Below are 72,089 nucleotides of genomic sequence, written 5' to 3' on the forward strand. Positions count from 1 at the left end.
GGAGGGGGGGACAGGTAGAGTGAGAAGAGCCAGGGGAGGGGGGCTTAAGGGTGGAGGGGGGTGAGTGTTAGGAGGTTTAGGAGATTAGGGAGAGAGATAGGAGTAGGGTTGGGAAGAAAGGGGAGGAGGGGTTGTAGAGGTGGGTGAGGGTGAGAGGTAGAGTGAGAGGATAGGAAGATAGGTAACAGAGGGGGTGGTGGGAAGGGGGGGGAGATAGAGAAATAGATAGATGGAGAAATAGGTGGAGAGATAGAAAAATAGGTAGATAGGAGGATGTGGTGAGAGAGGGAGTTAGATAGTGAGATAGAGAGATAGGTAGATTGGTAGATAGGAGGAGTGAGGGAGGCAGATAGCGAACAGGGCAGATAGGGGTGATAGAGAGGGGGAGGCGAGTGAGGGAGGGGGTTGAGGCAGGAGCAGGAGGGCAGGCGCGGGAAGAAACTGAAGACGGAGGACGGAGAAAGCAGAAGAACAGAAGACAGAAGACAAAAGAGCAGAAGACAGAAGAACAGAAGAACAGAAGAATAGAAGAACAGAAGGACAGAAGACGAAGGGGCAGAATACAGAGGATCACAGAAGAAGATACAAAAAACGAAGAACAGAAGGCAGAAGACCACAGAAGAAGATGAAGAAGAAGAGAGGCAACAGGAGAGGCTGAGAAGCACACAGAAGAAGAGAGAAGACGGGGAATAGAAGAGTACAGAAGAAGATTACAGAAGAGGAGCGAGGAGGAAGAACAGAGAGGAAGAAAAGAAGCAGGAGCAGGAGAGAGGGTGAGTAGCGCGGGGCAGGGCGAGGGGCTGGGAGGTGGGGGGGTACTTACTATGAGGTGGGTCTCAGGAACCTGGAGGAGCTGGAGGAGCTGCAGCGGTAGGGGGAGTGAGCTACCCTTGGGTTATTAATTTTATACCAAATTTGATACCAAATTCTTGGTATGCATCATTTAAGGAGACTTTAAAAATTAAAATAAAGTCTCCCCATTCTAGCCTATGAAGGCCATTTACTACAATGAGGGAAAAACGAATTTGGCTGTTTTTACCTCACAAGGACTTACAAAACTATTTTTATAAAGTCCCTGCTTATAGTTACATGGCACCCAGCCCCAGGAGCACATAGGGCACACCTTAGGGGTGACTTATATGTAAAAATAAGGTAGTTAAAGAATTTAGAACTACTTTTAATTCCAAAGTCAAATTTGCATATAACTTTAATTTAAAAGCAGCCAGCAAGGCAGGCCTGCCTTTAAAATGACACTTGGCACCTCAGCAGTGCACCCATGGGTGCACTAACTATGTTGTGGTCCCTAAACCTACATGCCCTACCATATACTAGGGACTTATAGGTAGGTTCACTTAGCCAATTATAATTAGCCTAATTTGCATATCCATTTTACACAGAGCAGAGGCCCTGGGACTGGTTAGCAGTACCCAGGGCACCATCAGAGTCAGGAAAACACCAGCAAAAAGTGGAAAATGGGGGCAAAAAGCTAGGGGGCCTCTGCAATCAGCCCTGTTTTCTCACACAAGCCCTCCCAGCCCACACGCCCAGGAGACTCAGCCCACCCTGGGAGAGTCTTCCTGGCTTGTTAGGCGAGGAAGACAGTGAAGAAAACTGGCTGTCCCTTTGCAGGGCCTACTCTGCCTTACATCTTCCTGTCATGGTCACTCCCTCTGGGTAGTGAACCCACCCCAACAGTGAAAGGACCCATCTCAAACTGAAACTTCCCTCTAGGGGGGTCTTCCTCCTCTCTCTCTGCCAACTTGGGTAGTGAGGTGCCCACCTCCCCTACTCCTAACTTTGCTAGGGCAACACCTAGCTTACCCAAAGAGGTCACCCAACACTTGAGCAACCCCACCATGACCAACAGGCTCAGGGGGCCTACTTTGCTATTGGCCCTGGGGTCTGCCTCCCAGGCCAAGTACTGTGCTGCCAGGAAGGCTAGCACCCAGCAGAGGCTACTGACAGCTGTTAGTACCCGGAACCACACCCTAAGCTCTCCACTGACAGGTGGCTGAGCTGCTTTAGGGGCAACTGTGGGGTCCTGGCACCCCTCTTGCTGTCTAGAGTGGGGGGCTACCACCTCCTGTGGCAGACACCCTCCTTCCACTCTCCCTTCTGTCAGTGAAGGGGCAACACCTTGCATCTGGACAGTTGCCTGACTACTCAGGACTCCTTGGGGTCAGGTGTGGCCTCACCAGTGCCAATTCTGGGCTCCCCCCCCTACTGGGGCAGAAGGCCTTTGGCTCCCTGGAACTCTCTTTAAGAGTGGCCTACCCTTCCTTTTCTTCTTTCCTTTTCTGAGGGACCCCTGTCTCCTAACTGGGGGGACTGACTCCCCAGGACTTTGGTTTGAGGGGGGCGCCCTGGGCGACCGCCCCATCTGGGACCAGACTCACCTCTGGGAGATCATTGCCCTGGATACACTCTAGGGGGAGGTCAGCACTGACTACCACCCTAAACCAGTCAAGGATACCCTCCCTCTCTAGGGGCACTATGGCTACAGGTTTGGAGGTGACCTCCCCTGTGGCTATCCTGACTTTCCTGGTCTCTCCTGGGACATACATTCCTGGGGTCACTAACCGGTCACTCAAATCAAATCAAATCAAATCAAATCATTAGCATTTATAAAGCGCGCTACTCACCCGTGCAGGTCTCAAGGCGCTAGGGACAAATGGGGTGGTTATCGCTGCTCGAACAGCCAGGTCTTTAGGAGTCTCCGGAAAGCGGAGTGGTCCTGGGTGGTCCTGAGGCTGGTGGGGAGGGAGTTCCAGGTCTTGGCCGCCAGGAAGGAGAAAGATCTTCCACCCGCCGTGGAGCGTCGGATGCGAGGGACGGCGGCGAGTGCGAGGCCAGAGGAGCGGAGGGGGCGGGTGGGGACGTAGAAGTTGAGCCGTCTGTTGAGGTATTCCGGTCCCTTGTCGTGGAGGGCTTTGTGTGCGTGGGTGAGAAGTCGGAAGGTGATCCTTTTGCTGACTGGGAGCCAATGCAGGTGTCTCAGGTGTGCGGAGATGTGGCTGTTGCGGGGTACGTCGAGGATGAGGCGGGCTGAGGCGTTTTGAATGCGTTGCAGGCGATTTTGGAGTTTGGCGGTGGTCCCAGCGTAGAGGGTGTTGCCGTAGTCCAGGCGGCTCGTGACGAGGGCGTGGGTCACGGTTTTTCTGGTGTCGGCGGGGATCCAGCGGAAGATCTTGCGGAGCATGCGGAGGGTGAGGAAGCAGGCGGAGGACACGGCGTTGACTTGCTTGGTCATGGTGAGAAGGGGGTCCAAGATGAAGCCGAGGTTGCGGGCGTGGTCTGCGGGGGTCAGTGCGGTGCCGAGGGCCGTGGGCCACCAGGAGTCGTCCCAGGCGGACGGGGTGTTGCCGAGGATGAGGACTTCAGTTTTTTCAGAGTTCAGCTTTAGGCGGCTGAGCCTCATCCAATCTGCGACGTCCTTCATACCCTCTTGTAGGTTGGTCTTGGCGCTGGCGGGGTCCTTGGTGAGGGAGAGTATAAGTTGGGTGTCGTGGCGTAGGAGGTGATGATGATGTCGTGCTTGCGTACGATGTTAGCGAGGGGGCTCATGTAGACATTGAAGAGTGTCGGGCTGAGTGATGAGCCTTGAGGTACGCCGCAGATGATCTCAGTGGGTTCTGAGCGAAACGGAGGGAGGTAGACTCTTTGGGAGCGGTTTACGAGGAAGGAGGTGATCCAGTCCAGGGCCTGGTCTTGGATCCCGGTGGAGCGGAGGCGGGTGATTAGGGTGCGGTGACAGACGGTGTCAAAGGCAGCCGAGAGGTCGAGAAGAATGAGGGCGACTGTTTCACCGTTGTCCATCAGGGTTCTGATGTCGTCTGTGACTGAGATGAGGGCTGTGCTGTGGTTGGTTCGGAATCCGGTCTGTGAGGGGTCGAGCAGGTTGTTGTCTTCCAGGAAGGTGGTCAGCTGTTTGTTGACGGTCTTCTCTATTACTTTGGCTGGGAAAGGCAGAAGGGAGATGGGGCGGAAGTTTTTCAGGTCGCTCGGGTCAGCCGTAGGTTTCTTTAGTAGGGCGTTGACTTCGGCGTGTTTCCAGCATTCGGGGAAGGTAGCAGAAGAAAAAGAAGAGTTGATGACGGTCTGGAGGTGCGGGGCGATGATGTTGTCGGCTTTGTTAAAGATGAAGTGCGGGCAGGGGTCCGAAGGGGCGCCGGAGTGGATAGAGTTCATGATGGATTTGGTTTCTTCCGTGCTGATGTGGGTCCAGTTGTTGAGGGTGATGGTCGGGGATGTGGGTTCGGTGGTGTTAGGTTGGGTCTGGTGTCCGAAGCTGTTGTGGAGGTCGCTGATCTTGCGATGGAAGAAAGTGGCGAGGGATTCGCATAGATCCTGTGAGGGCGTGACGGCGTTGGCGTTGGCGCTGGGGTTGGAGAACTCCTTGACGATGCTGAAGAGTTCTCTGCTGTTGTGGCTGTTTTTGTCCAGTCTGTCGGTGAAAAAATTCCTTTTGGCAGTGCGGATCAGGTGGTGGTGTTTGCGGGTAGCGTTCTTGAGAGCGGTCATGTTGTCAGCGGTGCGGTCCTTGCACCAGGCTTTCTCAAGTGCGCTACAAGTTTTCTTTGATTCTTTGAGGGTGTCAGAGAACCAGAGGGGTTTCTTGGTGTTGTTCTGTCGCTGCGAGCATTTGAGGGGAGCAAGGTTGTCTGCGCAGTTGGAGATCCAGTTTGTGAGCTTGAGGGCTGCGACGTTGGGGTCGGTGGTGAGGGTGGGTTGGTTGGCGGCGAGTGCGGCGAAGAGTTGCTCTTCAGGGATCTTGTTCCACTGTCGGCGAGGGATGGGTTGAGTGCGGAGGTGGCGGGTCTCGCGTCGGAATGTGAAGTGGACGCAGCTGTGGTCGGTCCAATGAAGGGCGGAGGCGTGGCTGAAGAAGACGTGTTTGCTGGCGGAGAAGATAGGGTCGAGTGTGTGTCCGGCGATGTGGGTGGCAGTGTTCACCAGTTGTTTGAGGCCGAGGTTGGCGAGGTTGTCGAGCAGGGTGGTGGTGTTGGGGTCGTAGTTTTGTTCCAGATGGAAGTTGAGGTCGCCTAGGAGGATGTAGTCCGGTGAGGCGAGGGCATGCGGGGAGATGAAGTCGGCGATGGTGTCGCTGAAAGGGGCGCGAGGTCCGGGAGGATGGTAGATGAGGGATCCTCTGAGGGTGGTCCTCGGGTCGGTGCGAATCTGAAAATGCAGGTGTTCAGCGGCAAGAGGGGAGTCTTCAGTGGAGGTGGTGACGCTGATGGAGTCTTTGAAGACGATGGCGATGCCTCCTCCTACTTGGTTGGTGCGGTCTTTCCTGGAGATCTTGTAGCCTTCGGGGATGGCGGTGGCGATGTCTGGAGCAGAGGAGGCGTTCATCCAGGTCTCCGTGATGAAGGCGACGTCCGGTGCTGTGGAGTCTAGGAGGTCCCAGAGTTCAACGCCGTGTTTGTGAACGGAGCGAGCGTTGACTAGGATGCACTTGAGGTGGTTGATGGCGCGTGGGCTTGTGGTCGTAGTTGTTGCGTGGTGGAAGATGCGTTTGCAGGAGTTGCAGGCGAAGGGTCCATGGGTGCGTTTGGGGTGAGCTTGGAAGCAGGTGTTGGAGCGTCCTGGGTTGAGGGCATGGAGGGTGGTGGGGTCATAGCGGATCATCGGGGCTTGGGAGTGCTGGGGACCAGGGGTCATAGCGCTGGGCGCGGGCCAGGCGCGGACGGGCGCAGACAGGCTTGCCTCTGGCGTGCCTCCGGCGCGCCAGCGGCGCAGTCGTGCAGCAGCCGCCATATGAGGTAGGAGGGGGGGAGGGGTCAGCTGGGGGCGAATGGGAGCTGGGGGGCGGGGGCGTGCAGGAGGTCGCGGCGGGAAAGCGCGAGGGAGGGGGGGACAGGTAGAGTGAGAAGAGCTGGGGGAGGGGGGTTTAAGGGTGGAGGGAGAGTGTTAGGAGGTTTAGGAGATTAGGGAGAAAGGTGTAGGGTTGTGAAGATAGGGGAGGGGGGGTTGTAGAGGTGGGTGAGGGTGAGAGGTAGAGTGAGGGGATAGGAAGATAGGTAATAGAGGGGGTGGCGGGAGGGGGGGAGAGATAGAGAAATAGGTAGAGAGAAAAGGTAGATAGAGAAATCGATAGATAGGGAAAAAGATAGAGAGATAGGAAGATAGGAAGATAGGAGGAGGTGGAGAGTGAGGGAGTTGGATAGTGGGATAGAGAGATGGAGAGATAGGTAGATAGGAGGAGTGAGGGAGGTAGAAAGTGAACGGGTTAGATAGGGGAGATAGAGGGGGGGATGCGAGTGGGGGAGGGGGATGAGGCAGGAGCAGGAGGGCAGGCGCGGGGAGAAGAGGACGGAGGAGGCAGAAGAGCCGAAGGCAGAAGACAAGAAGACAAGAAGAAAAGAAGAACAGAAGAAAAGAAGAACAGAAGAAAAGAAGAACAGAAGAGCAGAAGACCGGAAGGACTGAAGACCGGAAGAGCAGAAGACCGGAAGAGCAGAAGACACACAGAAGAACACAGAAGAACAGAGAGGAGTACAGAAGAACAGAGAAGAATACAGAAGAACACAGAGGAAGATAGAAGAAGACAGAGGAAGACAGAAGAACAGAGAAGAATACAGAAGAACACAGAGGGAGACAGAAGAACACCGAGGAAGACAGAAGAAGACAGAGGAAGACAGAAGAAGACAGAGGAAGACAGAAGAACACAGAGGAACACAGAAGAACACAGAAGAACACGGAGGGAGATACAAAAAACGAAGAAACAGGGTGCAGAATACCACAGCAGAAGATAAGGAAGAAGAGAAGAGGAGAGAAGACGGGGAGAAGAGGAGTACAGAAGAAGAATACAGACGAGGAGCGAGGAGGAAGAACAGAGAAGAAGGAAAGAGGAAAAGAAGCAGGAGCAGGAGAGAGGGTGAGTAGCGCGGGCAGAACGAGGGGCTGGGAGGTGGGGGGTACTTACTGTGGGGTGGGTCTCAGGAACTCAGGAACCTGGAGGAGCTGCAGCGGCAGGGAAAGCGACCTACCCTTGGGTCAAGGGTCGCTACCACTGTCGCGCAGCGGCCGCCATATGAGGTAGGAGGGGGGGGAGGGGTCAGCTGGGGCGAATGGGAGCTGGGGGGCGGGGGCGTGCAGGAGGTCGCGGCGGGAAAGCGCGAGGGAGGGGGGGGACAGGTAGAGTGAGAAGAGCTGGGGAGGGGGGTTTAAGGGTGGAGGGGGGAGAGTGTTAGGAGGTTTAGGAGATTAGGGAGAAAGATAGGTGTAGGGTTGTGAAGATAGGGGAGGGGGGGTTGTAGAGGTGGGTGAGGGTGAGAGGTAGAGTGAGGGGATAGGAAGATAGGTAATAGAGGGGGTGGCGGGAGGGGGAGAGATAGAGAAATAGGTAGAGAGAAAAGGTAGATAGAGAAATCGATAGATAGGGAAAAAGATAGAGAGATAGGAAGATAGGAAGATAGGAGGAGGTGGAGAGTGAGGGAGTTGGATAGTGGGATAGAGAGATGGAGAGATAGGTAGATAGGAGGAGTGAGGGAGGTAGAAAGTGAACGGGTTAGATAGGGGAGATAGAGGGGGGGATGCGAGTGGGGGAGGGGGATGAGGCAGGAGCAGGAGGGCAGGCGCGGGGAGAAGAGGACGGAGGAGGCAGAAGAGCCGAAGGCAGAAGACAAGAAGACAAGAAGAAAAGAATAACAGAAGAAAAGAAGAACAGAAGAAAAGAAGAACAGAAGAGCAGAAGACCGGAAGGACTGAAGACCGGAAGAGCAGAAGACCGGAAGAGCAGAAGACACACAGAAGAACACAGAAGAACAGAGAGGAGTACAGAAGAACAGAGAAGAATACAGAAGAACACAGAGGAAGACAGAAGAAGACAGAGGAAGACAGAAGAACAGAGAAGAATACAGAAGAACACAGAGGGAGACAGAAGAACACCGAGGAAGACAGAAGAAGACAGAGGAAGACAGAAGAAGACAGAGGAAGACAGAAGAACACAGAGGAACACAGAAGAACACAGAAGAACACGGAGGGAGATACAAAAAACGAAGAAACAGGGTGCAGAATACCACAGCAGAAGATGAGGAAGAAGAGAAGAGGAGAGAAGACGGGGAGAAGAGGAGTACAGAAGAAGAATACAGACGAGGAGCGAGGAGGAAGAACAGAGAAGAAGGAAAGAGGAAAAGAAGCAGGAGAGAGGGTGAGTAGCGCGGGGCAGAACGAGGGGCTGGGAGGTGGGGGGTACTTACTGTGGGGTGGGTCTCAGGAACTCAGGAACCTGGAGGAGCTGCAGCGGCAGGGGGAGCGACCTACCCTTGGGTCAAGGGTCGCTACCACTGTCGCGCAGCGGCCGCCATATGAGGTAGGAGGGGGGGGAGGGATCAGCTGGGGGCGAATGGGAGCTGGGGGCGGGGGCGTGCAGGAGTTCGCGGCGGGAAAGCGCGAGGGAGGGGGGGACAGGTAGAGTGAGAAGAGCTGGGAGAGGGGGGTTTAAGGGTGGAGGGGGGAGAGTGTTAGGAGGTTTAGGAGATTAGGGAGAAAGATAGGGTTAGGGTTGTGAAGATAGGGGAGGGGGGGTTGTAGAGGTGGGTGAGGGTGAGAGGTAGAGTGAGGGGATAGGAAGATAGGTAATAGAGGGGGTGGCGGGAGGGGGGGAGAGATAGAGAAATAGGTAGAGAGAAAAGGTAGATAGAGAAATCGATAGGGAAAAAGATAGAGAGATAGGAAGATAGGAAGATAGGAGGAGGTGGAGAGTGAGGGAGTTGGATAGTGGGATAGAGAGATGGAGAGATAGGTAGATAGGAGGAGTGAGGGAGGTAGAAAGTGAACGGGTTAGATAGGGGAGATAGAGGGGGGGATGCGAGTGGGGGAGGGGGATGAGGCAGGAGCAGGAGGGCAGGTGCGGGGAGAAGAGGACGGAGGAGGCAGAAGAGCCGAAGGCAGAAGACAAGAAGACAAGAAGAAAAGAAATCGGAGAGAAGGCGAGAGAGAGCGAGCGAGCGAGCACAGCAATCGAAAACCCCAACACACACAGGAACCCAACATCATCAACCACACCACATCTACGCACACATCACCACACACCACCACTCACATCACCGCAAACACCACCCCACACCTCATCCACACCACCCCATGGCACCCCAAAGACACCCCAGGTTTTCGGACCAAGAACTCCGGGTCATGGTGGAGGAAATCATAAGGGTAGAGCCCACACAGGTGCAACACACCACAATAGCCAGGAAGGCAGAGCTATGGCAGAGGATTGTCGACAGGGTCAACGCTGTGGGACAGCATCCCAGAAACCGGGAAGACATCAGAAAGCGCTGGAATGACCTACGGGGGAAGGTACGGTCGATGGTCTCCAGACACAACATCGCTGTGCAGAGGACTGGCGGCGGACCCCCACCCACCCCTCCCGAATTCACAGCATGGGAGCAAGAGGTCCTTAACATCCTGCATCCTGCGGGCCTCGCTGGAGTAGGCAGAGGAATGGACCCTGGTAAGTCTAGTCTCAACTACTCCCCCCCCAACCACCAGCATGCCAACCCACACCCCCACCCTCACCCCCAACCCCCCAGCACACAGCCTCCCTGCCAATGTCTCACCAGCACAACCCACCCAACCCAAAACCAAACCCTGAATGCCAACACAAACCATGGACACCCATCACCTATGCATGACCACTGCACATACCCGTCCCCCCCACAAACCACCCTCACAACTCCTGCCACAAGGGGATGCCAGCACTGGGGGACAAGGGCACCCACAAATCGCACACCATGGAACACACAGAAGCAATAACCATACTCTTTCACCCCTGCAGGGCCCGAACGCCAACACACCGGCCAGGAGGTTCCAGATATGTCCATCCCACCCCCAGAACAGGCCCGCAGTGAGGACAGCAGCTCTGTCGACCTGGAACCTGATGACCAGCCCGGACCATCGGGGACCTCTGGACAGTCGGTTCCCCACACACAGACACAGGCCACAGCAGACCTAACCCCCTCTGGGAATATCAGCACCGCTCCCACCCAGCGGGCCCATGCCTCTGTCTCCAGGACAGGTCAATCAGCGGTGTGTCCGCCACTACAGGGCACCCAGGATGACCCAACACCCCAACAACAACAGGGACCTGGGGGCAGTGGTAGTGGGCACACCGTCCAGGGGACAGAGGCCCGGGGAAACAGGGCAACTGGGAGGGCTGCAGTGCGACAGGGGGGGGAGGACAGGCCCAGGGAACCGACTCTCCAAGAGGCCCTCACCACCATCATGGGAGCATACCACCGCTCCCAGGAGACGATGGCGACGGTAATGGCCAGGTTCCAGGAGATCCAGGCACAGCAGGAGGAGCGGTACATGGGGTACAGAGAGGAGCTCAGGAACATCGTCCAGGCCCTGAACCTAATAGTCACCACATTGCGGGACCATGTGGCACCCCAAAGGGCCCCTGTCACCAGACCGGACCAGGAACAGCCTACCACCTCCGCCGGCGCTAATGGACAGGAGGCCCCCACACAACGACGGGCCACCAGAACCCCACCTCCAGCTGAAGATCAACCACACCGCAAGAGGAGCCTGAGATCACAAAGGAAGACAGAGTAGGATGCCAAGACCCCCGCCAGCCTAAGATCCCCCCGGATGTCATTCCACTGTCCCACATCGTCACCCTGTCCAACCTTGAACTGCCCCTGCTCCATCCTTCCACAGGCATATGGACAATGCACCTGTGCGACCGAGAACTGGACTCTGCCATGGACATCACTCCACCCCCACCCATCACCGTTTTACTATCACGGACCTATATGCAGCACTTTAAATAAATCACTTATTGCACTTAAAACACTCAGGAGTCTGCTTGTATTCTTAACAAATGTATTACACATAACGGGTCAGAAATGTACAGTTACATTGTGATGACAACATACCAATGTCAATTTGCTTTACTCCATGGCCGAACAAACCAGAAGTCATGCAGTGGGTCATACAGCTCTGAAAAGCCAAGGGAAAGTCACAATTCAGTTGAAAGGAACTGGGGGGAAACACAGAAAGTAGAGATGCAGGAGGCCAGAAGTACATGTAAAATGACATGGGGGATTCTTACCTGGGTGCTACTGAAAATACCGTTGTATGACCGTGTCCCTGTTGTCCGTGTCGTCACCGTCGTCTTCCTCCTCTTCACTCTCCACAGGCTCCACAGCTGCTACAACACCACCATCTGGACCATCCTCCTGCAGAAAAGGCACCTGGCGTCGCAATGCAAGATTGTGAAGCATACAGCAGGCCACGATGATCTGGCACACCTTCTTGGGTGAGTACATTAGGGATCCCCCTGTCATATGCAGGCACCTAAACCTGGCCTTCAGGAGGCCGAAGGTCCTTTCTATGATCCTCCTAGATCGCCCATGGGCCTCATTGTACCGTTCCTCTGCCCTGGTCCGGGGATTCCTCACTGGGGTCAGTAGCCACGGCAGGTTGGGGTAACCAGAGTCACCTATTAGCCACACACAGTGTCTCTGTAGCTGTTCCATCACATAGGGGATGCTGCTATTTCGCATAACATACGCGTCATGCACTGACCCCGGGAACTTGGCATTTACATGGGAGATGTACTGGTCAGCCAAACAGACCACCTGGACATTCATCGAATGGTAACTTTTCCTGTTTCTGTACACCTGCTCGTCGTCTTTTGGGGGTACTAAGGCCACATGGGTCCCATCAATGGCACCAATGATGTTGGGGATATGTCCAAGGGCATAGAAGTCAGCCTTCACAGTGGCCAAATCACCCTCCTCAGGGAAAATAATGTAGCTCCGCATGTATTTCGTCAGGGCAGACAACACTCTGGACAAAATCTTAGAAAACATAGGCTGAGACATCCCTGATGACATGGCCACTGTTGTCTGAAAAGACCCACTTGCCAAGAAATGGAGGACTGACAGAACCTGCACCAGAGGGGGAATTCCTGTGGGTTGGCGGATGGGGGACATCAGTGCTGGCTCCAGCTGGGCACACAGTTCATGTATAGTGGCTCGGTCAAGTCGGTAGTGAAGTATTATATGACGTTCCTCCATTGTCGACAGGTCCACCAGCGGTCGGTACACGGGAGGATTCATCCTTCTCCTCGCAAGTCCCAGCGGACGGTGCCTAGGAAGGACAAAATGGAGCACAGAGTCAAACAACCCACAGGTACGTAACTACAGCTTGCACAGTACACGATTGTCAATGCATTGAATGGCTTGTATGAGTGGCAATGCAAGGCGTAGGCCTGTGTGACGCAGTAGTAATTAAGCCCTGTGGTCCCTTGTAATGGCGGCTGCCTGACCTGTGAAGTGTGACAGTGGGATGTGAGGTCAATGCGCTGGCGTGACACACCGTGGCGGTAGGCGGTCGAAGACCGCGGCGCAAAGCCGCATTGGTTAACATCGAACCCTATGGATTTCACGAGCCAATGACTAGCTGCGCCGGCGGTCGCGGAACGCACCGCGGCAGTACGCGCCGCCGCGGGCGTGACCGCCATTTTCTATCTGATTAATCACTCGAGACCTGATCATCCACAGGAGAGGACCTATACTGCAAGTGCTGCTGTGACCTCGGTCTGGGAGATACAATGGCTGCTGCGACTGGGCAAAGGGCCCCTGCCTTCACTACAGAAGAGTTGGAGAAACTTGTGGATGGGGTCCTGCCCCAGTATGCGCGACTCTACGGTCCTCCAGACCAACAGGTAAGTACACTGGGTGCACGTTGAATGGGCTATGCCTGGGTTGTGTATGGTGGATGTAAGATGGTGGGGTGGGGGGACAATGACGAGTGCAAGGCACGACAGATGAGAGCATGTGCCACATGGCAAGGTTGGGGAGGGGGGGCCAATCGCATCTATCATGCGGAAAATTGATGATATTTCAATTTCCACCCTGTACATGTCAAATAGGTCAGCGCCCAGAAGATCGACATTTGGCGTGCCATCGCCAAGGAAGTCCGGAACCTGGGGGTCCACAACAGACGGGCACCCACTGCCGCAAGAGGTGGGAGGACATCCGCCGCGGGACCAGGAAGACCGCCGAGTCACTGCTGGGGATGGCCTCCCAACCTAGGAGGGGTTCCAGTCGTACCCTGACCCCCTGATGTCCCGGATCCTGGCGGTGGCCTACCCCGATTTGGATGGGCGCGTGACGACATCACAGCAGACACAAGGGGGTGAGTACCAGCACATTCAGCTATCTTTACGCGCAGTGGAGGTGCCTGGGTGGGGGAGGAGGGCTGTGGGTGACATTAGGCCAGGGCGCTTTCTGTAGTGTAGTCCTCTCCTTTAGCCATGTCCCTGTGCCCCCGCCCCCCACCTCTGTACGGTGCCAGGTACAGCTAGCCATGGTCCTGCATCACCCATGTGCTCGTTTGTTGTCCCTAGACCTGTTGGCCCAGTCACAAGTACTCAGTAGTGTATCCCGATTGCGCAGCTTAGTGCATGAGACTCCTGTGTCTGTCCTCTCCGCCAACGGTGTTGACAATGCATGTACTCAACCTTTTATTATGTCTCCCCCCACCCTTTTTCTTTATCTTCTTGTGCATGTGTGCTTCAGCATCATCAGGCGGAGGAGACTTGGCACCGGAGCACGAGGGAGCTGCGACTCACAAGGCCCCGGTGGGCCATGGCACAGACACCGAGGCCACCAGTGATACGAAGGGCGAGGGGAGCTTCACAACGGGGAGCCGTGGTGAGACCAGCGACACCGACACGTCCTCGGAAGGGAGCTCCCTAGCGGTGGTGGCAACATCCGTGCCCCCCGCCTCTACAGGTACAGCCGCCACCCAGCGCACCAGCTCCGCCCTCCCAGCAGCCCCTCAGCCTACGCTCCGTGCCCGCTCGCCCAAGAAGGCGGGCATCTCCTTCGCCCCAGGCACCTCAGGCCCTGCCCCTGTTACCCCTGCTGCCCTCAGTGAGGAGGTCATTGACCTCCTGAGGACCATCATTGTTGGGCAGACTACCCTTTTGAATGCCATCCAGGGGGTAGAGAGGGAGGTGCATCGTAGCAATGCATACCTGGAGGGCATTCATTCGGGTCAGTCTGCCCATCAACGATCGTTCAATTCTCTGGCCTCAGCACTGACGGCAGCCATTGTCCCTGTTTCCAGCCTCCCTCTTCTAAGTGCCTCCACCCTGTCTCTGTCTCCTGTTCCTCTGCCTATCCCATCCACACCATCAGACCAGCCTGCACACACCTCAACACCCAAGGGCAGCTCATCAAGACATAAGCACCACAGATCACACAAGCATTCACCCAAGCAACACCCAGATGGAGACATGCCAACAGCCACTACCACCTCTGTGTCCCCCACCTCCTCGTCTCCCTCCTCCCTCCCTGTGACGTCTACACTCACACCTGCATGCACACCACCAACAGCCAGTACACCCATCACCAGCACACCCTCCAGTACAGTCCGCACACGTGCAGTCACCACCCCCACTGCCGTTTACACGTCCCCTGTGTCCTCTCCCACTGTGTTTGTCACCCCCTCTTCCAAGACACACAAACGCAGGCAGCCACTCACCCAACAGCCAACCACCTCACGACAGCCTGCAGCCCATGCACCCTCACCCAAGGACAGCACACCTGACTCTCCTACAACCACCTCCTCTTCCTCCACTCCCATAACCACTGCACCTACCTTTTACCTTGGTCCTAAAAAGTGTTACCTCTCCAATCTTGACCTCTTTCCCTCACCTGACCCACCCCCTCCATCTGCTAAGAGTCCCAAGAGCACCTCAGCCACCACCAGCCTGGGTTCACGTGTCAGCGTAGTCCATGGATTTTGGAGTCCCCCCTTTGCCAGCAGTGAGACATCGGTCAGCAGCAAGGGGACAGCCAGCCCCCCCCTGGAAAGAGGACCCGGAAAGTGATGGGCCGCCGCGGGAGGAGTGCCACGGCTGCCCCCAAGGACCAAAGTTCGGACACTTCACCTGCCACAACATCCAGGGGAGGCAAGGCCCAGAGAGCCACCGCGAAGGAGGGCAAGGGCAGCAGGGCGGAGAAGTCAGGCAGCAGGAGCGTGGACCAGGAGGGCCCCACAAGCCCCATCCCAGGTGTGAGGGAGGACACCCAAGGGCCCAGGACACCGTCACCGAAGGGTCCAGCAACTGCACGTTCGGAGGGCGATTGAGCAGGGAGACCTGCCCAGGTCTGACTCCCTGGAATTACAGGACAAACACCGCTGAAGAGGGCCCCGCCGTGCAGGAAGGCACCGCTGAAGAGGGTCCCGCCGTGCAGGAAGGCACCGCTGAAGAGGGCCCCGCCGTCCAGAAAGGCACCGCTGAAGAGGGCCCCGCCAAGACAGGCCCCGCTCCGCTGGGCTCTTCATCTCAAGCACTGCTCCGCTGGGCCGTTCATCTCAAGCACCGCTCCGCTGGGCCCCGCCGTCTCAAGCACCGCTCTGCTGGGCCCTTCATCTCAAGCACCGCTCCGCTGGGCCCTTCCTGTCAAGCACCGCTCCGCTGGGCCCCTCCTGTAAAGCACCGCTCCGCTGGGCCCTTCATCTCAAACACCGCTCCGCTGGGTCCTTGCTCTCAAGCACCGCTCCGCTGGGCCCTTCCTGTCAAGCACTGCTCCGCTGGGCCCTTCATCTCAAGCACCGCTCCGCTGGGCCCTTCCTGTCAAGCACCGCTCCGCTGGGCCCCGCCGTCTCAAGCACCGCTCCGCTGGGCCCTTCCTCTCAAGCACCGCTCCGCTGGGCCCTTCATCTCAAGCACCGCTCCGCTGGGCCCTTCCTGTCAAGCACCGCTCCGCTGGGCCCCGCCATCTCAAGCACCGCTCCGCTGGGCCCTTCATCTCAAGCACCGCTCCGCTGGGCCCTTCCTGTCAAGCACCGCTCCGCTGGGCCCTTCATCTCAGGCACCGCTCCGCTGGGCCCTTCCTGTCAAGCACCGCTCCGCTGGGCCCCGCCGTCTCAAGCACCGCTCCGCTGGGCCCCGCCGTCTCAAGCACCGCTCCGCTGGGCCCTTCCTGTCAAGCACCGCTCCGCTGGGCCCCACCGTCTCAAGCACCGCTCCGCTGGGCCCTTCATCTCAAACACCGCTCCGCTGGGCCCTTCATCTCAAGCACCGCTCCGCTGGGCCCTTCCTGTCAAGCACCGCTCCGCTGGGCCCTTCATCTCAAGCACCGCTCCGCTGGGCCCTTCCTGTCAAGCACCGCTCCGCTGGGCCCCGCCGTCTCAAGCACCGCTCCGCTGGGCCCTTCCTGTCAAGCACCGCTCCGCTGGGCCCTTCATCTCAAGCACCGGTCCGCTGGGCCCCGCCGTCTCAAGCACCGCTCCGCTGGGCCCTTCCTGTCAAGCACCGCTCCGCTGGGCCCTTCCTGTCAAGCACCTCTCCGCTGGGCCCCGCCGTCTCAAGCACCGCTCCGCTGGGCCCTTCCTGTCAAGCACCGTCCGCTGGGCCCTTCCTGTCAAGCACCGCTCCGCTGGGCCCCGCCGTCTCAAGCACCGCACCGCTGGGCCCTTCCTGTCTAGCACCGCTCCGCTGGGCCCTTCCTGTCAAGCACCGCTCCGCTGGGCCGTTCATCTCAAGCACCGCTCCGCTGGGCCCTTCCTGTCAAGCACCGCTCCGCTGGGCCCCGCCGTCTCAAGCACCGCTCCGCTGGGCCCTTCCTGTCAAGCACCGCTCCGCTGGGCCCCACCGTCTCAAGCACCGCTCCGCTGGGCCCTTCATCTCAAACACCGCTCCGCTGGGCCCTTCATCTCAAGCACCGCTCCGCTGGGCCCTTCCTGTCAAGCACCGCTCCGCTGGGCCCTTCATCTCAAGCACCGCTCCGCTGGGCCCTTCCTGTCAAGCACCGCTCCGCTGGGCCCCGCCGTCTCAAGCACCGCTCCGCTGGGCCCTTCCTGTCAAGCACTGCTCCGCTGGGCCCTTCCTGTCAAGCACCGCTCCGCTGGGCCCCGCCGTCTCAAGCACCGCTCCGCTGGGCCCTTCCTGTCAAGCACCGTCCGCTGGGCCCTTCCTGTCAAGCACCGCTCCGCTGGGCCCCGCCGTCTCAAGCACCGCACCGCTGGGCCCTTCCTGTCTAGCACCGCTCCGCTGGGCCCTTCCTGTCAAGCACCGCTCCGCTGGGCCGTTCATCTCAAGCACCGCTCCGCTGGGCCCTTCCTGTCAAGCACCGTCCGCTGGGCCCTTCCTGTCAAGCACCGCTCCGCTGGGCCCCGCCGTCTCAAGCACCGCACCGCTGGGCCCTTCCTGTCTAGCACCGCTCCGCTGGGCCCTTCCTGTCAAGCACCGCTCCGCTGGGCCGTTCATCTCAAGCACCGCTCCGCTGGGCCCTTCCTGTCAAGCACCGCTCCGCTGGGCCCCTCCTGTCAAGAACCGCTCCGCTGGGCCCTTCATCTCAAACACCGCTCCGCTGGGCCCTTCATCTCAAGCACCGCTCCGCTGGGCCCTTCCTGTCAAGCACCGCTCCGCTGGGCCCTTCATCTCAAGCACTGCTCCGCTGGGCCCTTCCTGTCAAGCACTGCTCCGCTGGGCCCCGCCGTCTCAAACACCGCTCCGCTGGGCCCTTCATCTCAAGCACCGCTCCGCTGGGCCCGCCGTCTCAAGCACCGCTCCGCTGGGCCCTTCATCTCAAGCACCGCTCCGCTGGGCCCTTCCTGTCAAGCACTGATCCGCTGGGCCCCGCCGTCTCAAGCACCGCTCCGCTGGGCCCTTCATCTCATGCACCGCTCCGCTGGGCCCTTCCTGTCAAGCACCGCTCCGCTGGGCCCCGCCGTCTCAAGCCCCGCTGGGCCAATGACTGTGCCGGTTCTGTGTCGTGCCAATGTTCACGCTGCACTCGGCCCACCCTGGCTCCTCCATTGCCTGTGGAGACTGTTATCCACTTGATGGACTGTGACTTTGCACTCCCCAGGATATGACAGTGGGCAAGCCACCCACTGTAGAGACTTGAGAGACTGTGGCTTTGCACTCCCCAGGATTGGACAGTGGGCATGGTGGCCCCTTCTTGGATCTGGCGTCGTGGACTCATGTGGCTGTGGTGCCCCCCCTTCCCTTCCCCCTGAGGTGCCTGTAGTTTTGTCATCTGATGCCCCTGCAGTGTTCTCTCCAACGGACTCAGGTCTCCTGTGTGGGCTTTGCCCATGTGTTGATACACTTCGGCCCACGGACATTTGCAATTTCTGTGACTGTGCGGGACTTTCTGCCTCTATTTCTCGGTCACGCAATGTTTACATTTGAAATTTTTTCCATCATTTTCCTATTTTGCCATGTCTTCAATGAACCTATTTTGTACATAAATGTTGTTTCTCACTTGAATCATATCTTTTCGTTATTCTGGGGGGTTTGGGTGGGGTCACTTTGACTTGGTGCTCTGCATTGGTGTGTAGATAGTTGGGGGGTGGGTGTGATGCGTATGTGTGTGCCCGTAACCCTTCCTCCTCCCCCCCTCCCCTGTGTCGTAGGTGCGGTACTCACCGTTGTCGTCTGCGCCGGAGTTCGTACTCGTGGTAGATGAGCAGGTAGACGAGAGCGGGTAGGATGTGTAATTCGGGCTCCATGCTGTCCTCCGTCCTCGTGGAGTGTATAGAGGTGAGTGTTTTCCCGTTCGTAGTCTGTTTCCGCCGTGGTTTTATCGGCGGGGCTCCCGCCCCGGATGAGGTGGCGGATTGGTGAGTTGTGATAGGGTGGGCGGTACATTGTCTGCCGCCTGCCTGTTGGCGGTGACCGCCGCGCTGTTTGTCTGTCCCGCCGTGGCGGTCGGAGTGGTAAAGTGGCGGGCTCTGTTGGCGGTTCCTGCCAGGGTCAGAATTCCATTTTTTGAACCGCCAGCCTGTTGGCGGGTTGGCCGCCGCTTTATCACCGACCGCCAGGGTCAGAATGACCCCCTTAGTCTCTTTTTTTAAGATTTTCTTTACCGGGACGAACCAGCAAATCAGGCTGGGTCGCGGTTGAGGCAAGCCGGCTAGAGTTGCCGCGGCGGGTCGTTCCCTCTATGGAGCTTTTTTACAAAAGTTCTCCAAACTTCTCCAAACTTCTGGGGCTTCTCCCAGATGTCCTTTTAAGGTCCTTTTGAGGTCCACAGCTCACCCCAAGGGCCCAGAAGTTCTGAGATGGTCCTTAGGGGTGCGGACTACAACTCCCAGAATGCACCTGGCGCAAACTCCTTTTTGGCCACTGGGCAGTGGCCAGCTGGTTGATTTCTTCAGGAGTTGGTGCAGGGGACTCTGGCTAGCAATTTTTCACCTGTAGCAAACAGGGAGTCCCTCCTTGAAACAGTTGAAGCCAGGCAAAGTCCTTCTTGTGGTGAAGCCCAAGTGTGCAGCTGGTGCAGTCCTTCTGAGTGCAGGTTCCAGGTGCAAGTGTCCAGCAGGGCAGTCCTTCTTCTCCTTTGGTTCTTCCTTGTTGGAATCTGATGTGTGGGTGCAGGTCTGCCAGTTGTATCCTTGCTCCTGGGTGAAAAGCAGGGGGGTCCTGGTTCTCCAATCAGGTGCAGGGTCCTTCCCCCTGTGATGACCACTTTCTGGGAAGTGTGGCAAAAATCAATCCCAGGAGGCAACATTCTCCAAAAATCCATCATGGCTGAATCTGATTTTTGGAGGTTACATCTGGCTGAGCCCACCCACTGGTGTGGCTAAAAATCATAAACACACCCCTCTCCTGCCCTCTCCTAATCTAATCAAGGGGGCACCTAGTTGTCTGGGGTTGCAGGATGTGGGGGTATTGCTGGTTGCTACAAATGTCCTTCTCTGCCTTTGAAGACCAGTTTGGCAGCCCTCCTCCTTCCTGCCTCACCATCTGCTGAGGGGAGATTCCCTCCCACAGGCACATTCCTTTGTGTAGAGCCAGGCCACTTTACGCCTCATCAAAGCGGCCTGGCCAGACTGCTAGAGGCTGGCCAATCAGAGCACAGCAGCAAAAACAATGCAGGGCTGAAATTGGCAACTTTTCAGGTAAAGTTTAAAACTCTTTACCTGAACAAGTTATATTAAATCCAACAACTGGAAGCTGTGGGATTTATTACAATAATTAATTTGATACCAAATTCTTGGTATGCATCATTTAAGGAGACTTTAAAAATTAAAATAAAGTCTCCCCATTCTAGCCTATGAAGGCCATTTACTACAATGAGGGAAAAACGAATTTGGCTGTTTTTACCTCACCAGGGCTTACAAAACTATTTTTATAAAGTCTACATGGCACCCAGCCCTAGGGGCACATAGGGCACATCTTAGGGGTGACTTATATGTAAAAGTAAGGTAGGTTAAGACTTTGGAACTACTTTTAATTCCAAAGTCGAATTTGCATATAACTTTCATTTAAAATCAGCCAGCAAGGCAGGCCTGCCTTTAAAATGACACTGGGCACCTCAGCAGTGCACATATGGGTGCACTACCTATGCTGTGGTGCCTAAACCTACATGCCCTACCATACACTAGGGACTTATAGGTAGGTTCACTTAGCCAATTATAATTAGCCTAATTTGCATATCCATTTTACACAGAACACAGGCCCTGGGACTGGTTAGCAGTACCCAGGGCACCATCAGTGTCAGGAAAACACCTTCAAAAAGTGGAAAATGGGGGCAAAAAGTTAGGGGGCCTCTGCAATCAGCCCTGTTTTCTCACAGTAAACCATAGGTCTCTTATTTCCTCTTACCCTAGGGAGGTGTATCTTGATTAATGGGTGTGTGACCTGGCTCCTAATTTTTATTATGTGTGTATTTTGTACTATTAATGTCATGTATGGTTATACTCACACTAAATGCATGTGACAGCTCTCAAAGGCAAAGGAACACCTTGACGCTATTTATCACACTGTGCTTCAAGACAGCATTTATCAGTTGACACAGGACAGCCAATATTTATTTGTTGTAGTTAATGCTTACTGAGATCCAGTATGTAACATTGAGCTTCAACATCCTTCAGTGGGATCTATATGACGCAACATCTTAAGGAGTCTGGCCATTGGTATCACCATGTTGTCAGTGCATACATTATTATAGTACTTATGAGATCTCCTCAATGTAAGCATTGAGTCAGGCATATGTGTGTGATCACATTGCCTTGATCACTGAGAAATATATCTGTGGTTGTGTGTAACTGTTAGTGGCTCACATGCCTCACAAGACACATTTTGTATGTGTAGGCATTTGTGTGAATAGTTAGGCTTTTTTACTGTGTACCTGTAAATTTACTGATGCTTATAGTTTCACCATGACATTCAATAGTTAAATTGGACTTTCAAAATAATGCCCTGGCAGGGAATGCACATAATGCATTCCCATGTCCACCACGAACATGTGATAGGGATTGGCACAGTTACCTTGAGAACCAAAGAAGTGGCTTTTATATTGGCACATCCACCATGGTCTACTTAGTTCTATCTGCCAAAGACAGACAACACACTGGTTCATGGTAGTGCTTTGTTCAAAAGTAGCAGTTCTTGGGGCAACATCTACAAAAGTCTAAAAGATGTCCAGACAGGGTCCATCGGGACTACATGCCATGTAACATGTTGAAGAGAGGAGTATTGGAGTTAGGAGGAGGTACAATTTGCCATAACATAAGGCAGGCCACATACACAGTCCACAAATTGATTAACAGGTGGGCATACAAAAAGGGGATAGTATCAGGTAGCAAGGGAGGTGGCATGGTCATACACAAAGGTCTAATGTGAAATTTGCCAAGAGGGACAGACAAATGTCACTAAGCAGTTTTATGCTGGAAAGTGGTGGAGTCCAAATCTTCATCCTCTGATGCGGGTTGAGCCTCCCCTGAGGGTGGTGTTTTTTGTGTAGGAGGCAACTGAGGGACACACACAGCAGGGGCAGAAGATTTGGCTCCCCTGTACGTTTCTGCATTTGGCTGTGCCAGCAAAGAAGGCAGCACAACACTGACAAGGGCCTGATGGCATGTCACCAAGCCAACAAGGGCGCAGTGGAGGGCACCTAGGGTTGCAATATAGGAGTCCTGCTTGAGCTCCATAGATTGGCGGATGTTGCGGATCACCCCATCTGTGTCGCAACCTAAGTGGTGTCACATTGACAGTGCTACTGTTGTTGCCTCTGCGTCATGACTCAAGCGATGTCCGCCAAGATGTCCTTATTGGGACCAGACTCCCTCTAGGGTGCCCACAATGGTCTCCATCACCACTGCAACTCATCTACTAGCTGCTCATGAACTCCTATCATTCATCTTTAGAAGATAACTTGGGGGTCATTGGAGTCCAGAACTGGGCATGAGCTAGCAGACGGGGCATGTCCTAGGGAGGCAGATTCTCTGGAGACCTTCTGAAAATCCAGCAACACTTTCATCCTTTGCTGTGACCAGAAAAGGTGTTCCAATGGAGTTTAGGAGTTTCTGGAAGGTTTTTTTGTCCATAGAGGGGCATGATGTCCTCCCTAACAGGCTGGTCATCCAGGACAGATTGCTGGTCAGGAGTTGTTGTTTTTTCCTCTGCAAATGTAATAGCAATATGTTAATGGTGACCTATGTTAGATGTTGAGATAAGTAATGTTGCTGACATCCAGAAATTATTCTCTTTCAGTTTCATTTCAACAATGATGTGTAATACATATGTTACTTGTAGGAAATCAGGCAAAGTTGTATTGTGTTTGGTTTTCTGATGGCAATATATTTCCATTGTTTACTTGAACAATGTGTGAGAAGGGTAACTTTCTGTGTCATAGCAACATAAATACAAAGTTTGCTGGCCTACCCCGATTTGAGGTACAGTACACATCTGCTTTTTGGATTATCATCTTTTTTTAAATGAAGGCTATCCTCATTATTGTTTCATTTCTTGACACCACCACTGTACAAATTGCAAAAAGTCAACAGGGTACCTGCATCCCCTATAGCCACGTGTCATCCCTCATCTCTGGGGAACAGTGTTGTTGGTCTGTTTTCATATTAGATTTGATCCTGCAGTCTGCCTTACACACTGTACACCACACCAATCTGCCATGTTGACCTTTCTTACATTCACATTGTGCATTCATGTGGCCAAAGGCTCATGTTTCCAACACACATCCACACAACTGAGCCCAGGTGGCAACCTGGCTATAGTGTAGGAATGTGTAAGGGTTGATACATACAATAGATTTACCTATTTTTGTGAAAGCATTTAAAATCTTTACACGAGCAGCTGTCACAATAGTTCAGAAGGGCAGGCAGTGTGTCACAACTTTGAGGGGATATGCCAAGTTAATCGGAGACATTGTCAAACACTGACACTCACCCTATTTTGCCACTGCAAGAGTTGTTTATCTGCAGCCTTCTTCTTTTAACTTCTCCCTGCTCACTTGTATTTGTAAATAAGTCCTCTCACACTCCTCATTTCAAAACAGGGACTCAACTTACTGTCACACACTGATGTCACCCGGATCATACATGGATTCTTATTTGAACACAACATCAACAATAAAAATGACCATACACAAGGTTAAAATATGTTTCACTTCCTCGTGCTTTGACATATGTGTCATAGTCATAGTCAGACATTTCTTTTTCCAGCTCAGGCATGTGATGCATCTTCACCTAGGTCCGCATTCCATGTAGGATGTAGGACAATGTCCTCTTCTATGGAATTTCTTCACAGCTGCTACAACAGGTGTGACACTATCAGACACAGCAGTGCTTGAGTAGGTTCAGGCTACCTTGCAATACACATGTCACAACTTAACAAATCACCTTCTTGCAATGCAATGTTGCCCCATTCAGACATAGTGCCAGCTCAATCAGCTCAGCCACACCTACATTGTATTACACTACCAGGGGGACACCAGGCTCAAACACCATCTTTTTTCTATTAAACTCTCATGGTCCTCTGGTGTGCCTCACTTTGATTAAACACCATACTGTCAGGAACAAGTCCAGGTGCAGTCCAGGTCCCGCCTGAAATTCCGCTGCCCGACTCTGCAGCGCTTTATGCGCACCACTTGTCATCCCCTCTTGTTCCAAATGTGACCATCAGCGTCGTCTGCCCTTTGGCAAAGTTCATAGAGCTGCAGGTTCAGGACATTGGTGGACAAGATGCACTTATCAGTGCTATTCTATGAAGGGACTACAATCCCCATGTTTTTAGAGGCAGCGGCCATCTTGGGGTGTGGCAGGCCTATAAAGCCCAGTCACACCCAAGCACGTTGCTCAATATTTTGAAGACTTCGATGCCGCCAGACCTCGTGGGGGTTTCTCTGGAGAAGAGCAGAGTTCCTGAATGGCAGAGTGTCATCGAACCAGAGTCCATGGTCATTAAAAAACGAGTAGGTCGTACGGTAAGGCCTTGCTGAATCCAAGTTTGGAGGAAGTTATTACTTCCAAAAGGTAAAGCGCTCTTTTGCACAGTAATTTAAACTGTTTCAGTTCACAGATGTAAAATGCTTTTGTGCACAGCAATTCAAGGCGTTTACATTCACAGATGTAAAGCGCTCTCTTGGCACAGTAATTCAAAGCGTTTCTGTTCACAGATGTAAAGCGTTTTTGTGCACAGCAATTCAAGGTGTTTCCGTTCACAGATGTAAAGTGCTTTTGTGTACAACAATTCAAGGCGTTTCCGTTCACAGATGTAAAGCGCTCTTTGCACGACAATTTAGGTGCTTATGTTCTTAGATGTAAAGCGCTCTTGGCATGATAATTCAGGTGCTTCAGTTCACAGATGTAAAGCACTCTTGGCACGATAATTCAGGTGGTTCAGTTCACAGATGTAAAAGGTTCTTGGCATAACAATCTAAGTGATTCAGGCTACTTGAGTAAAAGTGCTTCCTGGTATTATTAAGTAAAGCGCTATAAGTTGAATGAGTAAAACTTTTTGCCATTTATTGTTGCAAGCTTAAGATGTGAAAAGCATATTTAATTCTTTGAGATTTTCTAAGTCATGATCAAAGGTTTATGTTGTGAGTACATAGATTTTACAGGATTGATATTCTGTGTATAATCATAGTTCAAAGGTCTTGCTACCTCTTGATTCTGAGGTCGTGTTTCAGTTTTGTTCCATGTTTCAAAGAAGGGGCTTTGTCCTCATTTCAGAAGAGGTCTCCACCTGATATCTCGGAGACGCATTTAGTCAAGAGTAAATGCATATTTCTTCTAACCTTTACTTTTCAGATCTTTCTCCCTGCTGTTCCCTCCCCTAATTCCCTTCCCCCCAACTGGCTTTATCATAACTCTGTGCTATAATAGCTTTCTGAGTTGGTGACGCCGGGAGGTGGGCTTCTGTCCAGGGACGTGAAGATCCAGAGGAAAAGACCCTGTGACACATACCAAGTATAAAATTGTACTTGACAAGAAGTTGTGTGGTCTCAACCATCTCAGACAGCACCTGTGTGCTCTCACCCTTCACATCATGTCAGCTGCATGCAATGTAGTTTCATGCTAGTGACTAAACATAGCTATTCACATGATTCTAGAGGATGAGGCTTCACATACACTATAGCTGAAGCCAGGGCCAGATTAAGAACTTTAGAGGCCCTAAGCACTTACAAGAGTTTGGTACCCCCAATGTACATCGTTAACCTCTATTGTTACTATTTTATTATTATTTTATATTATTTTATATATCATTTTTTTCCTTTTTGTGGAACCTGGTGCCCTCTTCCCTTGATGCCCTAAGAATGTGCTTATTTTACTTGATGTTTAATATAACCTTGGCTGAAGCCACTCTCAGGTAAGGAGTTGATTCTCTGTCAACCCCATTCAAATCCATTGATTTATGGTCAAGATTTAACAGCATGGTCCTAAAAATAGAGACAGTGGGCCATATTTATTACCACTAAAGCATTGCTCTTTCTGACACTCTGGTGGTGCAAGCCTCTCAACCATATCTATGAGGCCACGCAAAACCACTTTGCATGGCTTTGAATGGCTCCATCGACATGGAGTAAGACAAAGCAGAGCAAGTCACTTCGTCGCTTTACTCTGTTTCAGGGACGCATTTCCTGGGTGTTGAGGTGTTTCCCATGCAACACCCATGGAATATAACCCTGTTTAAGATTTACTTAATAACTTTAACGTGGGGCACTGCCAAAACCCTATGTCTCCCCAAAGTAGGCATAATATTTTCCTTTCTTCTCTTTTTTCCTCTTTCTATGTGTGCTGCATTCTGCAGCACACATACCAAGAGGAAATGCCTTGTGAAATCATTCTGCATGCAATGCAGACACCCTTTCACCATGGTTCAAGAGGGTCTGAGTTGCCTCTAGGCAGCCAATTGTGGTCCAGTGCAGGGGAAAAGGACAGGAATGTACTGTATTGCATAAATATGGTGCATTCCTGCCCCTGTACATTGGCGTATAGCAGCTCAGCAAGACAACTTGCAGCACTGCGCCATGCCAATTCCCCATAAATAAGCCCCAGTAACCTCATAGTACAAGGGGACCAGCATTGTCTAAGTCAAGTTCAGCAGGGTTCAAGTGTCCATGTATGATGTGCTGTTCCAGTCCCGGTGTCTTTGCTTTGTATAGTGGGACTTGTAGTCCTGTTCACTAATGTTATACGTTCCACAACAAGTTCCAGTTTACAAAGGTGGACCTGGACTGGTGCTGCACATCACACACGGAATGGACATAGTTGACATAGCTGAACTGGGCTGTACAATATGTAACTGGGGAGTGTAACTTACATTTACATAATGTATGACAGAAAATATAAGGAATTCCTGCCCTTTGCCTTGCACACAGCGCAGAACAGTACAGGAACTAGCTTGCTGCACTGTACAGTATGACATTTTTATGCATATTGTCCCTTGTTGACACTTACCCTGTTAGTCTTGCTGGACCTCAATGCCTATATTACAGACCACAGAGAGTAACCCAAAAAACGGAAATGGGCTGGGTGGAAATTATCAAAAGACTACAATGCCCACTCGGGAAACACACCTAAAAACAAAAAACAATTAATAAAAAGCAGCATAATAAAAATGACTTTAGAAAACACATCATTTATTAATATATGACAAATAGATCACATCCAAAACTACAAAACCCCCTATCACAACCTTAAAAGTATGTAGGACAGAATAAAGTGTTCAGAAATAAGTGCACGTGGTAGTAAGAAAAAAGGGGACAGAAAAGTTCAATCCAATAAACACATAAATTAACAAACAAGGAGCCTGTTGTCTCAACTTTCTCCTCATTGAATCATTAAGACAGGAAATAATCAATCCTCAATGAAGTCCAAACAAAATATTGGCTCACTGCAACTTACTTTGACATGTATTAAACTATTGATTAATAAATTGAGTTCTAGGTCTTAAAAAGATTGCTGTGTCTTTACTTTGTGGACATTATCAGATGAACTTGTTAGCGTAGCTCGACTACTTTCGCACACTATGGGTCATATTTACAAGATATTGGCGCATCATAGTTGATGCAACACATTTCTTGAACCCCCTCCACCAACACCCAAAGACACCATGTTAGCAAAAATGCATCAACATTGTTTTACTATTGTGGTGCTCTGCTACACTAGCATCAAAAATGTTGGCATTACTTCATCAAAGCAGAGGGAGTCCCATTGCATTTAATGGGCGAATCATTTTAATGTCTGATCCAAGCAGGCACTAAAAACGACACAAAAAATAGTGCTGTGAAATCTTGTAGATTTCACTGTCATTTTTTAGGGCCTCCCAGCCCCGGAACGCTCCCCTTGCATACATTATGCCTGTCGCAGGAATAATGTGGTGCAGGGGTTTACAAAGTGGGCAATGGAAGCATTGTGCCACTTTGTAAACGTGACAGGTCGGAAATGCCTCCCTAACGCCACATTAGCATAAAAAATGACGCTAATGTGGCACAAGGAGGTGCAATGGGCTTGTAAATATGTCACTATATTTTTTTACTTTTGTGTCTTTATAAAGGGTGTGCAAAGCTCAAACAGGCAACCTTTTCTTCATGCTTCTGTCAAGACATCAGGGAAGAAGGATGCAAGAGCTTCCAGCGGTTGAACAAAAAAGAACACCCTGTTATGAATTGCTTTAGATATAGGGTGCAAGTTGACACTGCACATTTTAGTGGCATAGGAAGGCTTATTACTAATTGATTTGCAGAGTACAAATGAGTCCTTAGTAGCCCTAAGTAATTCACTACCAGGTACTACTATGCCCCTTGCAAGCGAGCAACCTATGATGTGGTGAATGAGTTGCCAGTTATTTCAGTTAATTTGAGGGATTATTGAACGTTCTCGGATGTTGTTGGTGAAGCTGTGGCTGAAGATTTTGAGTTACCTGCTGAACATAGCACCCCTACTACAGTTCTACAGTTCAACTTCAACAGAAGGGAATGTGTGAGAGAAGGTTAGAATGAAAAAGCTAAAAAGGTCACTCAGCTCGACTCACTTCCTCGTTGACTCAGTCTGATTCAGTCTGAAGGTCAGTATTGCATAGTCTCGCTCATCGTGGCTTTGGCTGTTCTGCCTACAATTCAAAAAGGGATTCTCTGCTGCAAATCAAGTTCCTGGATCAGGGACAAAAAGCCAAAATACACAAAATGAGCCCCAGGCACCCCTTTGGTACATCAAAATAGCACATATGTGTCTTTACTCTTTGAAATGTAAGGCAAACGAAGAAAGTTTTGTTTACTCTAGTCTTTTTATTATATTTTAATCACGTAATCACATTTTACAAAATATCTTGGTTAAATTCATTACATCTTTAAAATCACAAAAATACCAATATACCTCAATTGACCCGTTTAGTGCGGGCGTCGGCCAGTGGCCGACGCCCATACTACCTCCCTGGTGCGGGTCACGACCAGTGGCCGACACCAGGGAGGGGGTTAAAAAATCCTCAGGTGTGTTGCACCCAAGGATTTAACTTTTTTTTTTTAAAACCCCAGGAGACACTGAGGATCTTCTGGGTCTCCACCACCTGCCCCTTTGTGACATCAGCGCGCCACTGGGGAAAACAGCCCCAAACGGCTGCGATCGAGGTCCAGGAAACACCAATAGACACCAGGGATTTCACTTGGGGGGTCGGCCCCCTCTGATAACATGAAGGCAGGTAGGTGTCCCCTGGGGGATCGAGCGCATTCCCCCAGGGGCTAAATTGTTTTTTAAAAAATAAAAAAATTGACAGGAGGTCACCCGTGGGCAGGGCGACCCACTGTGGGGGCAATACTTTTTTTACTAGTTGTAGGGTTTCCCTGGGGGCCATTTTGGCCCCCAAGGAAACCACACAACTACGAAAAACAATATAGATAGATATATCTATCTACATAGATATATCTATAGATAGATATAGATCTATATATATATAGATCTATATATATATATATATATATGTATATATATATATATATATATACATATATATATCCTTTTTGTCAATGCATGTGTGGTTTTCCTGTGTGGTTTTCCTGGGGGCTGCAATCGGCCCCAGGAAAACCAGACCCACATATAAAAGTGATCTCTGTATATATATATATATGCTTCTGGCGCACTCTTTCATGTTGGTGCAGGTGTGAGGGATGGACTATTTCCTCTCATAAATCCAAAAACAAACAGTTGCAAGCAACTTCACCACCACACTCCAGGAGGAAGTTACTTCTTTTTATTGCAGTCAAGATGAAATCACCATCCTTCCTGGTGATTTAATCTTGACTTCAATAAAAAGAAATAACTTCCTCCTGGAGTGCAGTGGTGAAGTTGCTTGCAACTGTTTGTTTTTGGATATATATATATATATATATATATATATTTGCCACCAGTTGGCTTGCATTTGCAGCTTGCGTCTTCAAAGCAATGCACATACTTCAACTGCCGCATTTCAACTGTAGCTTTTAGGTAGCAGTAAAAAAGCAAGTAAGTCTTGTGATTATGTTTCTGCTACAAAAGGATCAGACTTTTGTCTAGTGGCAGTTTTAGTGCCATAAAGAAGCACAGAAGGTTTATATGCCTACTGCAAAGAGCAAAACTGTATGTTATGTAAATAGCTGAGTACATTAGTAGAGTCAGCCATTATATGCGCTATAATACAAATAACATGTAGGTGCAGGGGTGGGGGTGGCTATGGAGAGATGAAGGGCACTTTTGCTGGGTTGTAATGAGGGAATCAGAGGAGGAGGACATGGGAGTGGGAGCACCAATAACAATTGTTTGACTGTGCGCAGGAGGTTCTAAAGACTGTGATGAATGGTATGTGACAGGATGTTTTTGAGTGTCTTGAAAGAATGTGTTGATTGAGGGAAGAAGCGCAGGTAAGGTAACTTCTACTGTCGCATGCATCACACACACACCAGCAATTTTGTGACTGACTACGTAGGCTAGTGTTTTAGAGCAACAGTTTAGCCAGTAGCAGAGATGGCATCTTGTTGGATCACTGCTGCTGACACCCTCACTCTGGGTATAAAGGACAGCTCTGACATAGGATCAAAGACTGAGACAGCAGATACTGAGACAGCATCTGAGGGATAGGACAATGGCGCAGACTCTGGGAGTGATTTATCGGTCGGAGGAGTCCCATTCGATAACTCCTCTTCCAGTAATTATGAGGGAGGTGATGAGGACAGTCCTGCTGTCCCTTCGCAAGCACACTCTGTGCAACGGGGCAATAGCGGGTTATCCCAACCCAGAGAGCAGGTGAATGCGGTGGCAAGCACAGAGAGAGAGTGCTGTCTTGGGAGCTCCCCAATTTAGTTCAGCCCCAAATTCCACCGCCCAAATCGTATTGTTGAAACATCCAAATTATCTAGGTAGGCACCTGTGTTTTTGGTCCTGGGCTCGGCGGCCATATAGGGAAACATACTAAACCCAAACATTTCTGGAAAGTAGACATCCGGGGGAGTCCACAGAGGTGTGACTGATGTGGATTCCCCAAAGTTTCCTTACCCAGAATACCCTGCAAAGCTGAAATGTTGACTAAAAACTCTATTTTTCTTTCATTTATGTCACTCAAACTACATGTATATGTTGAGATCCACAAAATTCCTACCACCCAGTGATTCCTCACCTGTCCTGATAAAAACCACTACCCCACTTGAGTGCCTGTACCTAGTGCCTGCATCAGGAATGGATCACCCCAGGGTCAACAGTTGCCTCATATAAGGACCAACATTGACCGCTATTCTTGTCTCGGGCTCTAGACCTACCCACACAAGTGAGGTATCATTTTTATTGGGAGACTTGGGGGAACGCTGGGTGGAAGGAAATTTGTGGCTCCTCTCAGATTCCAGAAATTTCTGTCACAGAATTGTGAGGAAAAAGTGGTTTTTTGGCCACATTTTGAGGTTTGCAAAGGATTCTGGGTAACAGAACCTGATGAGAGCCCCACAAGTCAGCCCATCCTGGATTCCCCTAGGTGTATAGTCTTAAAAAATGTGCATGTTTGGTAGGTTTCCGTAGGTACTGGCTGAGCTAGAGGTCAAAATCCACAGCTAGGCACTATGTTGCTTTCCTGTCGCGAGCATTAGGCCTACCCATGCAAGTGAGGTACCATTTTTATCGGGAGGCTTGGGGGAACACAGAATAGCACAACAAGTGTTATTGACCCTTGTCTTTCTCTACATTTTTTCCTTCCAAATGTAAGACAGTGAGTAAAAAAGACATCTATTTAAGAAATGGCCTGTAATTCACATGCTAGTATGGGCGCCCCGGAATTCAGAGATGTGAAAATAACCACTCCTTCTCAACACCTTATCTTATGTCCATTTTGGAAATACAAAGGTTTTCTTGATACCTATTTTTCACTCTTTATATTTCACCAAATGAATTGCTGTATACCAGGTATAGAATGAAAACCCATTGCAAGGTGTAGCTCATTTATTGGCTCTGGGTACCTGGGGAACCTACACGCCCTATATATTCCTGCAACCAGAAGAGTCCAGCAAACGTAATGGTATATTGCTTTCAAAAATCTGACATTGCAGGAGAATGTTACAGAGTAAAACGTGGAGAAGAATGGCTGTTTTTTTAGCTCAATTTCAATTTCTTTTATTTCAGCTGTTATTTTCTGTAGGAAAACCTTGTAGGATCCACACAAATGACCCCTTGCTGAATTCAGAATTGTGTCTACTTTTCAGAAATGCATAGCTTCCCGGGATCCAGTATTGGTTTCACACCCATTCCTGTCATTAACTGGAAGGAGGCTGAAAGCACCAAACATAGAAAAAATGGGGTATGTCCCAGTAAAATGCCAAAATTGTGTTGAAAAATGTGGTTTTCTGATTCAAGTCTGCCTGTTCCTGAAAGCTGGGAAGATTATGATTTTAGCACCGCAAACCCTTTGTTGATGCCATTTTCAGGGAAAGAATCACAAGCCTTTAAAAAAATGAAATTTTAGCTGTATTTTGGCTAATTTCTTGGTCTCCTGCAGGGGAACCCACAAACTCTGGGTTCCTTTAGATTCCCTAGGGTGTTGGAAAAAAAGGACGCAAATTTGGCGTGGATAGCTTATGTGGACAAAATGTTATGAAGGCCTAAGCGCAAACTACCCCATATAGCCAAAGGAGGGCTCAGCACTGGGTGGGGGGAAGCCCAGCAGCTAAGAGGTTGAAAGTCCAACAAATAATCAAATCCAATAACTCCATACATTCACTAAATCCTCATTCTTTCCTTAACACACCTTTGTCATTACAAAACGTAAATGAAACACTTTATCTTATACCCTTCACAGCCTTAACATGCAATTGAATTCCATACATGTTGCACAGCATAAATATTTAACTCAATACATTATCATTACTTTTCTTCACACATTACGGGATCCTTAAAATTCCATTGTTATTGATTAACTTCAGTTTCAATTGAAGGATCTGTTAGATTCCCTTGAGGCCGATTTTCTTCTTCAACACACCTTTCGGCATCTACACCTTCCTCAGGGAACGCCACATTATCCTCTTTTCAAAGTGCACCGTGCAAGATCTTTTTAATCTCTAATCCCAACAAAATGTCCTCTAAGCCATACTTCACTAAATTTTTTCTTAGTGACTCTCTTTGTTGTATTACCCGCAATTGTTAAGGTAAGTGCTTCACTCACTCATTTCTCCACTACCACGGAACCCAAGGTGAAAAATGTGAATAGCCAGATCCCAAAATTACTCAAATCCATGCAACAGGTGAAGAGGCTCAGCTCTTAAAAATCCATGCCTTCATGCAACACAGATTTGACCCTCCTAATTTTTCCATTCTTTTATATTCATGCACCCCTTCATTGGACCTTCACTCGTTCTATTACAGGTGTCTTCCCTTAGGTCTCTCAGCCTTATGGAATAAGGATAAGGCACATGCCACTTGGATCTACCTCATATTGCTAAAAAGCAGCCTTGCTCCAATAATACCACCGTTCTTTGCCACATTAATTAGTTTAAGGGACTTGTTAACAACTTTTTTTTATAATAAGTAAAGCTAGCTCCACCATTCCTGTGGAAATATTTCTCACTGTGTTTACGGCCCTCCTGTATCCGCAGCTATAGCCATATAAGGTGCTGCACCAACAATCATGACATGTCCCAGAATATATAGTCCACTCAAAGAATGCCACTGTGGAAACACATAAACACATCACTACTCGAGGCCCTGCCTTTTCTTGAGAATAAATTAACATTCCTACCAAGCTGTTCCTATTGGCTAGGGGCGCTAGTTGACCAGGATGCATATAAATTCTGCATGGTTCGAGACTATTACTTCCGTAAAATAGGGCTGCCTAACCCAGCAGAAAATGGTTACCAAGTACACCACTGTTTACCTACAACCTATTCCGATTTGACTGAATGACCAATTTAGTACACAACATGTATCTGCTCTAAATAGTTCAATAATAATCAATCGCCAATAATGACATAGCCCCACCCGCTGACCAGTTACTAAGCAAAGTACATTGTGCCCTATAAACTAAGGTGCTCTATCTACTTTTGAAGGGCCAAAGTGGAAAGGCTCCTCTTCTTCACATGGTCCCCAACTGGCCAGCCGAGCCTTTGACCCTCAGTCCCCAAGTCTTATCTCTCTGAACTTTTTGTATCAAATCCAGACAAAAGAACGCTCCTCCACCACCTGGATACCTGAGCTCATGGTATAACTGCATCTCGAAGATCCATTTAAACTCCCCTCTGATTTGCATAACCTGACATACCGCAGGTAGAGCTTGACATGAATACGTCAAGACTAATTCTCTTCTGCAGAAATCTTTAAGTGGCTTTTTTCACAATCAAACAGCTATTTCTTATCCACACTATATTGGTGTGCCCAGATTGTGGCTTTGGCTGCTCTGCCGCCTTCGCCAAAAGTGAAGATAGGCCTTGGATCCCATCTTGTGTTAAGGGTCCACCCTACTCGCCTTAGTTCTGGGGTCTGTGTAGGCTTTAATTGTGTCCAAATTGTAGGGCTATCCTGAGATCCTAGGTCTCTCTGGCAGGCAAGCAGCAGTGATTCTGGTGTGCTTCTGGTGTGCTTCTGCAGTGATTGAATCACACGCTCAAGCCCCCCAATGCCTCACCAAAGAGCAAGAACAGTGGTGCACTGGTACCATCCAACTTTTCTTAAGGCTTCTGGTAATTTTTGGGTTAGGTACACTATTACTAGACAGTATCCTGGGAAATAGAGTGAATATATATTTCCACATTTCATTTGCTTCCTTTTGGATACATGGCAGTCTAAATACCTATGGTCAATTCCCTTCAACTTACTCCCTTACCAGCAATGCAAATTCCCTTGAAGAATCAGATATCAGCCTCTAAAGAATGTCAAAGAAAACATATGGTTCACTTAAAACATCAATCTAGTGCTGGGCTCATTTTATCCCAAAGAAAATAAACTGCTCACAACTTCTAGTCTGGATTTTTCCTTGTTGCAGCAGAGATCTTACTCAAACACCCCATGGACATTGTAGCCCTCCTATAGTCATAGCATTTGTCAATAGATACCCCTTTGAAACAAGTGGAGAACACACGCAAGTTGTGCTATAAGTCATCAAACTTTTGCTCATGTTGCAATTTAGTACTACCACCAATAGGACATTCTACTATTTAAGCTACCTATGTGAGGTTCTCCCACTCATACATTTCTTACAAAACTGCTCTTTTGCTAGCTGTAGTCACGTCCTGACTAGTGAACTACAATGCATACCAAACTAGTCAGACAACAAGATTGCTCATAGTTGCATGCACTGCCAAAACACCATGAATTAGATTTATGTTGAACAGTGAAAGTTCCTCAAGCAACGTAAGCTATACATTTGTTAATGCAGAAGCAGTGTGCACCAACTTTCATTCACCTCATCCTGGTTAAGCTACCAAACCATGCTATAATGCTACACTCCTTAGTGCAAGATAATGCAGCATTGGGCTCCAACTCTAGTAGCAAGCTCGATCCAGTGCTTCGCCAAGCACTAGGATGGAGCTGTCATAAACTGTAGGACGTCAACAGAAGGTCCAAGTTATATGTGGAGATTCAGATTAAAATGAATCCTGTTTTGTCTTTTTGAGACAAGGAGCTACTTTCACTTTCTCTGTTGTATGCACAGGTGCAGTGCAGCAACTACCTAGCTCATGGTTCTGCAAAGTCAGTCCTGGAGAGCCGGGTCCATGCCAGATTTTTAGCATATCCACATTTAGAAAAAAGATGTTTCAGAAATCTACATGTTTCTAAATGTGGATATGCAAAAAATCTGTCATGGACCCCGCTCTCTAGGACTGAATTTGCAGAACCCTGACCTAGCTTCTCTTTTCCCTGGAACTCCTCCCTTCTTCCACCTACCTTCCGCCAAGGCTGTGATGAAACAGCCAGCTGGAGGTAGAGTCAAGGTCTTAGAGTGCCTGACTCTACACCTCCCCCATTTAAACATGCCTTCAATGTCCTTACCCAGTTCAGATGTCTTCAATAAGCTGTTTGTGTCAGTTTACAAGTCGGCCTGACCACGTGTTCACTGCTGGAGAAGTCAATTTAGTACCAATCAGATCACTGAAGACATCTTCTGATGCTACTGAGCTAGGTGTTACTGCAACGGGGTTGTATTACCTGGGTTTGTGGTCTTAAGGTGTGATGCATTATGGGTGATGGATTTTGCAGGGTGAGTGCTGCAACCGTGCTCCATTTAACTGTTGTGATTTGAAGCAGCTTTGTGTTAAAGGAGGTGTCAGTTTTCTTCTGCTGGCTCTGTATGACTGCCACCCAGTTACCTGTTTCAGGGAGGGCTTCCTGTAATCGCAGGTTGATGTTGGCATGAGTTTTTATTTTCCTCTGCTTTGCCCGGTCAGTGGTTTTGACCGTGTTGGCATTCACATGTTGTTCATCAGTTCACTATGGAAGCTTGGTGCAAACAGATCTGCCAAGCATGAAATGACAGGGCTCTCTCCAGTCGCTGAGTGTGGATTAGTTCTAGAAGCTCTTAAAACTTGACAGAGAGCTTCCTCATGTGCAAGTACCTCTATAGTGGCTCTCTGCACTGTACTCTTCAAGGTCCCCTTGAATCTCTCTAGTATTCCATTGTCTTGAGGCTAAAGAGGGGTTATTCACTGATGCTCAATACAAAGGCAGTCCAAGTATTCTCCGTAGTCACCAGTGGTGAATGGTGGCCCATTGTCATATTTCAGGAATCCCCACGTTGCAAATATGCCATCCAGGACTCTGATAACCTTGGTAGTGCCAGTAGATGAGACCACTTTGACTAGTGGGAACCAGAAGTATTTGTCTATGACTACAAGAAAAAATTTCCCAGAGTCATGTGGCCTTAAGAAGTGAACTACTTTTATTTCCCACACATTCTCTGGTATTTCTGACATCTCCACTGGCAGGGGTCACAGAGTAGTTGATAGACAGATGCACACGTGGCATTTCCACACCCCTGTCGCTACTATGTCATCCAGCCCCACGAACCACAGTCTGTCTTGGAGTGCCCTTTTGGTGGCAACTATTCCTCTGTCATGAGCTAGGCCAATGGCTGTTTGTGAAGTTTTTTAGGGATTACAATGCGTGACCCTCTCAGGACAAGTCTCTATTGAGTGACTGCCTTCTCATCCCTGAAATTGTAAAAGGTCTTGATTGCCGAGTCATTTCTTCACTCTTTGCTATGCTTCTACTTGTTTTGTTCAATGAGGTGCATGACAAGGGCTGGGTTGCTGTCATTCTATGTAGCCTCTACTTCTTGGGGAATCAAGAGTGTTCAGGGCGCACTCATGCTGACTATGAACTAGAGTTATTCCTCAGCAATGGATTAGTGTATTTTCGTGATTGCAGCCACTGTCTGGAGAAGTAATTGGATAGATTGTGCTCCTTGCATGATTTGTTAAAAGTGACGTAGTTCATATTCCTGGAGGCGTTTTCCCCATTGTTCCATCCTGGGGAATAGTTTCACTATGGGGTTCCCAAAGATGGTTAGAAAAGCCTGATGGTCTGTTATGATGGTGAACCTTTTATTGTATAAGAAGATATGGAAGTGTGACAGGCCTACACTACTGTAGGACTCTCCTTCTCAGTTTGAATGTAGACTCTTTCAGTGTCAGAGAGACTTCTGCTGGCATAGGCAATGACATGATGCTGGGCCTCTGGGAGTTCCAGAGTGTTGTGCCAAAATACCACCAAGACCCACCAGACTGGCATCAACTGTCACTTCCATGGCTAGCTTGGAGTGGAAGTAGGCCATAAAATTTGAGCAGTCTTTATTTTTTGGAAGAGGTGCTCACAGTCCGGAGACCACTGGAAAGCCACCTTCTGTATTGTTAGATGATGAAGTGGGGCACTAATGTGGAATATATGTGGCACAATTGCTAGCTATGCCAAGAAAGGAGGGGAGCCTGAGAACAATACTGGGTGAGCTAGAAGTTGTGAGGGCGGTGACTTTCTCCAGATAAGGTATCATGCGCTCTGCTGAGAATATGTGTCTGAAGAATTTCAACTTGGTTCCGTGGAACTTGCATTTTACGGTATTGAGAGTGAGGCCAGATTTACAGAGGGGATACCATACTGTGCAGTGTAGTATCAGGCGCCTGGCAAATGGGCCCAAAAACAAAAATATTGTCAATGTAGTTTTATGTGCTAGGTACAGGCTGGATGAACCTGAAAATTACATTCTGGAAAATGAAATAGCTGAAGAGGTGCTGTAATTCAATATCTTGGACTGGAAAATAACCAGATGAGTAGTAACTCTGGCAAGCATCTTGGCTAGAAAGTGAGTTTCTCTGAGCATTCACCTTTGGAATGCTTCAGATTGACTGCCATCAATAACACTGAAGCACATTGCTCCCTCATTAGAAAATTCAGACAAACAACGGTGTTAGATGAGAATTTCTAGGCACTCGACTGAGCCGTCCATTGACTCTCCTGGTTGCGGGTGAGCTTTTCTGAATGTGTATCTGTCATAGTCCACATTGGTGGCAGGACCAAATTCCTTGGCGACTTTGTCTTTTATCTTTTGACACGTATTGGCTTCATTTTTTAGGCTTTTCTTGAGGGTCCCTTTGACACTATCCGTGCAAGGTTTCTGAGGTAGTGAATCAGTCTTCAGATTTGTCTAAGGATCCAATGAAGTTGATGAATTTTTCAATCCAGTCAGCCCACCATGCCCCAGTGTTGTGCTTCTTGGCCATATCGAAGGGAGATGATGGATTCAGGAATGGTGCAGCATCATATGCAGTTTGTCTGTCCATAGATATGGTGGCATGCGATGATGGGTGCATCTGGCACTCACAGCATTGTAGAGAAGATGTGAAACTGTGACTGTGCACGCCACACACCTGAGACAGCAGGTATCAGTGGGTTGAATGTTGCACTCAGAGATCAGTCAGGTGAGTTATAGTTCAATATGGCTGCCAGCAGAAACAGATTTGAGGTGTGAATAATCTGGTGGGCCTCTCCAATTCAAGATGGCCACCAGCAGGTGACAGGGCCCTGCTACTAGTGTAGAAATATTCCAAGCCAAAATGGCCACCAGGAAGGGAGAGGGTCCAGGTACCTACAAAGGCCTCCCCAATCCAAGATGGCTGCCAACTTGAGAACAGGGCCTGGAGCATAGGGACAGCCAAATAAAGCTCTGTGCTGCAGCTGGAGGAGCCTCAATGGCAGAATGGGTGGATGAGGCTTGCCTGAGACTCCTGCAGTTGTGAGGATGCTAGGTAGTAGGCCAGTCACAAATGCAGTTGCAGCAATTATCCTCGGGGCTAGGTGGCATTTGAGAGTAAGGCGCTCACACAAAGCAGCCGGTGACGTTCTATAATGAGCCGTCTGGACGGGCAGGTTGCTGCATGGGTGGGCGATCCTATCCTCATTGCCAGTTGTTGTGCTTTGCTAAAACAAATGCCTGCAAAACCAGGAGCCGCTTTAAATTTTTCTTTATTATGCACCAGTGCAGAATAACAACACAATGAATCTCCATGGTCCGGCGACTAACTGGGTTCCCTTTCCAATGGAACTCCTCCCTCTTCCTCCCACCTCCAGACCAGGCTGTGATGACATGGCCAGCTGAGGTGAAGTAAGGGCCCTAGAATGCGAGACTCTACAGATCCTATCTCTATCACTAGTTGTCATGTTCTGTTTGAAATCTAATTTCAATTACAGTTCCCTCTATCGTATACTATTTTCTTATTTGTTTCACATGAGCTGTCCATAAGATGTCTTGAATAGAATACGCTCTTCACTCTTTTGGAATTCTAATGTATTTGTTGAATATTTACATCAGGGTCTTAGAATCCGTTTATAAAATGACAATTACTCTCTTCATCTTCCATGAATTTCATTTTCTTTCTCATCTATTGCTTATCAATACTGATTTTCTTCTCTCTTGTTGAGTTTATTAACATTTATTTTTTAGTCTGTTTCCAGCCTGTTTCTGTTATTGCTCACTTTTCTTCATTCCCACATCTCTGTGATCTACACAATTTACTCACTCATCTATGTTTCCCTCACTTCAGTAGGTGTCATTTCTTCTCATTCTATGCTTCCTAGACCAGTGAGGTGCTAACTGAGAAAACTCTCCAACATGCAGCAGAAACTTCTCCACCACATTGGAAAAACCTGCAATCATACCCATGAGTTGGTGAACCTTTTTGTACACCCACATAGTCATCCACATTTGGGAATCTTTGGCTTTGATGAAGTTGGTGAAACTTCTTGAGGTTCATCTACTTTGCAAAAGCTTAGTGAAACCCCACCCCCATTTCAATCTGTGTTGTATCCTGTTAATGGGATTTCCCACAGCAGTAAAACATGACACCCTGGAGTACTCTTCCTATCAACAAGTAAGAAGTGAAGGGGAGGGTGCATTGGCTGTGCAGGGACTAGGAGGGCTGAGACTGTTGGTTTGTTGGGATGAACTTGCACTTTGCATGAGGACAAGAATAGGGGCTTACCTCTGGCCTGCAGCAACTGTGTGTAGGACAGAACTGAAATGCAAAACCTACTTGGATTGAAGTTCTTGAACTCCAAGCCACCCCTGGTTACACCACATCTTCAACCTTGGAACAGACAAAAACAGCTAAGAACTTACCTCCATGCTTAACACTTCTGTATCCACGGCCACATTCACACAAGACTGGAACCACAACTAAATGAAACCCTTGCTCAAGAAACCATCAGCTGACCCCAGAGAACTCAAGAACTGCTGTCCCATCTCCTTGCTGCCCTTGCCTGTCAAAGTCCTGGAAAAGGCTAGAAACAAACAACTTATCACTCACCTGGAGCAACACCACCCTGCTCAACTCCTCTCAGTCTGAATTTCTTGGCACCCACAGGGCAGAGACCACTCTCATCACAGCCACAGATGACATCCAAGCTCTTCTTGATCAAGAAGAGACAAGAGTCTTGATCCTCTTCAACCTCTCTGCAGTTTTCGACATAGTTCCCCACCAAACCCTGATCACTCCATTACACAACTTTACCATCAAAGTAAAACACACAACAGAAGGACCCAGAAAGTTGGCCTCCCTTCTTTCACCTCCAAATCCTAGGACATCATCTGTGGGATCCCTCAGGGCTCACCCATCAGCCCCATCCCATGGCCTTCATTATCAGATCCCATGGACTTAACATCATCTCATACGCAGACAACACTCAGCTTATCCTCATAAGGGACATGACCATCACAAGAGCCAGATTCCATAAATGCATGCCGAGCATCACCAAGTGGATGAGACAGAACTCAACACAGACAAAACAGAAGTTCTGATCTTCTGCAAAAACTCCAACCCCTGGAACTCCTCATGGTGGCCCAGAGAACTAGGCCTGCACCTGCCCTGTCCGGTCATACCATTAACCTTGACATCATCCTTGACAGCAAAACTGCCATGAACTCCAAAGTCAACACTGTCTTATCAGCCTGCGCATGCTATGGAAAATGCTTCCCAACAACATCAGATGAACTGTCACACAGGCCCTCATCATGAGCCGACTTGACTAAGATAATGCCCTTTACTACGGTATATCTGCCCACCTCCTCAAGAGGCTACAGCCCATCCCAAACGTCGTAGCCACACTCATCCTCAACCTTCCCCGTCAGGCCCCCATCTACCACACCTCAAAGAAGTCCACAGGCTCCCAAATACAGAATTCAAGATACTGACCCATGCGTACAAAAGGCACTTCAGAGCCTCAGACCTGCTTATATCAATTGATACCTGAACTTCAACCAACTAGCCCGAGAACTCCAATCTACCTCCCTATTGATTGGTCACACTCCCCATCTCCACAGAAGCACCAGTGAAGGACGTTGCTTCTCCTACCTCTCAGTAGAGGCCTGGAACAACCTACACTTGCAGCTCAGCACCTGCCCATCCCTTACGGATTTCTGGAAAGTACTGAAGACCTACCTTTCCAGCTAAGCCTATCACCCTGCAAAAGCCTGGATACCCTCATGGGTGATTAGAAGCAATTCAAAATTTAGCTGATTAGTTGATTGATTGAGTAGAGGAAGTTGGACAGTAGTCATGTGAGAACAATTCATCTGTATCTCTGAGGGACCCTTATGGGAACTTGCTTTGTTACCTTAAGCTTTTTTGATAGACCTGGTTAATTAAACTGCACTAAAATGATCAGTTGCAAAGGTTTAAAAAACAAGTTCCATGCTGAGAGTTGAAGAATTTCACAATTTGTAACCTCTTTAGTACTATCATTCCATAAACTAAGTATAGGACACCACTGCTTTTTTATTTTAACTGTCAGCCCAGCAAATCATGCCCCCAGTTATATGAATTATTTGATTTGGTGTAGGCAAAGCATCCAGGAGAGTGTACTTCTGCTTTTGTTTTAAAAGGCTTTAACTCAAGCAAACGATATATCAGAAATTTGATGCAGCCTGCTGTGTTTATTAACAGCTAGGCACTGATGTCAGCAGTCAATCTATTTATACCGTAACTATATCTACTGGTTATATATTAAGAGTATAAATAAAGGAGAATACATATGAATTTCCTTTGTGGTTGTATTTTTTAACAAAATGATTTAACGAAAAAAATTACAAAACTGAATTGCATGGGGGTTATCCTTGGTTCATGAATTCAAAGATCTACAAATATACAAATCATGAATTCACAGCTACATCTATAACATCTGTGCATCAACAAAGTTTCTGAAGTTCTTTTCAGGCAAAAGGAAAAGAAAACTGTAAAAAGTACAGACCTGACAATAAATCTCCTACGGGCTCATTCAGATACCAGCGGCAAATATGTAATTGGACACAATCACTCGGGTCAAATTCACATTATGTGTCCAGGGCAATGTGAGCACGGCCAAGAATACTTACTCTTCGCAATTCTCTCATCGTATTTACTGGTAGAAAGATTCAAGACAACAGGTCGGAAAGGGGAATTACATGTGGAAAACCAAAACCGCACATTATTCTCTATTCCCAACCATGGCATTTAGAATCAGGAGGCAAAATTATCCAAGACATCTTGACCACTCATAATAGTATTCTCCAGCTAGAAGCCACTAAGGTGCCAGGGATTGTTTACTTTTGTTTTTTAGTGTGGGGGGTGGCCGCTTGGACAAGGGTAGCCCCCCAGAAGGGGGCACAGCAGTGATGGCCAGTTCTGCCCCCTCCTTGAGAGTTCCCTCCAGTCTCCCAAGTAAAATGATATCTCACTCATGTGGGTTCCAAAGCAGAGTCAGCCTAAAAATATATAAACAAATTGTGCTTATCAAGTCACTGTGCCATCCCCTCAATCTCTACACATTTCTGTCCCTTTCCTGTTGCAGGCGCCTGGGCCACTCACACAAGTGAGGTATCATTTTTATCGGCAGACTGAGGGGAACATTCGGTGGTAGTAAATTTGTAACGGTGCGGTGATCCTTCAAAAAAAAGTGTGGAAATGTGATTTTTTTAGCTAAATTTGAGGTTTGCAGAGGAGTATGGGTAAGAACATTTTGGGGGGATCCATGTAAGCCACACCTCCCTGGACTACACCAGGTGTCTAGTTTTAATAAAAGTCTGGGTTCAGTAGATTTTCCTAGATGACTGCCGCACCTGGGACCAAAAATGCAGGTGCACCCCCCCACTGCAAAAACAGGTTGTTTTGTAATAGATAATTTTGATGTGTCCATGTTGTGTTTTTGGGCATTTCCTGTTGTGGGCACTTGGTATACCCACACAAGTGAGGTACCATTTTTATTTTAAGACCTGGGGGAAAGCTGGGTATAAGGAAGTTTGTGGCTCCCCTCAGATTCCAGAACGTTCCATCACAGAAATGTGAGGAAAAAGTATTTGTTTACCAAATTTTGAGGTTTGCAAACGATTCTGGGAAATAGAACCTGGAGAGAGTTCCACAAGTCATCCCATTCTGGATTCCTCTAGGTGTCTAGTTTTGAAAAATTTCTGGGTTTGTAGGTTTCCCTACGTGCCGGTTGAGCTAGAGGCCAAAATCCACAGCTGGGCACTTTGCAAAAAACCTGTCCGTCTTCAGTGATAAAATGTGATGTGTCCACTTTGTGTTTTGGGGCATTTCCTGTCACGGGCACTAAGCCTACCCACACAAGTGAGGTACCATTTTTATTGGGAGACTTGGAGGAATGCTGGGTGGAAGAAAATTTGTGGCTCCCCTCCGATTCCAGAACTTTCCATCACCGAAATATGAGGAAAACGTGTTTTTTTGCCACATTTTGAGGTTTGCAAAGGATTCTGGGTAACAGAACCTGGCTGAGAGACCCATAAGTCACCCCATCCTGGATTTCCCTATGTGTCTAGTTTAAAAAAATGCACAGGTATGCTAGGTTTCCCTTGGTGCAGGCTGAGATAGAGGCCAAAATCCACAGCTAGGCACTTTCCAAAAAAAACATGTTTCAATGTAAAAATGTGATATTTCCATGTTGTCTTTTTGGGGCATTTCCTTTCACGGACACTAGGCCTACCCACAAAAGTAAGATACCATTTTTTATCCAGAATACAGAATAGAAGAACAAGTATTAATGCCCCTTACCTTTCGCTACATTTTTTCCTTCCAAATGTAAAACAGTGTGTAAGAAAGAAGTCTATTTGAGAAATGCCCTGTAATTCACATGCTAGTATGGGGACCACCGCAATTCAGAGATGTGCAGATAACCACTGCTTCTCAATCGTGTGCCCATTTTGTAAATACAAAGGTGTCCTTGATACCTATTTTTCACTCTTTATATTTTACCAAATAAAAATCCCATTGCAAGGTGCAGCCTATTTATTGGCTCTAGGTATCTAGAGTTCTTGATGAACCTACAAGCCCCATGTATATGATTTTAGCACTGCAATCCCTTTGTTGATTCCATTTTCAGGGGAAAAAACACAAGCCTCTTCTGTAGCCCTTTTTTCCCATTTGTTTGAAAAAAATTACATTTTTGCTGTATTATGACTAATTTCTTGGTCTCCTTCAGGGGAACCCACAAATTCTGGGTACCTCTAGAATCCCTAGGATGTTGTAAAAAGAGGTCGCAAATTTGGTGTGGGTAGCTTATGTGGACAAAAAGTAATGAGGGCCTAAAGGTGCAGTTCCACAAACAGCCAAAAAAATGCTTGGCACCTGAGGAATGAAGGCCTGGCAGCGAAGGGGTTAACCACCACACTAGCCTGAGGCAAAAACACTACAATGTTATGAGGGGATTCCACTCTCTGATACTAGAATGGTGTAACTTAAAAATGGTAGACAGAGTATGGAAAGCAATGAATCTCAGAGCAGAAGGTTTATACCAGGTATTATTGGCAGGTTACCACTCTGTTGTCTTCAATAGATAACCTAATATTCCAATGTTGAAAAGAATTCCAATTTTCAAATTATTTCTTCTTAACTTTGTGAAATCTCAAAAATATACACATACATTTTGTTTCTTTTCATAACACCATTTCCAATCTCATCATTTTCTGAAGTTCAACAGGTGGCAATTACAGTTGCCATTGAACTGTCAATTGCCCTCACAACATATGGTGTGGGTCTTTTCTGTGACAAGCGCTTTAAAGGATTTCTGTGAGAAAAAAAGGCTTTTTGCAGTGTCCACCCACTTTTTGCCCATTTTTGACTGATACCGTTTCTTCTGATTTGCTTGCACCCTGGGTCAGTGCTTTGTTAAAAAAGGTATATGGTAATTAGATGTACCTACAATTGTTACTGACAACCTACCTGTCAGTCCCTTGTATATGGTAGGGCATGTAGGTTCAGAGGCCCAGTAGATTTAATGCACTTAAATGTGCACTGCTGTGGTGCCTGCTGTCATTTTAAAAGCCAGCCCTGCCTTGCAGTGAAGGCACACAAGGTCTGAATACAGGATAACAAGGAAAGAACCTATGAGGGGCTTTATAATCTGTTCATGAAGGTGCGCATATTGAATAATTGTACCTCTGACAAGTTACACCATTATCCAGTGTACTCATGGACTCTAAGCTGTCCGGGAGAAACAGCTGCTTGGTGGATGTGTAAAAGAGTACCCAAGAAGTTCCAGCGGGAGAATCAAAGAAGGGTGGTTTAGCCCTCAAAAAACTAAGAAGGGAGCTGGTAAGCCTACCAAAGAGACTCCCTCAGTACTCCGGAACCATGAAAAGAAGGACAGTAAATCCCACCCCAACACTGACAAGCAGAGGCGGGGGCACCCAGGACAAAAAAAGATTCTTGGAGAACAGGGCCTGCTTTGACTATCAGCAGTCATGTCACTTCAGAGGTGACCCAGCCAGTCCCAAGCAGATTGGTAGCACTGGGTTGTCCTGCATAGCCCTGGGGAGGACTCCTAGATGAGGAGGCCCTTTTAACATTTTACTGGAAGACAGGTCCAGGGGGTAAGCTGGTGATCCCTGAGGGTAGATGTAAGCACTGCCACCTGATTCAGTTGACTGGGATCCCTACCATTGGCATGAGAGACATGGGTGCCAGTCACACCATAGAGAGTGACAGATTGATGTCCCCAGCCCTGTATGTGTTAGAAGAAACAAAGAGTGTAAGGTTAGCCCCTTGTGAAGTCTCAACCAAACATGTAGCCATAGTGCCCCTAGAATGGAATAGAACCCTTGGTTGGTACTAGGTGGTAGTCAGTGCTGACCTTTTTTAGATTGTATCTTAGGCAATTACCTCCCTGAGGTTGGTCTGATCCCAGATGGGTGGTTGCCCTGGGCAACCTCCAACCCAAAAATCCTTGGGAGCCAATCCCTACAGTTAGGAGACCGGGTTTCAAAATAAAGGGAAAAACAAGAGGAAAGGTAAGCCACTCTTCAAAAGAGAAGGGGAAACCCAGAGTTGGCACTGGTAAGGCTTCATCTGACCACAAAGACGTTCTGAGTAGTCAGGCATCTGTTCAGCAACAGAGTGTCACCCCGGAACTGACAGAAGGGAGAGTGGAAGCAGGATGTCTGCCACAGGATGTGGTAGCTCCTCCCCCACTCTAAACAGCATTAGAGGTTCCAGGAGCCCACAGTTGCCTATAAAGTAGCCTGCCCACATATCAACGAAGAGCTTAGGGTTTGGTTATGGATTCTGACAGTCAATAGTCTTTGCTGGGTGCTGGTCTTCATGGCAGCGCTGAACTTGGCATGAAAGACAGACCTGTTAGCCAAAAGCAAGCTATGCTCCCTAGTGTTATTGATCATGGTGGGGTTACTCAAGAGGTGGGTGGCCTCTGTGTGTATGTTAGGTATTGCCCTAGCACAGAGGAGGAAGAAACCAACAAACCTGTTGCATGATTTCAACTTAAAATAGGTCCTGTTACTATTGAGATGGGTCAACTGCCCAGAGGGAGTGACCTTAACAGAAGAATGTTAAGCAGAGTAGGCCCTGCATTACTACAACCAGTTTCCTTCACTAATTTCCTTGACTGCAAGCCAGGAAAACTCTCCCGGGGTCGGGCTGAGTCTCCTGGAAGTTTTGGCCGGGGATGGGGTTGAGTGAGAACATAGGACGTTTCACAGTGTCCTCCCATGTTTTGGCCCCCGTTTTGGACCCTGACACTTGTGTTTTCCGACCATGAGTGTGCCCTGGGCTTTGCTAACCAGGACCAGGGCCAGTGCTCTGTTTCGAATGTATATGGTCTTTAGGTGTAATTACATTTTGTACTGACAACCTACTTGTAAATCCTTAGGATATGGCAGGGCTTCTAAGTTTAGAGGCCCAGTAGATGTAATGCACTTAAGTGTGCAATGCTGTGGTTCCTGCGGTCATTTTAAAAGCCAGCCCTGTCTTGCAGGTTGCTTTAAAAATACAACTATGTCCAACTTCCACTATGGGATTAAAAGTACTTCCAAAGTCTTAAACTACCTTATTTTTACATATAAGTCCCCACTAAGGTCTCTCCTGGGAGTCCCAAGAGTAGGGTGGATTGAATTAATAAGCAGGGACACAATAAAATTGCCAATTTCATTTCCCTTATTATAGCACTGCTAGCTCCCTATGCTACCAATGGAAGTTTTTATTAACCTTTAATAAAGTCTAATTGTTGACAGGAGTGAGCTGGAACAGTCATTCAAAGTATCAACATAATATTTACAATAAATCAGCAATTTGCCAACTATTACAAGAAAGGAGATATTGAACTGTGTTCCTAAAGATATTTAAAATCAGCCCTGTAGCAGCCTCTCTGATTTTCTAGGCTGAGCTAAGCTGATCTGTTGAGGTATGTAGTGGTCTGGGCTGAGACAAAAGAGACATCTGGTGGAAGGAGGTATGCTGCCTACAGATGCCAGGACAGGAAGGGGGCTGAGTATCTGAATTATTTTTCAAAGGGGAAAGGATAGCTAGTGCAGGACCCAGGCCTACCCCCTACTTCCTTCACCCCCTAGCCAGATGGGAACTCCTGTTATTGAATTAGGAGAGAGGCTGGGAGAGGGTTGTAGGGGAAAGTTAGCCACACCTGCGGGCAGGCTTAGCCAAACCTGAACCTCCAGGAGACATTATCTCTGTTTTGGATTTTTGTGAGAATTGGTTTCTCGGCAAAAAATATGCCACACTTCTAAGGAGGTTGTCATCACAGAAGGTGGCACCCTGCATGCCACTGATCAGGGGCACTCTCCTTCTTGCCAGCTCAGAAGCTGCAAAAAATATGGGAGAGCTGCCCAGTAACTCAGATCCCCACCTACAAACATCAAGAGAAGAAGGACTGCCCTATTGAACCCCTGGTCTGCAGAAGAGAGGACTGCACTCACAAAGACTGCTCCTGCAGAACCCTCTGGACTTCACAAAAAGAGGGCTTTGCTTTGATTTGCATCCACGATTAATGAGTGGACTCTCTGAGAGCATGAACATGAACAATGAACAAAGAGCTTCCAAGAGTTACCTGCAACAAATCCTGCCCAGGTGACCAGCGTACAGTGGACTTTAAATGATTTGACCAGGTGCATTATGGGAATTGTAGTCCCAACTCTCCAAAGAGCAACTCAGAGCTTCTGGAATCTTAGCTGGCATTGTGGACTCTTCCAATCCCTAAAATAACCTTCTGGAAGAAGATCAAGAAGTTTCTAAATTATTTGGAGACGCTTTAGAAAAAGCTGCATTAGTTGTCTGACCTGTCATTGAGAGTCAAGCCGGTGATGTTGAACTAAGAATCAGCCTGAAATTCAGGTTTGTCCCGCTGAGGCTCTGGAGCTCTTGTCGTCAACTGCGAGAACCAAGACCTCCATGAAAGACCAAGGCCTCACGCAAGAAGCAAGCTGCTTTCATCAAACTGCAACCCAGCCTACCGAGGAGACTTTGTCGATGTCGAGAGAAAAAGAAACAAAAAAGTGATGTAGTGAGAAGGTAAAATTTTGATTGTGGCCTTTTGCTCATTAAAACTGACCCGGGCTCCATCGTGGGAGCCTAAAACCTTGACTTGGTTCCGGTCCAGTGGGACCAGATAGCCACAGTTGCCACTTTTCACTCTTTAGAGCTAGAAAGCACATTTATACATTTAATTTTTTTTAAATCATATCTTTGGTATCCTACATTGGATTTTTGTAATTTCTGTATCATTTTAAAGATGAAAATATTTTCTATTTTCATAAATGGGTGTTGGATTTTTATTGTGTGTTGTATCTTACTTATTTACTGTTTTGTTGATAATAAATGCTTTACATCCCTTCTTCCTAAGTTAAGTCTGACCGCTAGTTGGCCAAGCTACGAAGGGTTGAGCAAGGATTAATTTATTGAGACTTGCATGGACCTTATTTGTGATTGTGGTGTTATTAATCGCTGTAGGTAACCGCCTGCACCCACTAATAAACCAGTTTCCAACAACTTCTAATTATAATTTTTCGATTTTGTGTAGGGGATTGCACTCCTCATTTTGCAAAGTGTGGTTGACTTACAATCCAAGGTTCACTAAGGCTGATCTTTGAGGAATGGGCCTAGTCGGTGCGAAATGATGCTGTAATACTTTTTCAATCTCTTTATTGCACACGGTAGAAACAATTACACCACCCGTTCCATGACTTATAGTATTAAAGATAGGTTAATGATAGTCAAGTGATGTGACTGTGGAAAGAATTGTTCTTTTTATGTGACTAAACTCTTTCATAACTCAACAACTACTTATTCTAGAATAAATGGATAAAGAACCGGTGCTCATAAAATGCATTAGTTCCCTCCAAATGTAAACGAAAATGAATAGGTGATGTATCCATAAAATACATTTTATCAGCACTTGGTTCACCTAGGTTGAGAACGTTATCCTACTAGGCATTGAGAAAACGGTGTTGTTAAAAACATTTGTGTTTTAAAAGACAAGAATTGGCAAAGCCAATAGCTGTCTTTTTGAACATGCATTGATAACGCAATCAGGTATATCTTGCAACTTCAATGCAACCTAGAAGTGCCAGCCTTGTCACTTTGTCATTGCTTATTCATATTGCACATTCAGCCCTCCTAATCTCCACTTTTGTATTCTGCACACGCTAAAAACAAGAGATTTCAATAAACAGGAAACACACACAAATCTTCAGCCAAATATGACATTCATATGACCTTGGAGTTTTTAAAAGCTGCAATTGATATTTTACTAGTGCAGGTTGCAGGCTGTTCGTGGATGTAATTCCAACTAGATATACTTTTTGGTGTATCAGACTACTGTAGAAGGCTTCAGTATCTCAGGTCATTGCTAGATGTCCCTGAAATAAGACATAAAAATTTACTAAGGTATACTGGAGTACTTTAGGTCGCAACTAGAGGCCCTGGTGCAGTATTTTAGGTCCTTACTAGACGTCCCTGGAGTCAGAAACAGTTCTTTTCTATAGAATGCTGCACCACCTGTGGTTGTTACTAGAGATCCCTGACATCAGGCAGGAATATTTTCTTTAGAAGGCTAAGGTACTATAAGTTGTCATAAGAGGTCATTGAGTTCTTGCCTAAATCAGGCTACAGAATCTTTGATTGTTAATAGATGCCCCACTGTTGTCCACGTCTGCTCCTTCAATTTCAGGATACAACAGAACTATCCACAGAGAGATGCTTTTGAATGTATTTTGATGAAAGTGGACAAAATGAAAAAGGTTGAGTGTGCGTTTGTTTACAGCAACCCAGATAATACAGGAGAGGTGGCTTCAAAATAAACTTACATATTCACTTCCATAAGTCTAATGTTTGTATTTTTTCGATGTCCTAGACAAATATACAATGCTGGGCTGTGATACTAATAGACATCATGAGCCTTTAAGTGTATCTCCCTCATGTCCTTGAACAAGCCATACTGACGTTCATAGGAAATACTTGGGCCCAGATATATACTTTTTGAAGCAAAACTGCATTTGCAAAGTTTTGTTTAAAAAAAAGTATAGCAAAGGCTTGTGCTATTCCAGGATGCCAGCCAGGCACCATATTAATGAATGGTGCAATCTGGTGCAAAGGGTGAGCTAGGGTACAAAACAATGAAGTTAGCCGAGTGGGGGTAGCGGTAGGGGAGAATGGTGTTTTGCACCAAAAAAATACATTAGGCTGGTTAGAGATAAAAAAGATGAGTCTCACAAGCCGAGCATCATTTCTTGATGCAAAATCATTCATACCACAGGACTTCTGTCTTATAAAAGACAGGAGTCATGCCCACCACCCCAATGGCCAGCACAGGAAACAAAGGTACCCTGGGCATGGCCATTGCATCCTGTACCATGTAGGGGGGGCCATTTTAGGGTCCCCAATGGCACTTTAATATTTTCTAAAATACTTACCTCTACAATGGTGTCACTCTGGTGTCTGTGGAGGAGTTCCTGGGGCTGGGGGAGGGCACCTGTGGACTCTTTCCATGGTGTTTGACCATGGAAATGGGTCCACAGGTCCACTAACGCCTGCCCAGACCCAGGAATGAAATAATGGTGCTGAGCAGGCTTAGCACCATCATTTAGGCCCGTCTCCCTCCCGTGTATCATTTTTGCACGGGAGGATAAATAAGGTGCGAGGGCGTTACAGTCATTTTTTGAATGGGAACGCCCACCTTGCATCTCGTTGACTCCAGGTGGTTTCACGCATCCAAAAAATGACTTTAACTCCAATATTTTGGCACTAGACTAGTCTAGCATCAAAATATATATATGGAGTTAGGTTGCGCTGAATTAGCCTAAAAAAAATGATGCTTATTCAGCGCAAGCAGAGTATAAATCTGAGCCTAGGTATTTACATGTAGAAAAAAGCAGTATTTTGTAACAAAATAGTATTTTTTTAGCCATTTCAATGTGGAAAGTGCTCACGAGCAGACCAACTGTAAAGTATAAGATTATTCAAGCAGAGAAAATGATTATGTAAAAGGAAAATTGAAGAAGACAAGAAGTAAGGGAAGAAAAGACAAGGAGTAGTTGTGCGTATGAATATTTCTTGATGCCCTATTAAAAAAATAATACCTTCAATGATATATCAGAACCAATAGCTAAAGGAACTATCACAAAGCTTACATCTTTCCAACTTCACTTTCTTTAACTATTGATAACGTGGGGCAATACATAAAGCCGTATTTATCAAAACCTACATTTCCGAGAAGACTGCTATTTCTATTGCAAACTAGGAAAGGAAGCTGGCGGCTGTCTGTAATTAATTGAAGTTTCTCCTCTCTATGTACAAGTTTTAAATAAATAAAAGACCACGTCAGCTTTTGCAAATTACTAGCCCTTTTCTAATTATACAATGCAAAGTATACGACCCAATTGTTATTGATTTAAGAATGGAAAAATATAGAGGTTAAATTATACAACAGTAGCGACAAATGATCTTACCCACTCTCTGACTCAAACCTACAAACAACCTCAGTTCACACGATTCACCGGGTAGATATGTGTTCATCTGTACTGTAAAGCAATTAAAACCAGGCAGTTGTTTTAATGAAGTAAATTTGCGGTTCCCACTGGGACTATTTGTATAGCAAAAAGTACAATTCAAACGCTACAAACGATTTATATCAAGGAATGATTAATAACAAAGCCATACGGATAGGAATTAAATTACAAGCTAAGGAATCTTGTTAATTAGTTGTAATATTTATTTTACTATTCCTAATGAGTTTTGTATGCCTTCATGCAGGACCAACACAGTCTAATGAAGTACTGATTACTATATAGAGAAAAAAACATAATGGGAAGATTTCAGGGGAACAAATTAGCGTTGTGAATAAAAGATGAGATTGCATTGACTTTATGTTAGGGATTTAAACAAGATTCTTAATTGTATCAACCCAGAGCACCGAAATGTAGCCTTAACTTTTTTTCTAAATGTAAAAGATATTTTTTCAATCATGATTTTAAAATGAAGGACAATACAAAGGATATTAACATCACAGTGAATTTTTCGTCATGATCAAAGAATTCCGAGAAGATTTTGAAACACTTAAGAAAGCGTGATGATTTAATAAAGTATGCATCAAGCCTATGTTTTTTTTCTGTCATCTTTAATCATGCAGCTGTACTCAATGCATAAAACATCTCAAAGAATTACATTCTAGAAAAAAACATTCTAAAAATATGTTGTTTAATTCCAACTGACAACCTCTTCTACCTCTGTGTAATTTCATGTCAAGTTAGAAGTCATTATGTGATTATGCACGGAATTCTTACATAGTATTAATTGAAACACAAGACTTGATATAATGCTTGCAAAGAAGCCGGTTGACAAACACACAACACATTTTTTCGAGCTGACTTGAATGCATTTATTGTGGCTTTCAGACCTATATTTATGAAGGCTTTGCTCAGTTGCAAAGTGACATGAAATTGGTGCATTGCACTTACAACCTTTTCCACTGAAAATTTGTTTGCATTGTTCTCGGTGAAAAAAGAGATTTGAACTAATTTAGATCGATTGGAATTAAGGAGACATTGATCAGGTGGATCAGTGAAGCACCCATAGAGTTTGATGCAAAACCAAATCTACTATGATAACTGGACGGGGCTTTGAATATAGAACTACAGAAGAGGAATTGTGTTTATCTTCGCACATAAAAGTAACACATTGCATGTGTTCTGCAGTGCACAGCACACATTTACAGTGTGGGATACTTCTGATTTGCCTAGTCATAGAAATGTTTACTTTTATAACAAATTCTATACTATCCAGGGCACACAAGTCTACACTATGGTGAGAGGCTGTGCATCGTACAAGGCCTTGTTAGAGTAGCAACACACAGGATGTTAGCAGCAGGTCAATGCTATTCCCCAGATCTAAGTCAGGCTGAGCAAAATCACTGCATGGAATTTCACTTTGCCTGATTCAGAGTAGCTAGGCCTTTCCACAGTGGTGTTTCTGAGTGTGAGAAAACCATACATGATTTTACTGGCCAGTAATTCAAACCAGAAAAACTCGCCAATGGTTTTGGCTGAAGCAGCAGCCAAGCCTCATCTCCTTCTTACTTTAACAGGGTGAGAGCATTCCATTTGTTTGAATGGAAAATGCATGCTCTTCTTTCATCCTTTAGCATTTGGAACTATACTGCCTAGAATGATATTTATTCTCAATATGGAGCCCCAGAGTGACTATCTGTCAATACAAAATATTTTGCCATAGATCATTGTGCTCAGAAGGCACTACTACAATGCCCTAAACACTACCTTTCTGCAACCCTTTACTCAATGTTCTCAGTATATCTCACAACTAATCACATAAAGACAAAGGCCCATACTTATACTTTTTTAGCGCCGCATTTGCGCCATTTTTTAATGCAAAAGCGGCTCAAACTTACAAAATACAATTGAATTTTTTAAGTTTGCGCAGTTTTTGCGTCAATAAGTGGCACAAATGCGGCACTAAATAAGTATAAATATGGGCCAAAATGTCTCGGTATGAAAGTTGATTATTAGTTCTGAAAGATGTGAATCCTTTGCAAGCAATAAGACAGCAATCTAGGTAGAGTCCCTTTAATGGTTCTCACATTCGATGCTGCTAAAGCTTTCGATCAGGTAAATTGGCGTTTTTTACAACTTGTTATGGAGAAATATAACTTTGGTCCAGAATTCATCAGAGTGATTCAGGCCATTTATAAAGCCCTGGTTGCTAGTATTCTGGTTAATGATAAATTATCCCCAAGATTTATGATCGAGAGAGGGACGCGTCAGGGATGTCCTCTGTCTCCCCTCCTTTTCTACTTATATATCGAGCCCTTGGCCATAATGATTAGGGCTTACAATCAGATTCCCTCCTTGCAATGCCAAGGTTGGGTAAGGAAGGTTGCTCTATATGCCGACGATCTTTTGATTTAAACTGGTGATCTGACTCAGGTTTTTCCTAGAATCATACAACGACTGGAGGATTATGGTAGGGTGTTGGGTTACTCTGTAAATGTGGAAAAAACTGAGATTATGTGCTGGAACCCCTCCTAAAAGAGTGTTCTTGTTAAACAACAAATCAGGTACTTGGGGATCCAAGTTACCCCTGGTCTCGAAGAACTAGCTAAGATCAATTTTGATAAGGCCTGTATGGAAACCCGTAGACTGCTTAAAACCTGGGCGGGTCTTCCTCTGTCCTTGATTGGGAGAGCCAACATACATGATTATCCTCCCAAAGTTTACTTTTTTGTTTAATACAATTCCTTTGGAATTGAAGAAGTCTTAGTTTAGGAAGATACAGGCTGATTTAACCTAGTTTGTGAGGTCATCTCGGGGGGTCAGGATCGCCTGGCAAAAATTATGTAGGAAAAAAGAAAAAGGGGGTATTGCGGCTCCAGAATTTTATAAGTACTACTTAGCTTTTCATCTGAAGAATGTGCGGATGTTGCTACGTGACAGTCCGGAGTATACGGGTTTTTCGGGTGTAATGACTCAGGAACTGTTAGAGGCCGGTAGACATTTCCTGTACAAGTTTGGTCATCCTAAATATATCAAAAAGATCTGCCTGAAGATCCTTAAAGCTGCTGCCAGAGTGTGGTTGTTGGTCCGACAAGTATTAGAAATCAAGTACTTTAGTTCCCTGGCTCCAGTCTGGGACTCAACTGGCACCCCCGATTTTCTTACTGATAAATTAGCGCTTCCATTGAAGGGGGTGGAGCGGTGGGGACAAATCTTGGAAGATTTGAGGCTGGTGTCTTGGCGCAGGCTCCAGGAATTAACTGAATACAAGATCTCGAAGTTTAAGTATTATCAGTTAGCTAGTTTGGCCGCTGTTTGGTATCAGTCATTGCTTGACACCTCAGAGTTGAGCTTGTATTCGGCGGAGAAGAAATGGGGAGAAGCTCTACCAGCTATTGATGTGGTGAAGTTTTGGGAAATTTCTTGCTCTACACTTTGGTTGGCCACTAGATTGGCCGCATTGAAGAAAAACCATCTGTTTACTTTGTATAGGGCCTACTGGTCTCTCCAAAAGCTGTTAGTGCTGGGGAAGTCAGAGAGAAATTGTCCACGCTGCGGGGAAGTTAACGCAAATGATATCCACATGTTTTGGAGTTGTGCGAGCCTAAGTGGGTTCATGGCCAGTGTAGAAAGGCTGCTTAAACAAATCATAAGTGCAGAGTTAGAGGTAACCCTCTCATTGTGATCTTTGGGGTGGCACCTGGCACAACCTGGGACCTAAGGCTCCCCAGAGCCTACAAGCATTTGATTTTTATACTGATATTATTGGCTAGAAGGAAAATATGTTTTAGGTGGATTTCGTCCTTACCCCCGTTAGTATCTGGTTGGCTGGCATCTGTGAATTACTTTTGTCGTTTGGAGGGCATCGCCCCACTCAGTAAAAGAGATGACTGCTGGGCCACATGGGAAGATTTTCAGCAAAGCGGCTGCTTCCCCCCATTGCTTACTGGCCCCCTGGGTTCAGGAGGTCAATCCCATAAATAGGGTTGGTCCATAGGCCTGTACCGCTTGGCAGGCCTGGAGAACAGCCTGTGACCAGGAGAGGTGAAGATTATCTGTGTCCTCCTGTATTGAATGGCACAGGTTGATGACCCTCGCTTGTGAAAGTGGGCTTTATGAGGACAAAAAAAAAAGACAGCAATCTTTCCTTTACTTGTGAACAAGTATCCCCTTGTAGCACTTGACCCTCTCAGGGTAGGGAAGCTGTGTAGTTAAAGACCTATTAGAGGAGGAGGTGTGCTCCAGTATTCCCATTCCACTGATATGCCATAATAGCACTCAATAAAACATTGTTGAGCCAGTACCTGTTCTTCTCAAAAGGAAAGGGATGGTATTGCACACACCCCACTCAAAACTTTACAATAATTTAAAAATATGTAGCATTAGGTAGATAGAAATACTTTTGGTGATACTCTCAGAACAATATACACTCTGAGGAAACCCTAAACCCTATAACACAATCTCCCTACCATATTATAACAGGGTATTGCTATTAACAAGGCAAATCTATTGGCTTTTCAGGGTGTTCCCACATTAATATAAAGGAAAAATACGCCATGCAAAACCAAGGTCACACCATTAAAGTCACTAGGAATGATACCATCTGTAGGAACCGTCATTAAAATATAGAACACTTTACTCTTAATATCATCACTAGTCCAATAGGAGGGAAATAGCCCAGGAGTCTAAGTATGAGCTGAGCAGGGAAATATGACAATTCTCCAAGTATGATATGGAGTACAGTTATCACAAACACATCAGTGGATCTGCACTTGGGATACGTGTTTACCCTAGAATTGATACCTGGCCGTTACCTCTAGGCCTACATATGTTGAAACTATGCTGTGGCACTGATTTCACCCATAATGTGTAAATCAGTAAAGCACACTGACATTTCCCTAGTCATTGCAGATGTACACATGACTGTCTACTCAATCGTTTTGATTCAAAATCTTTATTTGGCACAGTAATGGTGGCCATAAAAGTACACAAGACTGATACTCAATTAATGATAAAAACATACAGAATCAGTATACAATATACAAAATAAAAATAATGCAGTTAAGAATCCCTGACCTCACCTTGTTACTGACTATTAAAGTATAATTCCTTTCCTACATCGGATCACGGCCCACATGTAAAGTGCAATGCTACCACATATATTGGGGTTTCCCAGAGAACATAGCTATCATGGAACTGAGATCCCTGATATTCTGTACAAGGAAAATTGGTTTGAAACAGTATCTCCTTAAACCATCATAATAGCTGCATAATAAAATAAAGTGCAATGTTATTTCCTTCAGAATACTGTCACATGAACAAGGAGTTGTGCCCATTGGCTGTTGCCGCATAACAGGGAAGGCATCTAAGAAATGTACTATGCCCAGTGACAACTTGGTAAGTACAAAACGATGCTGGGTGTTGGTCATTCATGACCGGTATGATTGATATCACTCCTAAGGAGTGTTCAAAATGTAGAAACCAACCATAGATTTCCTTGGTTCTTGCAGAGCTCTTTTATCACATCTACTGCTTTAGAATGAGGCTTTACCATCACTCTTGTCAAGAGCTAGCATACTATGTGGGTCGTGCAGTACGAGCAGCTTTAACAACAGTTGGAAGGTTTTGTTCATGTAGGAGAGCCAGGAGTTTTAAAAGTATAGTCTAATGCTGAGCAATCTAGAATGATTGATTTAGTTTCGACGTTTGCACAGATGGAGTACTAAAGTATTAAAGGCTTCAGCAAAAGTAAATCTTCTAGGCAACTTAGCCCGGCCTTTTTAAGAACAACAAAGGATGGTCCGGAAGCCATGGTACAGAACAACTGCGACAAAAACTTTCTCCTTGACCTGAAGGGGGGTGTTGGGTGTATAGCCCCAGTGGCCTTCACCAAACGTAGCAGATGACAATGTCCCAACCTTATATATGGTAATCATTTTTTTTACTGAACGGCTGCCAAGTTTCTCGGAAAACTTAAAGACTGCTTCACATACTCAGCTCAGTTTTGATTGGGCAAGTTGCATTTGTTTGGATCATGAGTCATTGCTGAAAAATAAGGGGCAGATTTACAATGTTTTGGTGCAGGGCAACACTGCAAGCCACTGATTTCCCATAATCACTGTGAGGAATGTGTGAGATTCCTACGGCTGCAACGTCGGTTAGACCACACTCTCATCTAGCTAGAACAGGTTTTTGTATGTTAAAATCACTAGCCAAAAAATAAAGGCCCATATTTATACTTTTTGACGCAAAACTGGGCCAACGCAGTTTTGTGTCAAAAAAATTAGCGCCGGCTAACGCCATTCTGAAGCGCCATGCGGGCGCCGTATTTATTCAATGACGTTAGCTTGCGTTAGCCGCCGGCGCTGTCTGGTGTGCGTTAAAAAAAACGACGTACACCAGGCAGCACCGGCGTAGGGGGAAAATGGCGTATGGGCGTCCACAAATGGTGCAAGTCAGGCTGAGGCAAAAAAATCGCCTCAACCCGATTTGCGCCATTTTTTTACGACGCCCATCCCCCATTGAAATGACTCCTGTCTTAGCAAAGACAGGAGTCATGCCCCCTTGCCCACTGGCCATGCCCAGGGGACTCGTGTCCCCTGGGCATGGTCATTGGGCATAGTGGCATGTAGGGGGGCACAAATCAGGCCCCCCTATGCCACAAAAAAATAAAAAATAAAAACTTACCTGAACTTACCTTAATGTCCCTGGGATGGGTCCCTCCAGCCTTGGGTGTCCTCCTGGGGTGGGCATGGGTGACAGGGGGTGTCCCTGGGGGCATGGGAGGGCACCTCTGGGCTCCTTCAGAGCCCACAGGTCCCTTAACGCCTGCCTTTTGCAGGTGCTAAAAAACGGCGCAAAAGCGGCCGTACGTCATTTTTTTTGACCCGCCCACTCCCGGGCGTGATTTTTGCCCGGGAGTATAAATCCCACGCACATGCCTCGGAGTCGATTTTTTAGACGGGAATGCCTACCTTGCATATAATTAACGCAAAGTAGGTGTCCACGCTAAAAAATGACGCTAACTCCATGGACTTTGGCGCTAGACGCGTCTAACGCCAAAGTATAAATATGGAGTTAGTTTTGCTTCGAAATTGCGTCAAAAAAAACGACGCAATTCCTGCGCAAACGGAGTATAAATATGCCCCACAATATTTAGAATGAACTGGATACAAAAGCACTTCCAGATCAAAGTCAAAGGCTTGGGCAATAACACTACGGGAAGAATCAGACATGTTGTTATAGTAATTAACCACCACCAGGTCAGACCCAGTCCTGAAATGACAGCCAGAGAAATTGGAAGTGAGGTGAAGTAGAAATAGAATTTCTAATAGTGACAGGTAACAAGTTTGATATTAAGATCTATAAGCCACCTTTGTCTGCTGAAGAAGGTATAAATGTTGTGACATGGGAAGAAAACCCATGTACCTGAATTCGACCCACACGCCAGATTTCCTTGAGAGAAATTAGGTTTGAAAAGGAAATAATGTAGTGCTTTGGAGCCCCAAAACGTTCCATGTGGTAAGGTGACAGATTCCTACATAAGTTCGGTGTTTTTGTGTTGAAAATAAGACCAGAAAGCTACAAAAGACTGAACTGGCATGCTCATGTTACAAAAGGTGATTGGTAAAAGCAGCTATTGGCATTTGAACGGGACATAGAGGCCACATGGCCTGGTCGGAGACGTTTTCCTTGTGACTAGAACAGGGGGATTCCTCAAAGGAATGTAGTCAGTCAACCTCTTGAAAAGTACTCAAGGCCTGAAACCTATTGGGCAGGGATATAAGGGGGGAACAGGGAGCAGAAGATGACTGGTTGCTGATGGGTTATTGGGCACAGAGATATGGGAGCAAGCACATTGGGGCTCAATATAGATAGCAATAAAAATAGTCAAAGGGGAGAGGCGCAATGTTCCCACCTGCTGGTATGAGGGATGAAGACCTTAACGTCCACTGTCCTCCCTGTCCAATGGGTTTCAGGCCTCAAATATCCACTCATATTGTAAGGCATATACCAGGACAGCAGCAATTCCCAAAGGGTCCATTTTGTTGCAGGCTACCTGTGTGCAGATGGTATTCTACAGCAGTACCAACAAATCTTTATTAGGGGCTGTGACTGCCTGTATATTGAATTTTCTGGACTGGCGACCTTTTTGATTGTGCTATTTGACATAATTTGTTGCCTTATGATATGTAGAGTTATGAATTGTAAGCTCACCATTTTTAACATTCACTTGACTGAATGTATACCTATTTTAGGTGTATTGGGTGGCATATGAAAATATTCATTCTCATATGAGAATGTTTCTCTTGATCTACATTTAAGGTGTTTCTAATCACAATGTATATATGCATTATACTTATCCATGGTAAATGTTGCATTTTCACCTAAGTTGTGAGGTCTGATTGGCAACTGGAGTTATTTTCAGTGCCTTTCTCGTTATGTATCATAAGGTAGCAGGTGAGGCTTTGTCTTGATTGTTTGTTTAAGTGTCCCAGGCTTTTTCTGCATTACATTGGCCCAACCCTATTTTGTTGATGGACAGCCTGAACACATCTGCACCTTCATGTTCTCAAGGTTAGTGTGTAAACATCTGAGAGACTCTTGCCCTGGCTATGCTGTAGCAACCTTATCTTAAAAGGTAGACACTAAAAGTAAGCACTCCCAGTCCATTTCCAAATAAATTATTGTGAGTTGGACACAGTTAGTAAGACAGACCTCATAGTAAAACTAGGTACAAAATCTGGCAAACAAAAAGTAAAAAATCCAGGGGGATTAAGTTAACCAAAATCCATTTGCTACAGTGTCCTTCTCCTTATATCAAAACTTGTGGCTGACCGATATGAAACTGGATGGGTTCTCACTAAATATCACATCAATAACTAAATTGCCTAACATGTATATGGGCCCATAGTCGGCATTCACATTCTAAACTGCAAAAGGAAAAAAAAAAAAACAACGTGTTAGAAATTTGTGCTTTGATTTCCAGGTCGCTTTTTAGGTTAGGTCAACTACACATTAGTGGCTGAAATGGGTTCCTTTTTTGCTTACTGGAAAGTTTTTATGGTTTTGTATCAGCCTTAAGAGCAATTATTTTTCACCAGTACAAATCATAACTTGCTCACATAAAGAAAGGCTATTTTATATCCACTCTGTTCCTCCCTATACACAAGCCCAGCCTGCATTTATTTTCAAAGCAAATTTCTCTGGTCCTCACTAATGAAAGCCTCCACCTATCACCAAAAACTTACCATTTCGAATGTCTGGGTCTCTTAAGCAATATTTCATCAGGCTGAATATCACTTGGTGTCTAAAAAGGAAGAACTTCAAACAAATTGTAGGGCTTATATTGTCAAACCTAGGGAGATGATTCATATTTAGAAGAGCTGTGACTCAACTCAAAATTAAAGTTACGGAATTTGGTACCTAGGTAGCAAACCTATCATCAAAAATGTTGGAAATCTGATTATTGGTAAGGGCAGGTAAGTACCTACACTTAGCAATAGGCCACTAACCTCCACTTAGGTCCAGTTAGGTCTCAAAAATGTAAACCCAGCTCAACCCTTGGTAGCTTGGCAACGAGCGACAAGGCATAACTAAGGAAACAAGTGCGTAAAGCATTTAAAAATCACAAAACAGTAAAAAAGTAAAACATAAAACACAATAGAAATCCAACACCAATTTATAAAAATAGATTATATTTTTATTTATAAAATGACACCAATGCGAATATAATCGGATAAGGGTAACAGGATGTTAGAAATGTGGTCTTTGGTTGACAGTCAGTTTCCCCCCTGTTCAAGCAAGGACCCTCACCCTAGTCAGGGTAAAAGAGAATCACCCTCAGCTAACCCCTGCTTACCCCCTTGGTAGCTTGGCAGAGTAGTAGGCTTAACTTCAGAGTGCTAGGTGTAAAGTTTTTGTACCAACACACACAGTAACTTAATGAAAACACTACAAAATGACACAACACAGGTTTTGAAAAAAAGGAAATATTTATCTAAACAAAACAAAACCAAAATGACAAAAATCCACAATACACAAGTCAAGTTATCAATTAAAAATCAAAAAGAGTCTTTAAGTAGTTTCAAACACACAGTCACGATGTCAGCGCAAAAAAGTGCCTTAGGTGCATCAAAAATAACCCCGTCTGGGCGAGTGCACATTAAATAGGGCTTGCGATGCATTGATTCCACTCACGAGCGGGACCCTGCGTCGTTTCTCCTTTTGCCGGGTCGGGCGCGTCATTTCTTCTCTCCGCAGGAGAGCGATGCATCGATCCGGTCAGCACTCTCAGGTTCGGGCAGGGCTTGCGTTGTTTTCCACACCTAGCAGTACTCGAGTCGGAAATCCAGCCGCATGATGATCCGAAAACCCCGCAGTGCGGGTTGTGATCCCTCAGCCTCCGTCAGTGATGCTGCGCATTGTTTATCCTGCTTCGTGTGTCGATTCTTCGGTCGTGTTTCCTGCGAGCGTCGTTTCTCAGCTTCGGAGCCGGCGGCGCGTAGTTTCTTCTCCCGCAGATAGGATTCGCGTCAATCTTTTCCCCGCACGGCGCTCTGTGCGTGGATTTCCTTGTCTTTAGGCTGCCAGCTTCTCCTTTCAGGGTCCCAGGAACTAGATGGACACCACAGGGCAGAGTAGGATTCTCTCCAGAGACTCCAGGTGCTGGCAGTGAGAAGTCTTTGCTGTCCCTGAGACTTCAAACAACAGGAGGCAAGCTCTAAATCAAGCCCTTGGAAACTTCTTTCCAAGATGGAAGGTACATAAAGTCCAGTCTTTGCCCTCTTACTCTGGTAGAAGCAGCAACTGCAGGATAGCTCCACAAAGCACAGTCACAGGCAGGGCAGCTCTTCTTCCTCAGCTCTTAAGCTCTTCTCCAGGCAGAGGTTCCTTTTGTTTCCAGAAGGGTTTCTACAGTCTGTGGTTTTGGGTGCCAATCTTAAATCCAATTTCTTCTTTGAAGAAGGACTACTTCAAAGTAAAGTCTCTTTTGAATGTGAAATCCTGCCTTGCCCAGGCAAGGCCCCAGACACTCACCAGGGGGTTGTAGACTGTAATGTGTGAGGGCAGGCACAGCCCTTTCGGGTGTGAGTGACCACTCCTCCCCTCCCTCGTAGCACAGATGGCTCCTCAGGAAATGCAGGCTACACCCAGGCTCCCTTTGTGTCACTGTCTAGTGTGAGGTGCAACCAGCCCAACTGTCAAACTGACCCAAACAGAGAATCCACAAACAGGCAGAGTCAGAGAAATGGTATAAGCAAGAAAATGCTCACTTTCTAAAAGTGGCATTTTCAAACACACAATCTTAAAATCAACTTTACTAAAAGATGTATTTTTATATTGTGAGTTCAGAGACCCCAAACTCCACATGTCCATCCGCTCCCAAAGGGAATCTACACTTTAACCAGATTTAAAGGTAGCCCCCATGTTAACCTATGAGAGGGACAGGACTTGCAACATTGACATTTTTTTTGTTGCAATATTTCACTGTCAGGACATATAAAACACATTACCGTATGTCCTACCTTAACCATACACTGCAACCTGCCCTTGGGGATACCTAGGGCCTACCTTAGGGGTGTCTGACATGTAAGGAAAGGGAAGGTTTAGGCCTGGCAAGTGGGTACACGGTTAAAACTGCACACACAGACACTGCAATGGCAGGTCTGAGACATGATTACAGAGCTACTTATGTGGGTGGCACAATTAGTGCTGTAGGCCCACTTGTAGCATTTGATTTACAGGCCCTGGGCACCTCTAGTGCACTGTACTAGGTACCTACTAATACATCAACTATGCCAATCATGGATAAGCCAATTACATACACATTTTGTAAAGGAGCACTTGCACTTTAACACTGGTTAGCAGTGGTAAAGTGCCCAGAGTAACAAAAACAGTAAAATCAGAGTCCAGCACACATCAACAACCTGGGGAACAGAGGCAAAAGGTTAAAGGAGACCAGGCCAAGGATGAAAAGTCTAACACAGGATATTAATTTTTAAAGAATTAGGTGGTCATTACAACCCTGGCGGACGGTGTTAAAGCTGCGGTAATACCTCAAACAGGCCGGCGGACAAAAAAAGGGAATTATGACCGTGGCGGAAACCGCCAACATAGACAGCCACTTTAACACTCCGACCGCCACGGCGGTACAGACAAGCAGCGCGGCGGTCACCGCCAACAGACAGGTGGGAGACAATGTACCGCCCACAGTATCACAACCCGCCAATCCGCCACCTTTTCCGGGGCAGATTCAACGTGGATAAAAACACAGCGAAAACAGCTTTTGCAAAGGGAAAATGCTCACCTTAACACACTCCATGAGGAAGGAGGCCACCATGGAGCCCGAACTACAAATACTCCCTGTGCTTGTCTTCCTGCTCCTCTACGATCACCAGCAACGTAGGCGCCGAAGACAACGGTGAGTACTGCACCTACGACATAGGGGAGGGGGGAGGCAAAAGTCAGGGACACACACACACGCAACACCCCCACCCCCAACCCGACCCTTACCCACTACAACACACACACCAATGCATTTCCAAACAGCACAGTAACAACCCACAACCCCACCAGAAGAATGCAAAGACAAAAGGAAATAATTTCAAACATTGTAATGTATCAAAATACAGTAACCAACTATATACAGATATATATAAACATTCAAAAATCATACATCACAAGTAGTACTTCAGGTATGCACATATCAATGTCTGTGGACCACTGGGCCCAAAATGCATGGGCGAGGCCCACACTAGATACCTGTCCACAAACGGAGAGAACACTGCAGGGGCATCAGATAGAAATACAACAGGCACCTCAGGGGGAAGGGAAAGGGGGGGGCACTTCAGCCGGATTACAGCACCACGCCAGATCCACGACGGGGCTCCATGCCCATTGATGTATCCTGGGGGGTGCAAAGCCACAGTCTCTCAAGTCTCTCCAGTGGGGGGTTTGCCAACTGTACCATCCTGCGGAGTGCAAAGCCACAGTCTCTCAAGTCTCTACAGTGGGTGGTTTGCCCACTGCTTTATCCTGGGGAGTGCAAAGCCATAGTCTCTCAAGTCTCTCCAGTTGGTGGTTTGCCCACTGCTTTATCCTGGGGAGTGCAAAGCCACAGTCTCTCAAGTCTCTACAGTGGGTGGGTTGCCCACAGTACCATCCTGGCGAGTGCAAAGCCACAGTCTCTCAAGTCTCTCCAGTGGGTGGTTTGCCCACTGCTTTATCCTGGGGAGTGCAAAGCCACAGTCTCTCAAGTCTCTACAGTGGGTGGGTTGCCACTGTACCATCCTGGGGAGTGCAAACCCACAGTCTCTCAAGTCTCTCCAGTGGGTGGTTTGCCCACTGCTTTATCCTGGGGAGTGCAAAGCCACAGTCTCTCAAGTCTCTACAGTGGGTGGTTTGCCAACTGTACCATCCTGGGGAGTGCAAAGCCACAGTCTCTCAAGTCTCTACAGTGGGTGGTTTGCCCACTGCTTTATCCTGGGGAGTGCAAAGCCATAGTCTCTCAAGTCTCTCCAGTTGGTGGTTTGCCCACTGCTTTATCCTGGGGAGTGCAAAGCCACAGTCTCTCAAGTCTCTACAGTGGGTGGGTTGCCCACAGTACCATCCTGGGGAGTGCAAAGCCACAGTCTCTCAAGTCTCTCCAGTGGGTGGTTTGCCCACTGCTTTATCCTGGGGAGTGCAAAGCCACAGTCTCTCAAATCTCTACAGTGGGTGGTTTGCCCACTGCTTTATCCTGGGGAGTGCAAAGCCACAGTCACTCAAGTCTCTACAGTGGGTGGATTGCCACTGTACCATCCTGGGGAGTGCAAACCCACAGTCTCTCAAGTCTCTCCAGTGGGTGGTTTGCCCACTGCTGTATCCTGGGGAGTGCAAAGCCACAGTCTCTCAAGTCTCTCCAGTGGGTGGTTTGCCCACTGTACCATCCTGGGGGTGCAAAGCCACAGTCTCTCAAGTCTCTACAGTGGGTGGTTTGCCCACTGCTTTATCCTGGGGAGTGCAAAGCCACAGTCTTTCAAGTCTCTACAGTGGGTGGTTTGCCCACTGCTTTATCCTGGGGAGTGCAAAGCCACAGTCTCTCAAGTCTCTACAGTGGGTGGTTTGCCCACTGTACCATCCTGGGGAGTGCAAAGCCACAGTCTCTCAAGTGGATGCAGGTCTCCACTGGTTCTGGAGGGGGACTGGTGCCCAGAGTGCATCACGCTCCCCGTGACGGTCCCAGTTCCGTCACTGTCCCAGCTGCACATGGGCTAACGATGCTTGATTTGGCGGTCTTTGCCCTGTTCAGCGGTCTTCACCATGGCGGTCTTTGCCCTGTTCAGCAGTGCTTGCCTTTGCTGTCTCTGACCTGTTCAGCGGTGCTTTGCCATGGCGGTCTTTGGCCTGTTCAGCGGTGCTTTGCCCTGTTCAGCGGTCTTCACCATGGCGCTCTTTGCCCTGTTCAGCGGTGCTTGCATTTGCTGTCTCTGACCTGTTCAGCAGTGCTTTGCCATGGCGGTCTTTGGCCTGTTCAGCGGTGCTTTGCCATGGCGGTCTTTGTCCTGTTCAGCGGTGCTTTGCCCTGTTCAGCGGTCTTCACCATGGCGGTCTTTGCCCTATTCAGCGGTGCTTGCCTTTGCTGTCTCTGACCTGTTCAGCGGTGCTTTGCCATGTCGGTCTTTTTCCTGTTCAGCAGTGCTTTGCCCTGTTCAGCGGTCTTCTCCATGGCGGTCTTTGCCCTGTTCAGCGGTGCTTGCCTTTGCTGTCTCTGACCTGTTCAGCGGTGCTTTGCCATGGCGGTCTTTGGCCTGTTCAGCGGTGCTTTGCCCTGTTCAACGGTCTTCACCATGGCGGTCTTTGCCCTGTTCAGCGGTGCTTGCCTTTGCTGTCTCTGACCTGTTCAGCGGTGCTTTGCCATGGCGGTCTTTGGCCTGTTCAGTGGTGCTTTGCCATGGCGGTCTTTGTCCTGTTCAGCGGTGCTTTGCCCTGTTCAGCGGTCTTCACCATGGCGGTCTTTGCCCTGTTCAGCGGTGTTTGCCTTTGCTGTCTCTGACCTGTTCAGCAGTGCTTTGCCATGGCGGTCTTTGTCCTGCTCAGCGGTGCTTTGCCATGTTCAGCGGTCTTCACCATGGCGGTCTTTGCCCTGTTCAGCGGTGCTTGCCTTTGCTGTCTCTGACCTGTTCAGTGGTGCTTTGCCATGGCGGTCTTTGTCCTGTTCAGCGGTGCTTTGCCCTGTTCAGCAGTCTTCACCATGGCGGTCTTTGCCCTGTTCAGCGGTCTTCACCATGGTGGTCTTTGCCCTGTTCAGCGGTGCTTGCCTTTGCTGTCTCTGACCTGTGCAGCGGTGTGTGGCATTACGGTCCCTCAGTGCCCAGTCGGGCTGTGGCTGCCGGGGCCCTCCAGGTCACTGACGCTGGCGGTGGTCTCTGGACCAGTGACGATACTGGTGCCCTCCAGGGCACTGACTCTGCCCGTGGTCTCCGGAAAAAGTGACGATACTGCTGCCCTCCAGGGCACTGACTCTGGCGGTGGTCTCCGGACCAGTGATGATACTACTGCCCTCCAGGGCACTGACTCTGGCGGTGGTCTCCTGCCCAGTGACGACAGTGCTGGCGGTGGCGTCCCGGCCGGCGGGGAGGATGGCGCCCTTCTCCGCCGTGCTGCTCTTACCATACTTTGGAGACTTCTTCTGCCCCTTCACCACCTTGGGAGGAGACACAGCTGACTCTGCACTCCCCCCGGGACCCTTGTGAGCTGTTCTGCCGGCAGGAGTCTTCACCCTCTCCCGTCGGCCACTTTTCAACTTAAGGTGCTTTACAGGGGGTGGACTGGCAGTGCTTTGGCTCCGTGTCACACTGGCTGCCCTGGTGGCCGTTGCACTCCACACACCTTTAACACGCACCACTGGTACCGGACTTTTTTTGGCTGAGGTGCTACTACGGGACCTATGGATTGGAGAGGTGGGGGTGGTGGGAAAGAGGTCAACGTTGCTGAGGAAGAGTTTCTGACGAACACTGGGATGGGTAGCTGGAGGGGGTCTGGGAGTGGAGGAAGAAGAGGTGGTTTTAGGAGGTGTAACTTTAGGTGATTTGGGTGCAGGTGCAGGTACTGGAGGTGGATGGATGCTGGGTGTGTGGGTGCCCGCGTTTGAGCACTTTGGGAGGGGGCGTCACAGACACACTGGGAGTGGACACAGGGGACGTGTAAATGGTAGTGGGGGTGGTGAGTGCAGGTGAGCGGGGTGTGGTGCTGGGTGTTCTGGTGCGAGTCCTAGTGCCTGTAGATGTAGTGCATGCAGGTGAGAGTGTAGACGACACTGGGAGGGAGGAGGGAGACGACGAGGAGGGGGACACAGTGGAGGCAGTGGATGGTGCTGTGTCTGTGTGTGGGTGATGCTTGTGTGAGTGCCTGTGTGTTGTGTGGTGCTTATGTTTGCCTGAGCTACTTTTGTGTGTTGAGGTGTGTGCATGCTTGTCTGATGGTGTGCTTGGGATAGGCTGGGGTACAGGGGACTGGGTCTGGGTGGAGGAAGTTGGAGGGGGGAGGCAAGACACAGGGACAATGGAGGCCATCAGTGCTGAGGCCAGAGATTGCAGGGTTCGATGAAGGGCAGCCTGACCAGAATGAATGCCCTCCAGGAATGCATTACTGTGTTACAACTCCCTTTCTACACCCTTGATGGCATTAACAATGGTAGACTGCCCAACAGTGAGTGACCTGAGGAGGTCTATGGCCTCCAGACTGAGGGCAGCAGGGGTGACTGGGGCAGAGGTGCCTGGGGCGAAGGTGATGCCCACCCTCCTGGGTGAGCGGGCACGGGGCGAAGGCTGAGGGGCTGCTGGGAGGGCGGTGCTGGTAGGTTGGGTGGAGGCTGTACCTGTAGAAGTGGGGGGCACAGATGGTGCCGCCACCACAAGGGAGCTCCTATCAGCGGACAAGTCTGTGTCGCTGTTTGGTGATCCGGTGACCTACGTGAAGCTCCCCTTGCTCTCCATCCCACTGGTGTATTCAGAGTCTGTGGTGTGACCCTCCATGGCCATGTGGGATGCAGCTACCTCGTGCTCTGGTGCCACTGTACCTCCGCCTGATGATGCTGATGCACAAAAGAACAGGGAGAGCACAAAAAGGGGGGGGGACGACAGAAGAAAGACAGGTTGAGTAGATGGCTTACCTCTACCGTTGGCGAACAATACAGACACAGCAGCTCCCTGCACTACCTCGTGCTCTTGGCCTCTACAGATGCAATTCCTGGGATCTGGCCTACATGGCTATGATGGACATCTGCACACATAGATGACACAGGGGCATGTCTACCTGTACTTGGCACAATACAGAGGTGGGGTGGAGTGCCACATGGCCTGCATTCCGGAGGGGCCTAGCCTACGTAACTCGCCCTGGCCTAGGGAAACCTACAGCCCTCCTCCCCCACCCAGACCCCTCCACTGCACGCAAAGTCCGCAGAATGAGAGTGTACTCACCCTCTTGTGTCTGCTGTGATGCCCTCAAGTGCCCATCCAACTCCGGGTAGGCCACCGCCAGGATCCAGAACATCAGAGGGGTCATGGTGCGACGGGCACCCCTCCCACATTGGGAGGCCATCCCCAGCTCAGCCTCCGCCGTCTTCTTGCTCCAGCGGCGAATGTCCTCCCATTTTTTACGGCAGTGGGTGCCCCGTCTCTGGTGGACACACATGGTCCGGACGTCCTTGGCGATGGCACGCCAAATGTCCTTCTTCTGGTGGGCGCTGACCTACATGACATGTACAGGGGAAGAAGAGAAGGCATTACCAACTGCACCGTCGAAGTGACTGGCCCCCATCCCTACCCTTGCCATGTGGCACATGCATTCACAGTCCTTCATGGTCGCTGAACTCTGCCCCCTTCCTACTGACATCCAGTCCTCTCCACCCAGCATAACCCATACAACGTGCTCCCTGTGTACTTACCTGTTGGTCTGGAGGACCGTAGAGTAGCGTGTACTGGGGGAGGACCCCGTCGACTAGCTTCTCCAACTCCTGAGCAGTGAAGGCAGAGGCCCTTTCCCCAGACGCAGCAGCCATTGTCTCTTCCAGACCGAGGTCACAGCAGCACTTGCAGTGTAGGTCCTCTCCTGTTGAAGATCAGGTATCGACTGATTGAACAGATAGAAAATGGCGGTCACATCCGCGCTGGTGACGTCCACGGCGGTGCGTATCATCACCGCCGGCGCACTTCATTATTGGCTCCTGGGACCCATAGGGTCCAATGTTAACCAATGCAGCATTGCGCCGCGGTCTACGACCGCCTACCGCGACGGTGTACAACGCCAGCGCAGATACCTCACATCCCATTGTCCCACTTTAGAGGTCAGGCAGACGCCATTTCAGGGGCCCACATGGCTTCATTTACTACTGCGTCACACATACCTAGGCCTACACTCAACACACATACAGGAAGAGTTTTGTATTTAGTGTCGTGTTCTGTGTAGCTGTGGGTACATACCTGGGAATTTGTTGACTCTGTGGTCGCTGTTGTCCTTCTTAGGCACCCTCAGCTGGGACATTTGAGGAGATGGCGGAATCCTCCGGTGTACCGACCGCTGGTGGACCTGTTAACAATGGAGGAGCGACATTTGATCATCACCTACAGGTTTGACCGTGCCACAATCCAGGAACTGTGTACCCAGTTGGAGCCAGACCTGATCTCACCAATCCGCCATCCCACAGGAATACCCCCTGAAGTGCAGGTGCTATCAGCGCTCCATTTCCTTGCAAGTGGATCATTTCAAACAACTGTGGCCATGGCATCAGGGATGTCCCAGCCTATGTTTTCCAACGTGTTGTCCAGAGTGTTGTCTGCCCTGCTGAAAAACGTAAGGAGCTACATCGTTTTCCCTCGGGTGGAGGATTTGGCTACAGTGAAAGGTGACTTCTATGCCCTGGGACATATCCCCAACATCATAGGTGCTATTGATGGCACCCATGTAGCTCTGGTCCCCCCACGCAGGAGTGAACAGGTGTACAGGAACCGGAAGAGTTATCATTCCATGAATGTACAGATGGTATGTTTGGCAGACCAGTACATCTCCCAGGTAAATGCTATGTTCCCTGGCTCAGTGCATGACGCCTATATCCTGTGGAATAGCAGCATCCCGTATGTGATGGGTCAACTCCAGAGGCACCGGGTGTGGCTATTAGGGGACTCTGGTTACCCCAACCTGTCATGGCTATTGACCCCAGTGAGGAATCACAGGACCAGGGCAGAGGAACGCTACAATGAGGCCCATGGGCGGACTAGGAGGGTGATCGAACGCACCTTCAGCCTCCTGAAGGCCAGGTTCAGGTGCCTCCATATGACAGGTGGTTCCCTATTCTACTCACCAAGGAAGGTGTGCCAGATCATCATCGCCTGCTCGATGCTTCACAATCTTGCTTTGCGACGCCAGGTGCCTTTTCTGCAGGAGGATGGTCCAGATGACAGTGTTGCGGCAGCTGTGGAGCCTCTGGAGCCTGTGGACAGTGATGAGGAGGAAGCTGAGGAAGAAGACATAGACAACAGGGAGTCAGTCATACAGCAATATTTCCAGTGACACACAGGTGGGAACAATTTTTTTACTATTA

Source organism: Pleurodeles waltl, chromosome 4_2, assembly GCF_031143425.1.
Source record: "Pleurodeles waltl isolate 20211129_DDA chromosome 4_2, aPleWal1.hap1.20221129, whole genome shotgun sequence".
Classification (NCBI taxonomy): Eukaryota; Metazoa; Chordata; class Amphibia; order Caudata; family Salamandridae; genus Pleurodeles; species Pleurodeles waltl.